This window comes from Clytia hemisphaerica, unplaced genomic scaffold (assembly GCF_902728285.1).
Source record: "Clytia hemisphaerica strain Z4C2 unplaced genomic scaffold, Clytia hemisphaerica genome assembly, whole genome shotgun sequence".
Taxonomy (NCBI): domain Eukaryota; kingdom Metazoa; phylum Cnidaria; class Hydrozoa; order Leptothecata; family Clytiidae; genus Clytia; species Clytia hemisphaerica.
Window position 1 is genome coordinate 426,932 of NW_027103300.1, and position 71,331 is coordinate 498,262.

General features: G+C 36.2%; 7 protein-coding genes across 7 annotated transcripts in view; 4 read left to right on the plus strand and 3 right to left on the minus strand.

The window, feature by feature from the left end:
* The window catches only part of LOC136811481 (glutaminyl-peptide cyclotransferase-like), a 15,849-nt gene extending 7,979 nt beyond the window's left edge, over positions 1-7,870 (plus strand). Inside the window, exons 5-7 of the mRNA XM_067068101.1 lie at positions 2,160-2,259; positions 3,022-3,162; positions 5,990-7,870. Coding sequence (XP_066924202.1) covers positions 2,160-2,259; positions 3,022-3,162; positions 5,990-6,138 — 390 coding nt within the window. The 3' untranslated portion in view covers positions 6,139-7,870. The remainder of the gene's footprint in view (positions 1-2,159; positions 2,260-3,021; positions 3,163-5,989) is intronic.
* Positions 7,871-22,011: 14,141 nt separating this feature from the next.
* LOC136811490 (collectin-12-like) lies at positions 22,012-23,868 on the plus strand. The gene is made up of 2 exons (XM_067068113.1): positions 22,012-22,627; positions 23,491-23,868. Exons 1-2 carry the CDS (start codon positions 22,098-22,100, stop codon positions 23,795-23,797), a joined length of 837 nt encoding a protein of 278 aa, XP_066924214.1. The 5' UTR covers positions 22,012-22,097; the 3' UTR covers positions 23,798-23,868.
* A 6,554-nt stretch (positions 23,869-30,422) lies between these two features.
* On the plus strand, positions 30,423-33,056 carry LOC136811499 (pulmonary surfactant-associated protein A-like). Its single transcript, XM_067068124.1, has 2 exons — positions 30,423-30,951; positions 32,502-33,056. Exons 1-2 carry the CDS (start codon positions 30,476-30,478, stop codon positions 32,803-32,805), a joined length of 780 nt encoding a protein of 259 aa, XP_066924225.1. The 5' UTR covers positions 30,423-30,475; the 3' UTR covers positions 32,806-33,056.
* Positions 33,057-34,668: 1,612 nt separating this feature from the next.
* LOC136811510 (forkhead box protein B2-like) lies at positions 34,669-37,636 on the minus strand. Its single transcript, XM_067068136.1, has 2 exons — positions 37,412-37,636; positions 34,669-36,097 (listed from the first exon to the last, which is right to left on the minus strand). Exon 2 carries the CDS (start codon positions 36,077-36,079, stop codon positions 35,096-35,098), a length of 984 nt encoding a protein of 327 aa, XP_066924237.1. The 5' UTR covers positions 36,080-36,097; positions 37,412-37,636; the 3' UTR covers positions 34,669-35,095.
* Positions 37,637-39,897: 2,261 nt separating this feature from the next.
* Positions 39,898-49,091, minus strand: LOC136811521 (pyruvate kinase PKM-like). The gene is made up of 10 exons (XM_067068147.1): positions 48,868-49,091; positions 48,007-48,098; positions 46,534-46,650; positions 46,044-46,170; positions 43,979-44,178; positions 42,950-43,067; positions 42,197-42,357; positions 41,734-41,886; positions 40,993-41,156; positions 39,898-40,418 (listed from the first exon to the last, which is right to left on the minus strand). The coding sequence occupies exons 1-10, from the start codon at positions 49,019-49,021 to the stop codon at positions 40,085-40,087; spliced, it is 1,620 nt and encodes a 539-aa protein (XP_066924248.1). The 5' UTR covers positions 49,022-49,091; the 3' UTR covers positions 39,898-40,084.
* Positions 49,092-57,433: 8,342 nt separating this feature from the next.
* LOC136811000 (uncharacterized) lies at positions 57,434-58,342 on the minus strand. Its single transcript, XM_067067613.1, has one exon. It carries the CDS (start codon positions 58,340-58,342, stop codon positions 57,434-57,436), a length of 909 nt encoding a protein of 302 aa, XP_066923714.1.
* A 5,818-nt stretch (positions 58,343-64,160) lies between these two features.
* LOC136811013 (uncharacterized) lies at positions 64,161-69,441 on the plus strand. Its single transcript, XM_067067618.1, has 3 exons — positions 64,161-64,449; positions 64,497-66,050; positions 66,206-69,441. The coding sequence occupies exons 1-3, from the start codon at positions 64,161-64,163 to the stop codon at positions 69,439-69,441; spliced, it is 5,079 nt and encodes a 1,692-aa protein (XP_066923719.1).
* The last annotated feature ends 1,890 nt before the right edge of the window (positions 69,442-71,331 follow it).

Genomic DNA, 71,331 nt, shown 5'->3' on the forward strand with positions numbered 1-71,331 from the left:
GTAAACTAGTCGGTTATTACGTATAACCTTATAATAAAACTGTCAATCAAATAATGTAAACACTAATTAAATATTCAGCGCGCGTGAGAGAAAAGGAAAATAACCGACTAGAAGCTACTTCCAACGCCTTTTTTTCTTCACCTAAAATCGTAAGGAGAGACATACAGATTTCTGTATGTCTGACCCGTGCGGGATTGCATTTATCTTTCTTTCTGTTTATTGCGTTTTTAGAAATGCTCATTTATTTATATGTTCCCATGTTCAATGTTACTATGAAATATCATTTAGTCAAAAAAGTTGGATGGATTCTCGAAAACCTAAAAAAGAGTTGTAAAATTAAACAACGTTTTTTGAGGGAAGTAGCTTCTAGTCGTTGAAATTCAGAAAAGAGACGCAACTTCACCCCTTCGATTCTTTTTATTTGAAGCTTGATTTTTTGTATATGGGTCTGTTTTCAACGACTAGTTTACTAGTCTAAGAAAAGGTTAGAAAAACACTATCTGCGTCCGGAACTGCGTGAAAAATAGTTTGATCAATTTCAACAAGAACTGTATATATTAATATTAATATAATTGATCAAATTCCAAAGACCATTTGTCATAATTTTGCAAGTCCAATAATAGGATATGTGATGTCATCATTTGGTTCCCGTCATCTGACCGCCCCTGATTTACGGTCAGCAGGTAGAGTTGGAGAGTTGGAAAGCTTTTCCGCTGCTTTGCTGGATTTCCACTGTCGACCTCTGCACGCTCTGTCTGTGTTTACAAGTTTTCAAATCGAAGTAGCGAGCCGCATGCTAATGGAGAGTAAACCGAAAACCAGTTTATCCACGGTTTCTCAATTTCTTAATTCAGATCAGTCCACACGGGTACGGATTCCCTTTCAACAAGATGTATATAGCTGCTTCTTGAAAGAAAAATATTTTCGACAAACTGACCCCCACTTTTTAAAGTAGAAATGACGGGAACCAAACAATTTTTTGCGATTCGCCTTATCAAACACGTCCAAGCAAACAAGTCCAAAAAAGCACGATTGCATCCAGTCTCTATCAAATTTAGACAGTAGCTGTACTTTTGTAAACTTTATCAAATTCCAATAACATTATAACACCATCAATCCCACCTAGAGGCAAACAAGAAAAATATGTTTTTATTGCAAAAACTAATAAAAAGTATCAGAAAATTCAACATAAACAAAAACTTGAGCAAACGGCTTTAAACCTTCAAAAGGTGTAGAAAAAGAATCCCCTTGATGAAAATCATGTGTTTGATTTGCCGAGTTAAAAAAATAAATGACAGAAATTGAAGCTTGCAACAGATTTACACTGGAAATACTTTGGTACAACACTGACTTATCACATCTGACTTATCGCTTGAGCCGCCATCTTGAAACACCACATTATGATCTGTAAAAACAACGCACGCTAAAAGTACCCAAAAAGTTAACCCGATCGGAACAACACTGACTTATCACATCTGACTTATCGCTTGAGCCGCCATCTTGAAAGACCACATTATGATCTGTAAAAACAACGCACGCTAAAAGTACCCAAAAAGTTAACCCGATCGGAAGAAAGTTTAAAAATCAAAGTGAGATCGGGAAATCGGATTTTTTTTTTGCCGTCTTATGATGATGGAAGAAGAAATGAATTTTACGGATTTGAATGCTCAGCTTAGGCTGACCAAAAATTGATTCGAATCAAAATCAGCGTGTCTTTTGGGTATTTCCCTCACTTTTTGTTCCATCAGGGTTTGAGACAAAAAAAGAAACCATGAAACACGCACTTTTTTTCTTGTGTTGGTGGGATGGAGTATATTACATTGCACCAACGCGAAAAAGCACTTCTCGTGTCCCCAAGCCTTAAAGCCTTATATCTCTTATATAAAACACTAGATAGAGCTACTCTATCTTTTCCAAGGCAAGACAGGTGAGGCAAAATGATGCGCCATTTTTGCCGATAGTAGGTCACAGTAGAAACCCTAGTTTTCACTGTTGAAACTTTTTTGACACTGCAATGACTTCAAACAAATCCTTCATGGTGTGTCCAAGTTATTTAAGACTCCTGTCCATTAGTAACTATGGCGAATGATTACGTCATGGCAATAAAGGGCCGCTCAAAACGCAAATTTCATTTCATTTTTTTTTATTTTTTGTTGAAGGATGCTTTTGTGCTTCTCGATTTGCTTGGTGCAAAAGATCCGACCTTTTATAATTGGTTTCCAACCACGAGTCGATTGTATGAAAGTTTGAAGAAGATAGGTAAGGGCCTTTTTTAAACGGAGCCGTTTATCAACCTTAATTGTCGATCGTTTTAAGCAAGGCTTTATTTACACTTTATATAGTAAAAGCCAATGGGATAGAATCGAATCTCTAACCTTTCTCAGGCAAAGAAAAGGTGAAGCCTTAAAATATGCGCCGTATTTTTGACGACGGATTGAATATAGCAATTCTTTTGTTTTCGAGTGATATTTTTTTCGAAATTTAGCGGTAAATTCTAGTGGTTATTTCTGCAGTAGCTGATACGATCTAGTCATGTGACCCATGAAAATATCTTTCGAGAAGGCCAAGCCTAGAGCATTAGTTGGATATATGATCATCAACTAAAGTGGCAATCACGTTGAAAATCGAGCATCAGTTGATTTTATGGACGGCAAGGAGACTAGTATTCTGTACAGAGTGTATCTTTTCGATTTTGTACCAGAGTGTATTTCTTCGTAGTACACTCTGTGCGCACTGTCTGTTTGATAAAAAAATTCCCGCACGGAGACCTCTGCGATGAAGTATAATTTATAAATAGCAACACTTCTCTCGTCATTTCCCTTCTCTCACCAACACTCCATCGCAGTGGTCAGTTTGAAAAATCTCAAAGACAATGACAACAGACCCTCTACGGCAATGAATTTTGAAATTAGCCGTAGATACTGGGTCTGTTTACAGACAAGGAGACTAGCGGTTGGATTACAGAATCTTCATGTTATTTATCTCGAAACTTCTTTATGTGTTTTTATATATTTTGCACAGAGAAGAACCTTCGAGCAGAGGGCCAGTTATTTGGTGTGAATCACAAGCATTACTCTGGTCACTACTTCACTGGCCAACGGCCTGAAGATATCGGAATCTATGGCAAGATTGATGATGACCATGTCCCGTTTATGCAAAAAGGTTTGTTTGTCATCTTTATTGCCTACTACTCTATTATACAAAATTAACTGGCCATTAATATGAAGTGACTAAGTGATATCGCTAGAGGTACAAGGCTATATGAAAGAAAAAAAAAAGATTTTTCATACATAAAATTGATTGAAAAAAACATGAGCTATGATTGTTTAGAGTTAAAATAGTTTAAAATAGTGCCTCCACTGAACATACCGGTTTCATGCATCAAAACAACCAAAGAACAAAGAATCGCTTGGTTCGTTCAGAAGTGAAGTTAGGCTTTCATCACCATATAATTAAAGCCGACAAAATTTAGAGGGATCGAGTGGGAAAGAATTTATGTCTAAGGTATATGAAGCTTGTTGAACAGTTGACTGTCTTTCATAGGAGTATATACTCACGGTTTTAAACATAATCGTATAAAGGCCGGTCTCCACTTTCGCGCAACATGAGCGAAAACTTTTCGACGTTTTTGTAAGGTCATTGGTCGGTTGAAAAATGAAGCAATTCCATTGGTCAAAATTGACGTAACGGTTGAAAACAGTTGAACTTCCTTCGACTTTTTTTTTGTTCGTGCGAAACTTTTTTATAACGTAATCTTTTTTTTTGGCCAAAAAGGTTGAGAAAAAAACTGTCGCCCATTTCGCGCGAAAGTGGATACCGGCCTTAACCAAATTTGAGCTATGGTAATTTTCATAAAATTGGCTACGATAACTCAGGTACAACATTGTGTTACAAGAGTGCATCTATACGTTTTTTATAAGATTTTTTAATATTTTTGAAGCTTTCGGATGTTCTTAAATTTTTTGAGTTTTAAAGCCTAAAAATGTCCATAGCATTAGGGTATTTCGCGGGGGGGGGGGCACTCCAGGTAAGTGACCTACCGGACATGCGGCCCTTAAAGGTAGGTTTTTTGGACTTTGGAAAGTGCACTGTAAGGATTGATTTGTGAGCAAGTGGGAAAAAGTGCACTGTAAGGGTGTAAAATTTAAGATAATACCAAATTTTGAAGTAAAACTTGAAAAATTTCAAAAGAATTTGCCCTGAAAAGGGCAAAAAATTTCGAAAAATTGCACTATAAGGGTCGATTTTCAGCCAAACCTTTCCTGTGCTGTAAGGGTCCGATTTTAGAGATCTGATTTTTGGCCGAACGTACGTTCATTTTAAAAATCGAGTGCCCCCCCCCCGGGGGGGGGGGGGGTATTTTTGTGCAGTTTCTTAAGAAATTGGGTGTGCACTCTAAGCACAAAGGCTTTAAAATGTTCTTATTTTTGTCTCAATATTTCGACCATGGAAGCCTTAAGTTTATATAGTTTGTGTGTTTATAAACGTGTTTGGGTGGTCAAAGAAATCAAGGCTATTGCATTATCGTGACAGCAAACATCGGTAGAAAGCTTAGAAGGGGAAAATTCTCGCGTATTCCAATTCGTTAAACTTGCCCTTTGAAATTTTTCCACAAAAGTTTTCGTTAATTTACTTAAAGGGACATAAAAGTTTTATTTTCCTTTAATTGAGCGCTCTCCTTGAGCTGGAAATGGACTAATTTCTACCCTTCCCCTCTTTCCCAACTCCCAAATATATTATTCTCTCTTCTCTAAACCGCTTCTTCTACAATTATTATATTTAAAAGTTTTACCAGACCCCCTCTATCGGCTTTATTTTTCAAATCGGTTTTATCTTTAGGAAAATCATCCGGCTTGATTTTCAGTATATCTCAGTTATCCAATAATTTTTCCATATAATAGTATAACCGAAACTGAGAAAATCTGAGCTTGCCCTTTTCTCTCTTTGTTTGTGGTTCCTTTTTCTATTTTTCAATGAAAAAGGAAGGAAAATTTTTTGGGGTTTTTAATTAGTCGGCGGAAGAAATTTTTCCCGAAAAAAATTCAACTTCTTACATTTTTCCCCGATAAGAATGACTTCGCCAAAGAATTTTTTAGAATGCAAATTAGAATGCAAAGCAACTCCAGCCGTAAGTCCCAAAATTCGGGTTATTTTTTTAAAACAATGTATAGTGATAGACATCGTACAACCGTGTCGAGATTTGAGAACTCACTCGCTTCGGGTTCCTGATTCAGTCGTAGACTTTGTCATGGGCGCAAAACAACAAGCACTCCTTTTACATGAAGGATTAGAGGGGCGCATCCCTCTTCATTGATACATGATATAAACAAGGGTCTTACAAGACTGAAAGATTGACATAGGATTGAAATTCTTTCAAGTTAAGTGAATTGCCAACCTCGTCCCCATGACGATTTGCTTTTTTACATAGGATCGCGCAAATTGATTATCAAAAGCTTTCTGCGAAAGTTTCACTTACCAAAAATTCCGTTACAGCCCCCCTCCTTTAATACACTCATTTTGCATACGGTAAATTTCGGCTGAAGTTCACTATGCTTAAGTAAAGCTCAATTTTTAGCCTCGACTATGCTTAACCCTTAAGATTTTTCGCGCATTTTCCCGCTCTCTTTAATCTTGAGAGAAATGAAGACATTCTATTGTTTTCGAATGTTTACCATATGATATTTGGAAATTATGATTCTTTCTTCTGTTATTTTCTGAAGTTTTGGAAATTATGATTCTAAAAATTTCTTTGGCTGAGCCTCAAGGTATGCTTAGCATATGCTTAATTTTTCTGAAAATTTGAGCTTCAGTATGCTTATAAACGTTATGCTTATAAAACAAAATGAGTGTATGACAGGAAAAATTTAGCTGAAACCGGTAATTTGGGGTGTCAGGGTCAAAGGTGAATATCCGGAGGATGATACCCGTTATTTCGAGGAAGGGCAACCTAACCCTTTTTAATTTTATAGTATTATGTTTTATTTGACAGGTGTTCCCATCCTACACATCATCCCCTACCCGTTCCCCTCCACGTGGCACACACTCAATGATGATGAAGAACATCTCGATCCAACCACCATTGAAGATCTTCTCAAAATATTTCGCCATTTCATTTTCTCCTATTTCTCACTTGAATAAATGAATTGAACGAATGAATGAATATAAACTCACCTGGCACGCGACGTTGTTTTGGTGTTCGTCTAACGTCCACGCCCATCTCCATAACGTCATATAAATGTTCGATGAACGTACTGTTCAAAAGTTGTGTTGGTTTCTTCCTTTTCCCCGGTATGTCAGTGAATATTGAGTTTGGAATATTATTAAATGAAACGAAATTTGGGATTTTTAACTAGTATTTATAGTGAATTTGATTTTGGATGGTCTACAAAAGCACTAAACTAGAAAATGTATCAAAAGTGGAAATGATAACTCTGCGAGAAGGAAATTACCAAAACAATGAAATCCTTATTAACACATAACATTCAAGTGATCTGTGCCTTTTGTGGATTATTCAAAATCATGGCAGACTGTCATTTTGAATTATTGTCATATCTAAAATAAACTGTGATGTACAGTTGGAGTCTCAATATAAATCGAACGTCTATGGAAAAGTATATTTATTGTTCGAATTGTAGAGACTCCACTGTCAAAAGGTTTTGTTTCCATCATAAGCAACTAGCCCCAAACACCACCAACAGTCAATCATTATAAGTGCTTGTGGGCTAAACTCTGTAAGTTTTTCATATGACAATCTTTCATTTTTAAATAATGTAAATTCCTAAAAGAAACAATTATATTTTATTAGCACTTAAAAAATGATATCTAAGATATTTATTCAATGTAACTGTGATAAATGACTCGGTTTTTAACATGAAATCAAGTCGATTTTTCATGTGCCGGTTGTTTTTTTTTATTACAATTTCGTTTTCTGGGCTGCACATATGCCTCTAAAATTTAGAGATTTTTTATACTCTTTTGTTTAACATAAAAGAAATAGTGTTAGACTAAAATACTTACCTAAAAGCTGTTTGTCTGTCTGACAGTAAGACAAAGAAGATGTTTCAATTTAAAAGAAATTTGATTTGATATAACTTGGAGAAAGGTATCCCAGAGCTGATTTTAACTTATCATTTTCAGAAATAATATGAAATTTTCTTCCTCAAATTTTATTATTTTCAATGGTTCACATTATGCATGATATTTATGATGACGTAATGTTTTATACGGAAGCACAAAAATATAGCCTGGCACTAGTTTTATTGTTTAAATAAAAAATCAGTGACAAACACACGGTATTTTTTTGGGTGTTTCCCTATTAAACATTACGTCATGAATATCACGAATACGGTACTTATGTCTTGCACACTTTTTTGGATACCATATAAAAAAGAAGTGCATCTAAATTTATTATCAGATATTCCGATGGTGGATTGGTGGCCGCCCAATATAAAGCTCTGAAGGAGCGGGCCATTTTCCCATCGGAGAGGAACGATAGTCGGCCTTTGATGTGCCGCATCTCCAGTCAGGTTCAACTTCTTTCGCACGTAAACCTAAAAATATTTTGGTTGGACTCGCCAATCCCCGAATACGAGGGCTGGGTTACCACATACCAGGCCTCCCACTGCAAAATCCTATATGCGGACTTGCAAAATTCCGTAATCTAAACATACCGGATGTTGAAATTTTACCCGACCATCAAAGCTTTAGCGTGCCGGATGAAAATTTCTGCATGTGGTTGCCTGATAACATTAGGTTAATTTTCCGTATTTTGAAATTATATGCATTTTAAAGGGATATTCTATTATTAGTGACAAGAATAATGATATTGTTAAAAAAAATATAAAATATATTCTATAAGTAAATACTCGAATTGGAAAAGTTTTCTTCGTTTTTTATTTTCAGAATTCATAAGAAAATGTGCAGTTGGCTTTCGCTGCGAATTCGCTAATTTTCGAAATATAGAAAATCCATATTTAATCCGTGCCCGTGCCCCGGACCCGTGTTTCGAACTAGCCGTATTCCTTATAAGCTTGGAACAGATCAAAATTTTAATTCTGAAAATTGTGGAGACAGACCAAATTTTCTAGGGAAGATACTTTGAGATTAAAAATTTAGGTTTTGAGGAGAAACAGATCTTCATTTATAGGAATAAGATTTTTGAAACTTTTGGCCAACCGATCAAATTTTCCAGGAAGTCTATGCCTGGGAAACAGATGTTTAAAAAAAAAAGTCCTCGCTGGATTCTTTCGTCTTAAAAACACGTGCTTCTTATTGGAAGTAAAAAATGTTTACCATCAATATCTCGAGGTTTTCTTTAGGACAACAGAAATCGTGGGACAATCGTCCTAGAATCATTGTAGAAAAAGTAAATTTATCATCTTCCACTTTATTCATCATACATTTTCCAAAATAACATGGACTCATTCCATTTGATTCAACTCTAGATTATCTTTTTAACGAGTACACTTTTTTTCTTTTATAAGAACAATGAGGCTCGAAATCGCCGAAAAATAAGAACAATGATGAGTTTGGAAATACTCAATTTCAAGCAATTTAGGGGTCAAAGGAGTACAAATACTAAAATACTTCGATTTCACCCAATAAATAAGAACAATTTGAGGCTCAAAGTGCCTGAAAAATAAGAAGCTGAGTCTTGTCAAAAAATTTACTGACTTATAAAAAAGTGTATGTATGATTTTTGAAAAGATATTCAAGAGTGAAATATTGCAAAATAAAAAAATAATCAAAAACAAATTGCTTGGTGAAAAGAAAAAAGATCAACTTCGTGAAGGATTGTGCTGTAAACCCCATTGTTTTACACAGATTCGTAATAATTGCGCAGTGTGATTTTTGAGCTGTGCAGAAATGTAACGCGTACCCTTTTGTGTACTTTTTTGATGATTTATCATGCTATGTATATTAAAAAGCTCGAGAAGAAGCTATTCACCGTTGAAATGATATTTCCAAGGAGAATAATCTACGTAATTTATGAAAAGTTGAAAAATGAAAAGGAAAAATGAAGCTGATTGTTATCTTCATTGTTCAATTCTCAACTTTTCAGAAATGTTTTATCTTTAGATTATAGATATGAGCCCGCTGAGTGCATTCGGAATGGGTCCTACTCCCGAAGGAGTAGGGCTCACGGCGCTGACAGACACTGCGACTTGATAGGCGCAAACTGCCAAGCCACCGCGTATACCATAAACACTCGAACGACATTGAGAGAGCGATGCTTACGCGAGACCGAACCTCGTGAGATTCATGGCACGTCACAGTGCCTGTCGTTTTAGATTATTGTCCTTGGAAATATCGTTTCAAACAAATGTGTATAACTTTTTAATATACTTGCTGTATGGTGTCCGCATGCCTTTAAGACAGATTTTAGGTATGAAATTTCTTTCTCTTACCGAAGTAATTATGAATATTTGAGGTTTGGCGAGTGAAAGATAGCGGAGGAGCATTAGTCAAATGGCGTGTGTTGAGAAAGTCGAAATCTTTCACACCTGGAGTACAGTCAGGACATTATGATGCGCTTTACAAGGCCGAGAAATTCGAAATCGTCAATTACCCTGACAAAAACCTTCTAAACAAACGTTCTGAAATCATGGCGAAATGTCACCTTCGTCGTAAATTCGATCTTAGATTAAAAAACGGAAATATTGACGTCATATAAAAAGAAGCTATTGAATTATTTTTTCGAAATAGATAGTGTAACGTATATTTTTTATTTTTAGTTATCCTGAAGATTGTCACAAAAGTTATTAGGAAACTGCCAGTAGCAGAATAAAAAAGGGTCTTTTCTTCCTGACTGACTAATTACTAATTAACTACTTTTCATTGATTAATTATTCTCCGACGACATCCCGTTATCATTTGTGTACGGCTAATTACGCATACGTTGTTAGGTGCGTTAACAATAAAGGTTTATAAGGTTTCCTTCCGCTAAATCCGTCGAGACAGAGCGCTTACACAATTCTAAATGAGACGATTCCTCTTAGGCTTATTTCGGAGCTGGATATCTCGTTAGAATCAACAGTCACATAGCAATTCCTAAGACCAGTGATTCATCATCTCTCCTCTTTCAGGACGGCCCCAGCTAATGGGCTTTTCCAGAATAAAAACCTTATACCCCCTGTTGAGGAAGTCCATCATTTTGTGGCTGGAAATGAAGTAACCCCCTGGAATTCCAGGCAATTTCAGGTTTCAATTCCTCTGGAATTCTGAGTTTTAGTAGGATTTAAAAGGCTACCCCCATGGATGGAATTCCATCAGTTATTTTTGACAGATTTTTGTATTTCCCTATGGAATTCCACCACATATCAAATCTTACCCCCTTGGAACGGAAATGGACCTCCTCAACAAGGGGTATACGGTTTTTTTCTGGAAAAACCCAATTTTGTTCCATTTGGAACGATAATTCTCGGCAGTCGTAACTTTTTTTGAGGACCTCATTTAAAAATCCGGCACGCTGAAAATAAGATAGAGCATAAAAATTTAATTTGTATATTTGTATCTTTCTTGATATATGCTCCTTGTTTTTCTTTTTTTTTAATTTTTCACCAAAACAATAGCTTTAAACTTATACTCAATAACTGAGTGATTGGTGTTTTAATTGTCTTATCTGAACTATTTAACAGACCATATTTATCTCATCTCCCCTAAATACCCATACCCTAACCTCGTCCTCGTGACGATTTACTTTTTATAATTATATAGGATGTAGCGATTCTCAACGACCATCAAAATTATAAAAAAAGATAGAATCAGACCCTGGGGACGTGGTTGACACATCCCCCTTTCTGTAATGGAATTTTACTCCTCCCCTTTTTACAGAAAATCCGTTTTCCATTGCGGAAATACAACCCTAATATTCTCAAGCCAGGGTTTGCTATTAATTAATTGATCGGTTATTGATCATTTTGCTTCTGCCACATATTATCTTGCATTCTTGGTCATCGTACTAAAAAAAGTTGTCAAATGCATTAAGCGGGAGAGAGAGCCTGGTTTGAAAAGAATGAAATGACGAACAATTCTAGAGACTAGAAACAAGAGACTTGTTGCAGCTTGTTGGTTAAGAACAAGAAAAGGTTTATCTTATCTTACTTATTTTAAATTAAAGAAAGCTACTTTTAAACCCAAACGAATCCAGCTGGCACATAACGTTGTTTCAACGTCCACCTAACGTTATAAGACGTTGTGAACGTTATATAAACGTCAAAAAACGTTGTGTACCAGCTGGGAACAGTACAGTAGGTTTTCAAAGAATGAAAAGGTGAAAAATGCCAGAGACTAAACCAAAAAGAATTATTAAATGATCTGTCGGTAAAGGATGAGAGAGGCATGTCCTAACTTCTTACTTATGAAGCTCTTCCGCGTCAAACATAATAAGAAAACGATCTATCCACAATCATTGTCGTAATATTTGAGAAAAAAGGGAAATTCACCGGGAAGTTTTGAAACCACAATCGATTTGTAAGTGCTCTAAAGTAGGTTCGAAGGGTAGAGTTATAACTCTGAGTTTTAACGCTAGACTTAAAAGGCCGACTTAGCACCTTAGGATCTGAGTATCTTAAAGTTCAAAAATAGTCCAATAAGGCTCTGAATAGCCTGGAAGTCTGCCAACCCCTCCCAAATTAAAATATTCCATTGAATTAAAGAGATAGCCCAAAATCGACTTTCTCACCGGAACTTTAAATCTTGAAAAACGTTAAAATAACCGGAATTCTCATTATATTTCAACCATGATTGCAGTCTTTAGTACAAAAAGACCGTAAGTGGTAATTCACATTGGTTTAGAGATATAGACGCCTGAACGAAAAAAATGCTGACTCTGTCATAATTTTCCCGTGTCGGCGAATAACAACAGATCAAAGGAAATACCAAAGAGAATATAAAAATATATGTTTTTATATTCTCTAGAAATACTAATATTGTTTGCCAATCGTCATGGGGACGAAGTTGAGGGGGTATAGGAAAAAACAAATCATAGTTTTTTACTTTCTTTTGTGAAAAAAATAGAATAAAGCATTTCCAGGAGTTTCCTGTGACAATTGTGCAATCACAGTGTTCATTATTTCCTGGCCGCGACGTTCCAAAAAGCTTGTTTTTTCCTGTTCTTAAGCGTGTCTCTCTCCGAGTCTCTCTCTACAGTAGACACTTTTTTTATAAGAATAAAAAAATTAATTTATCAGAAATTGGTAACATTCATCAGAAATTATTCACATTCATCAGAAATTATTCACATTCATCAGAAATTATTTACATTCATCAAGGAATATTTATATTCATCAGAAATTAGTAACATTTATCAAAAATTATTCACATTCATCAAAAATTATTTACATTCATCAAGGAATATTTATATTCATCAGAAATTAGTAACATTTATCAAAAATTATTCACATTCATCAAAAATTATTTATATTCATCAAGGAATATTTATATTCATCAGAAATTAGTAACATTTATCAAAAATTATTCACATTCATCAAAATTTATTCACATTCATCAGAAATTATTTACATTCATCAAGGAATATTTATATTCATCAGAAATTATTCACATTCATCAAAATTATTACATTCATCAAGGAATTTTATTCATCAGAATTATAACATTCATCAAAAATTATTCACATTCATCAAAAATTATTTACATTCATCAAGGAATATTTATATTCATCAGAAATTATTCACATTCATCAAAAATTATTTACATTCATCAAGGAATATTTATATTCATCAGAAATTAGTAACATTTATCAAAAATTATTCACATTCATCAAAAATTATTTACATTCATCAAGGAATATTTATATTCATCAGAAATTAGTAACATTTATCAAAAATTATTCACATTCATCAAAAATTATTTACATTTATCAAGGAATATTTATATCATTAATATAAAATTAATGAAAGTTACGTTCATGTTATTAGGTAGCATGGTCTACGTGTAATATGTATGTGTAATATAACAAATTGACGACATTCTTTTGTATATTACATAAAAAGTATAACATGATGTTATAGCAATATTATATATCGATAATATCATCTTGCACTGGGCGAAGTAAGAGATTTCTAATCCTGGAAATATCTTGAAAATATGATATTTTAATTTCCATATACATTTGTAAATTAGTAAATATGAAAATATGACTTTTCTATCAAGTTTTCTATATTCCCAAAGTTTAGGAAATATCATATTTTTATGATATTTCTAGGATTGAAACATCATATTTTCAAAACATTTCCAAATTATGGAAATATCTTGAAAATATGATATTTCAATGAATTTCAGATTTGGAAATATCAAAATGAAAAGTAATTTTTGATGAATAATTTTTTTTTGATGAATGAAAAGTTACGTTCTGATGAAAAAAGATTTTTGATGAATATTGACACCAAAAACCAACCAATAAGACCCCCCTTCTCATAGACCCACTGGGAACCCTTCCCACTGGAAACATTGGCAAAAATATCGTCCCCAGTGGAAAATTTAACTCCAATTTTTGACCCCTCTGAAAATAATCAAATAAACCAATCCTCACTGCACAAAAAGTTATGCTATTTTTTCCCTCCCCGATGAATTTTCTGACTTGAAATCAATGGAATTTATATCCCCAGGGGCAAAGAAAATATAAGAGTATCAATTCCGATCGAGTTTTAGTTCATTTTATTTTTACCCCCACTGGCTGAAAGAATCGCACCGGGTCTGTGAGAAGGGGGTGTCATAAGGGTCAAGTATTCTTGACTTTTCAACTCAATAAGGGCAATAAGGAATAAAATTGAAAATTTGTCAGCAAAATGGTATCAGGAAACCTAGGTTTGGTTTCTTACAGTAAATTAAACGATAATTTCAAAACTAACCAGTTACCTTTAATAAGGAAAATACGTATGATGAAGGTATCATTGTAAAGGTAACATTTAATAAATAAAAATGGCTGATATGTTGTTTCTATAACCTAAATTTAATAAGTAACATCAATAAGCACCTAGAGAAGCTGAAAATTAGTTATAGCGGAGCTGGATAACGCACATTTAAAAAAGCCTTCATGTTCTATCTCTGTCCCTGACATTAAAATTTAATATGATATTTAATTTTTCTAATTACAAACTCGTGAAATTTGGATTTCCTCTTAGCCAATGATTCTGCTGCTGCATTTGTCGTTCACGATTAAAAACTTTTAATTATCAAGAGGGTCTGTAAAACATTGGTGAATGACAATTTAAAAAAAATGAAAAACATTGTTTTCATTGTAAAGTTATAACATGGAGGTATAAAGAAACAGGAGAAGTATGCTATTGTAACCATGCTCGCCCTACGATTAAAAAAATTACGAGGTATGCATGCTCATAATCTCATATATCGTGCATTTTTAATGAGCTCTTTTGTTGATAGGTGAAATCTTATTGGCTAACTCAAGTGTCGGAAATAAGATGAGACGAGATTCATTGTTTCTGAAATCGACGTAAGAAAATATTTGGACTAAAAAAGGGCCTGTAAACTTTGCAATCCTTCATCAAATGACAAGATTTTTTGATCAACATTTTCTTCAAGTTGAACTCTATTGCTTAATGCTTTCCTCCAAAATTCTCCAGCGACTTTTTGTCTACAAGTTGGGTCTGAAATTGTGTGTGCTTATAAAGAACTTTTTATTTTCTGGCTGGAGAAAATATCTTTTCAAAACAAAATTTAATGGATGACAAAATTGAACGCAAACTTATTTCGTGGAGCTAAATTTTATTTTATTCTCGTATATTAGAAGGCTAGAAATCTTCGATGCTGATAGTAAGAATGTTCAGAGCAAACTTGAGTTCTACTAAAAAGTCGTATTTCATCCATCGGGCGAGCCTAGAATTTCTTTTGATTTATTACATAAAAGAAATCAAAAGACTTTAACGACCAATTACCGACAAATTCATCTCCTGTCTGTCTTTATACCTCTATGGTTATAAGAAGCTTCTTCTCTAAGATTATAAATAGATTTTAATTTGAAATACCGCGCTACACCGCGGGGTGCCTCACTTTCTAACTGATATTTTCAGATAACATCAAGTCGGTATGTCTGATTATGGAAAAAATTTCAAGTCAATTGAAACAATATTTGTCAAAATATATTTACATCCGAAATTTTTAAAGAGAAATCATGAAAGCTTCTCAAATTCATAACACACGCTGATAAAAATAGATTTCATTTACAAGGAAGCTTTTGAGGTATCTTCTACAAATATTATTTTGATGAAAAGCGGGAACATCATAGCAAAATATGTGCAAACGTACTGCATGAATACTTTTGTCTGCTTCATTTTTATTATAAAAACAAACACTCAAGGGGATAGAGATGGATTTCTATTATCAACAGTTTACAATAGAAAAGACAAAGAAGCAATCCGCTAAGGAATTCTCGTACTTCATCCAGCTCCGCTATAACATATCCCTGATGCGATAGATATCAATAGACGATATCGGATTTAGATAAATGCAATGCATTCTGGTTTCTAGGGACTCTCAAAGGAATTATAATTGATCAATTATAATAGATTATAATTCCTTTGAGAGTCCCTAGAAACCAGAATGCATTGCATTTATCTAAATCCGATATCGTCTATTATAAAAACATTCTGGCTCTAGGAGACTTAAATTGCGAAATCGAAAATCAGCTTTTAGTTGATTTTTGTGAGGGGTAGAATCTCAAAGCTATGATTAACTCACCAGCCTGTTTTAAAACTCCTGAAATGCCAACTTGCATTGACCATATGCTTACAAATAAGCCAAATCACAACTTGGTGAGGAGCTCTCGAATGGAGCTGCTATCATCTTTGAGTGGATAAATTGAATTCAAATGAAAGGGAATGCAGGCAAATCTGAATTAGCTAATAATATCAATAATGAAACCTTCATTACTATACAAAATGAACGCGTTTTTAACAGTAACTCAGGCAAGATCCTAGGATTAACGTTTGACAACTGTCTGACTTTTGAACCACATACAACAATGAACACCATTTATAAGAAAGCTAGCCAGAAAATCAGTGCACTTGCGAGAATATATCAACGTACGTGAATCAAAAGAAAAAGCAAACACTTATGAATACCTTCTTTCGGTGGGGGATTCCGCGGGTACAAAATACCGGAATACCGATAAATACCGGATTCTCAGAAGCACCCCCCCTTTCGTAGCCAATTCAATTATTGTTCGCTTGTCTGGATGTTTTATGTACGCAGGCTAGATCAGAAAATAAATCACCTCCACAAAAAATGCTTGAGGATAGTTTATTTTGATCACATACATCTACTGTTGAGCAGGTTTTCGAGAAAGACGGTGCAATCAAATCCCTGGGATACTAGGGTTGCGAGCTGACAGGGGGATTGCCGCCCGACTTTCGACCATCGGACAGTTACCGGGACTAAAAAGGAGAAAACAAAGGACAATTTTGCGAATTTTACGAACCTTATTGGGACAAATTTGATTAATTTTGATCAAATTTCGATCTTTTCGGGGGTAAAAAGTTGGAATTTTCCTTTTTCTCCGACCCTTAGTGGGACTGAAATTTGATATTCTGATTTTCTGACCCTTAGCGGGATTTTGGAAATAAAAAAAAACGTGCAGTGCCGTGGGCAGCACATACCATACCCTCCATTTGCCTAAGTACCCCCCCCCCCCCCCGGAATCAAAGTCCATCATAAAAATCTTCAGTTGTTAGCAATAGAACTTTTCAAATGTAAAAACAATATATCAGATCTAACTAAAGAAATTTTCATACATGAAGAAAATATTAAAGTAAATCACAAAACGCCTTACTTCAGTTGGGCAACCAGATAAACTCTGTTTTTCACGGTTCTAGTCACTTTCATTTTTAGGGCCAAAAATGTGGGAATTAATTCCGGATGAGTATAAAGACATAGTTGATCTTAGTATCTTTAAGGAAACGATTAAGCAGTGGAGAACTACATCATGCCCGTGCAAAAACTACCGGACCTATCTTGACGGTGTCGGCTATTTGTAATCACCTTACAAATTGTAAAGGAGCGTTGACTTTTATTAGCCTTTGTTACTACCTGTTCGTCAACTTGAAATAAACTATTACATACATTACGCAATATGCCCGACCGCTTCAACACTGGAATCTCTTACATAGTAGTCTACAATCAAAGTGAGGCCATCGTACGTTGTCCAAACTGACCTTTCCCCGCTGGTTGGGAGGTGGTCGCTAGGGTACATGGCATCCCCTGATTTGGCAACCAAACAACATATATTCTTAAGAAATTGCCACTGTGGGTCAGGGTATATTCTTAACGTATTCTTACTTTTTTAAACTTGACTTATTTACAAACATGCAAAATGATCAATTTTAGATTAGAGACTTTTGTGTGCTAACATTGGGAGCTAAAATTATATTTCCGCCTCAAAGTTTCAATTTAAGTCCTATCAAAAACCCAGTTTTGTTTTGTTAACCAAATACAAAATGACACCCTAGAAGGTGTATTCTTTGGGAGCCCCTTAGGGTATTCTTACGATTTGACCAATTTTCACCATGATATTCTTATATCGGCCAAAACTTAGTCGGCCCTAAGTGACTAAATTTTGGCTTGGTGACTAAAATCAAGGCCGACTAAAAATTTGGGCCGACCAAAAATTTAGAAATGGCCGAAACTTAATTATTAGTCGGCCCTTAGTGAATAAATTTTGACGAGGTGACTAAAATTAGGGCCGACTAAAATTAAGGCCGACTAAGTTTTGGCCGATAAGGTAGAAGATATTTCTATAAAAAAAGTGTACATGTGGCATTTTTTGACAATTTCTCATGCTATATAGAAAAAGCTATTCACCGTTGAAATGTTATTTCCAATTCTATTTTCTACGTAATAGATTAAAAGTCTTTGAAAAGTTAAAAAATGAAAAGAAAAAATGAAGATTGTTATCTTCATTTTTTCCTGTTCATTCTGGTTCATTCCTCAACTTTTTCAGATATCTTTTATCTTTTAGATTAAAAGTATGAGCGCCCTCTGAGTGCAATCGGAATGGGCCCTACTGCCGAAAGAGGATGGTTGTCGTTTTAGATTATTCTGCTTTGAAATATCTTTTCAATGGTGTATTACTTTTGAATGTAGCATTAATACAGGGCGTCCCGAAAAAAAGTATCGAGTCGTACCACTTCTATACAGGGTGTCCCTAATTAAAGTATCGAGTTTGAACATGCGATTGAGTAGAAAAGTTTGTGTGTGTTATCGCTAAAATATAAGAACGTTCTCCATCACACAGGCTTATTACAAAAGGTAGTTACAACGTATAAATTAATCGTAATGACAAAGAAAAAAGAGGGAGAGCTTAAAATACAATTTTGTGAATACACACATAAAACTTTCTACTCATAGTTGTGTTTCGACTCGATACTTTAATTAGGGACACCCTGTAGAAAGATAGTTTTTGTGTGTATTTCACTAACTTTGCAATGTTTATCAAAGTTTCTCTGTGTTAAATAATTAATTGTCATGAGACATCTTTTATGAAAAAAACTTTCACAAAATTTAAAATCTAAAATTTTAAAATTTATGACTTTTATAAAACATTTCAAGATTTTCGATATTGCAAAGTCCAAACTCAAAATTTAGAAATTTTCAAAATGACAATTTTGATTTAACAACGTTTTAATCAAGTTTCTAAAAACCAATGTCTTTAGAAAATAGTCCTCTTTATGATGGAATATGCTGTGAAAATTTTAGAAAAGCAGCTTAACTGAAACTGAAAATATTAAGCTTTAAAGATATTTTTCTCCTATATTTTGCAAAAAAATGACAGAATTTGCAGTTTTTGCTGATTCAGCGAAAATCTTTGTATAGAATGTTAAATTTTTGTTATAAACTATTAACTCAAGCTGATAGGAATGGAATTCCAAGATTTTTGCTGTTTCTCATATTTAGAATTTTCGGTTTTATCAATGCTGATTCTAGGGCCCCATAGTACTTGTTGACCTTTAAGATGCTATATCTTTTACCAATCCTCTAAAGTCATAGATGTATCTGTATTTTCTGAAGGGAGTTAGGTGTAGAAAGTTTCTTATACCCCATTTTCATAACTTATTTTCAATATCCAAGGAGCTAGAGTGAGTTATATGCAATTTTCATCTAACTTTGGTGTTGAAATATTTCCTTCAGATGTAAATATGTTATTTTGAATTCGTCTTCAACCATAAAAACATACTCACTTTTAGGTATGACAATCATTTCTTTCAAAATAAACAGTCGTCTAATTCTGATAAATCTACAGGTCAGAATCCTCATTTTAATGACGATCTACGTTTTGGGGGCCGTCTCCGTCACCGGGCCGTAAATTTAAGGGAAAACACAAATATGTTCATAGTTTCTCCCCCTATTACCACTGGGCTGCTTAATAATTTGATTTTAACTACACCTACGTTTTGAGGTCCCAAAACCTACATTTTGACAACCAGGGGTATACTGTAAAAATTTTATCAAAAACATTTATGCCCAAAACCCTCTATAAATCACATTTCCAAACTATGGTCAAAATTTTCCAAACCTCCGTTTTGGGGGCCATTAGAAAAAGCTACCTCTCTTGAGACGATTGAAAAATATTGTTGAAATTGAAAATTTTGAAAAAGAACTTCTGGGAAATAAAGTAGAAATGTTAAAGTTTTTCATGTAGCAAAAATCTCTTTTCCTTCTAGATTTGAGAGAAATTTTAAATTTGATCGACGTTTTGGGGGCCACATACTGTATATTTTTTTACATTTTGTTAAACACCCGCAGCAACCTTCTACTCAGAATCATGTTGAAACTCGATACTTTTTTTCTGGACACCCTGTACAATCCTGAGAAATTCTCGAAAGGTATGATGTTTGCATACCTTTGAGACTAATTTTAGCTATTGCATTACTTTCTCTTACCAGAGTAATTATATATAATTGTTAGCTAACTACTTTTGATTAATTATCCTCCGAGAACATCCCGTTATCATTTGTGTACGGCTAATTACGCATAAGCTGTTATTATAATCTAAGTATCACTCAATAGCACGCAATTAAGGGCTCTGAACATAGTGAATTTTTCATAATTGTCGTGCATAAAATGTGTTTTCTGACTGATGTAGTCAACAAAACTATGGTATGTTATATATTTTTGGTTAGGCAAACTATTCCTGAATCTGAAAATTTAAAAATCGCAATGTAAGAATTTGATGAAGAAGACATTTGCGAAGAACAGTATTTCAACTTTGAAGAGCTTATTTTCGGCGAAGAAAAAACATTTTGAAAAAGTTTTTCCACTAGATGGTATCTTAACCAAACTGACAACAGATTTTCGGAAAATTTTTTTAAAAGCTTGTTTGTCTCAAAATCTTGAAAATAGTGGCTTTTGACCAATTTTTCATCCCCATTTTTCGTACAAAAAGAGTCAACTTTTGATGAAACATCAATTTAAAAAAATTTTCCGGAAAAATTCTACATAGTTGAATTTTTGGCAAACAATTTAAAAAAAAATTCGAAACAAAAAGGTTAATAATAGACCTTTTCATAAATTACGTTACGAACATCACTTGCCTCGTATTCAAACAACTACCATGGTGAGGGCAAATAACATTTTATTAACGTCTTTTTAAGGTTCATAACGTCATTTTTGCAATTAAATTAATTGCTAATTACTCTTGCCTTCAAAGTAACTTGATAACAGCAGATCATATTTTCTTACGCGCATGGCAAACCTCTTAAGGCGCTAAAAATCTAATTATCTGAGGAAAATAGTCCTCCCGCGGAAATTTCTACAACAACAATCTTGTTGTGCACTGGAAAGTCAAATACTAAATTTTCCTGATACGGTGCCCTATTTTCAAAGACAATCACGCAACTTTGTTGACATTCTCAGTCCTTTGAATCGAGCACGAGATACGAAATCGAGATTTCATATTTGTGGTTGACAGAAAACAATCACACCGATCTGATTGCAGGTTATTTCAAAGTTACTCAGCTACTAACACTATCCTTCTTTTTCAAAGCCCAAAATAACCCCTCTAGTAATATCATTTGTAAAAACGTTTCAAGGATTTTGACCCAATACTTTAAAAACAGCGTTTTCACTGTTTTGAGTTCCTTTTTTATGAGAATTCATTTCCACGCAGGGTCCATTTTTTAAACCTCAGCGGCACACCTCCGTCGGTCGGCAAGGGTAGTACCCCCGAATAAAGCAATTTGTGTTTGTTTCTCATAAACTATAATCAAGATCATACATAATATTTGAGAAAAAAAGGAAATTCCCCAGGAAGTTTTGAAACCACAATCGATTTTTAAAGGCTCTAAAAGAAGGTTCGAAGGGTAGAGTTTTAACGCTAGACTTAGGATCTGAGGATTCAAAAGTTCAAAAATAGTCTAATAAAGCTCAAAATATAGACTGGAAGTCTGCCAACCCATCTCAAATTGAAATGTTCGATTGAATTAAAGAGCCCAAAATCGACACTGTACTCGCCGGTACTTTAAATCTTGAAAAGCGTTAAAATAACCGGAACTCTCAATATATTTCGACCATGATTGTATATAATTTAAAAGCTTCCTTGGACAATTTTTTTTCTCAACACTGGACTACATGATATTTGTGGGTACTAAAGAAAGTGTTGAAAAGTAAGGTTTCCGCATACTGACAGGTTTCCATTTTAAGAAAGAAATCTTAACATCCTCATGTTATGACAAAGAATATAATTGCTTATCTGATAATTACTGGAGCCGTAAAGCATACTGTATACACGTCACTATCAAGTGGCGGGAAAATAAAGACAAGACCGAATTCAATGTATTACTACTTATAGAAAAGAAAAAAGAAGGAAGAAATAATGATCTAGTACCGCTAATACCACCCGGAAAATTAAGGCGATGTTTTTATGTAATAGTTTCTTTGTTTTTCATTTCTTTTTCGTAATCTTTTATTTCTTTTCATCAGCTTCTCAAAAACAACAGTATAAAAAGATGCAAGAAGAGATTTCTGTCATTATCAATCAGAAATAATATTTTTGAGTGTTAAAGTAATTGGATAGTTTGAATTTAAAAAATATAACATATACATAAAAAATCCATGAAAAAGTAACAATGAAAGTTTGGTTTTTCGGATTGCTTTTTGTTGCAATTGCTTTAAATTGTGTCATATGCGAGGGAGATGATTGTGATAATTTGTGTGCTGATGATTGCTCACCAGGGCTATGTGAGGGAGATGATTGTTGTGATAATTTGTGTGCTGATGATTGCTCACCAGGGCCACAAGGGCCAACAGGGCCACCAGGGGCAGATGGACCTACAGGGCCACCGGGACCTGAAGGGCCACCGGGACCTGCAGGGGCAGATGGACCTCCAGGACCTCAAGGAGATACAGGGCCTATGGGACCTCCAGGACCTCAAGGAGATACAGGACCACAAGGTGAGACAGGGCCTGCAGGACCCCCTGGTCCAATACAACTATGTGGCTGTGGAATCAAAAGTCATTACTTTGTCCCTGAAGGTGCTTCTCCAATGCTTTCTTGGGAAGGTGCTCAGGACCTATGTGAAGCAAATATGGCAAATTTGGTTGGAATTCACAATTTAAAAGAAAATCTATATATTACTGCAAAATATTTTTCTTTGAAGTAAGTGGACTTTTTTTTATCTAAGCCAGCAGTTTAGTATAAATAAATGTGGTTACACATTATAAAATTCCGAAGGTGACAAAGTGGTTTCTTATCTTATCTGTTGAATATTGCAAATTTTTAATTATATTTCCTATTCAAAGTATACATTTTTGAAATCGCCAAGATTTAAGCAGTCCAAAGATGTAAAAGTAACCTATCTATAAAAAGTTGGATTTTTTCTTCTTCATTTTTCTTCATGTTCTTTTCAAATTTCACGGAAAAAACTAACAGTAAATTAATAAGCTCCTTCCTACCTTCCCAAGGATACCAAACTTTTTAAGATTGAAGCATTGGTTGAGAAATAACAAGCAAAGCAAAATTAAGTGCACACTTATCGTGAACAGACCCCGGGGGGGGGGGTATTAGGACAAAATGGGTTACGGGGATGCTCCGCTGGTCAGGGTACCTTTTTCAACCTCCACGAGTCCCAGGTAGGGTCGCAAAAACACCAAAATAGAAAAATCAGTCCCTCGTAGGGTGCCTATTTTTGGAAAATTTGGGGAAAAAGTAGAAAATTTGAGAAAATTTTGGAATTTCAGTCCCATTCAGGGTCACGAGTCCCACGAGTCCCACGTAGGGTCCATTTTTCGAACCTCAGCGGAGCACCCCCGTCGGTCGACAAGAGTAGTACCCCCCCCCCCCCGGGGAACAGACTTCAGAAAAATTAATTAATTTGGAATTGGGAATTGATCTGGTCAGGGAAACTCTCAAATTGTCACTTTCTAGTCAGTCAAAAAAGTATCAGGGATTTACCAAACCTTTTGCAATTGTTAGAAAAGATGATAGAGATAAGAATAACGATGATATATTTCTCATTTTAGCACCATTTGGATTGGACTCCTAAATGACCTCGCTAATTCGAAATTCAAGTGGATTGATAATGATATTTCTGGTTACCGAAACTGGTGTACTGGCACACCACCTGCAGCTGGTGCTACAGGATGCGTCTTGGTAGATTTTGAGAATGTCGATTGGGATGCACCTGGTTGTTTTAAGCTGGTCCCTTGTACAGAAGGTCATAATTATATTTGTGAATCCAAAGTAAATTATGGGGGTAATGGAATAAAAACACTGGTGCAAGCCTTAACAACTAATATTCGACAAAGAAGATGTCAATTCTGCAAATAATTTTTATTACCATTATTCACATTGGATTGACACGGATGTGGAGCAAGATTGGTCAAAAAGAGGAAAAGAAAAGCATTTTTTGTTTATATCAGCATAATATAACAATAGGTACGAAATATGTGTCTGACATGAAACTGGAACACTTATATAAAAAGAAAAACTTTAAATAAAATAAAATTTGATAATAGAATATGTATCGACGTTCTTTTGCAACTAACACACCATATATATCAAGATGTAATAGTGACTAAAGTCTCTCTCAAAATAATTTGCAGCTGAGACAAAAATGGCTGTAACTTTTGATAGAAATTGAATCAAGTAAATATTTGGAAAAAGAAAAGAAAAATGAAAATGAAAAATGAAGAAGAGAAAAATCAAGTTCTTTTAGAAATGTGATATGATTACCATTTTCACAGGAGTAATTCTTCAATCTTAGATAATCATCACTGTGAAAAATTTTTTCAAAAATATTCATTCAATCAAAAGATATCAAACAAAGTTTATTGCTGGTTGACTCTATAAAGTAGTAAAAAGCGACAAAAAAAACAGCCTTTTGTCGATCAACCAATACAAACTTTGTTTGATATCTTTCGATTGAATGAATATTTTTGAAATATTTTTTCACAGTGATGATGATCTAAGATTGAAGAATCACTCCTGTCTACAAGAAGTAGATTTTTTTCTTCTTCATTTTTCATTTTCATTTTCTTTTTTTCAATTTCTTTTTTGCTTGATAATATTCCACTCACAAATATCTTTTCAACGAGCACAAAATTGCAACTTGATTCAAGTTCTATCAAAAGTTACAGCCATTTTTGTCTCCAGCTGCAAATTATTTTGAGACAGACTTTAGATCGTCTCGTACCGTCGTACCAAGAGCAATTTTCACAACTGTTTGATTTTACTGGAATTATGATGTTATTAGAATCATAAAAAAACAAAACGGATTTTGTTCGACTTTGAAAAGATGACACTCTCAAAAATTAGGAGGCGGTAAGCAAAAAGAATAGCCAGGTAATAGCGTATATTAGATATTTACAAGTATTTACAATACCATTTATAAGTCTATTCTAAAGAAATTGTCGTACTTCTTTGAAAATTGCTCTTAAGGATAAAGGTGTAATAAGATATAATACCTCGTTTGAAATATTATCTGAACTGAAGGGGATTGATGTAAGATTGTTGACTTCTTTAAAAAAAATATGAAAATGAAGAAGCAAAGTGAAGAAAAAGATATCAAAAATCTGAAAAACGTTTTGAAATAATGAAATGCCATATTTTTCAAATTCGTAAATCATTTATTTATCAAAATTATATTTTTCAGTAACTACTTTAATAGTTTTGATAATATCATGTTTTCAAACTTTTAACATTTGACAATCTCAGTGTGAAACCGCTGACAGTAGTGTAATTTTTTAATACTATTTTTAAGTTTTATAAAATCATACAACCATTATAAAAAAAAATCATTTATCTTTTCACCTCATGTTGTTTTGTTTTGTTTTTTCTTTTTTTTTTAATAAAGTCTTTGCGATAATAACTTTGCCTAAAAAGGGAGGGGGCGTACAGGGTCCCTTGTACAGAAGGTCATAATTATATTTGTGAATCCAAAGTAAATTATGGGGGTAATGGAATAAAAACACTGGTGCAAGCCTTAACAACTAATATTCGACAAAGAAGATGTCAATTCTGCAAATAATTTTTATTACCATTATTCACATTGGATTGACACGGATGTGGAGTAAGATTGGTCAAAAAGAGGAAAAGAAAAGCATTTTTTGTTTATATCAGTATAATATAACAATAGGTACGAAATATGTGTCTGACATGAAACTGGAACACTTATATAAAAAGAAAAACTTTGAATAAAATAAAATTTGATAATAGAATATGTATCGACGTTCTTTTGCAACTAACACACCATATATATTAAGATGTAATAGTGACTAAAGTCTCTCTCAAAATAATTTGCAGCTGAGACAAAAATGGCTGTAACTTTTGATAGAATTTGAATCAAGTAAATATTTGGAAAAAGAAAAGAAAAATGAAAATGAAAAATGAAGAAGAGAAAAATCAAGTTCTTTTAGAAATGTGATATGATTACCATTTTCACAGGAGTAATTCTTCAATCTTAGATTATCATCACCGTGAAAGATTTTTTCAAAAATATTCATTCAATCAAAAGATATCAAACAAAGTTTATTGCTGGTTGACTCTATAAAGTAGTAAAAAACGACAAAAAAAAACAGCCTTTTGTCGATCAACCAATACAAACTTTGTTTGATATCTTTCGATTGAATGAATATTTTTGAAATATTTTTTCACAGTGATGATGATCTAAGATTGAAGAATCACTCCTGTGAAAGTGGTAGTTATACCACATTTCTACAAGAAGTAGATTTTTTTCTTCTTCATTTTTTATTTTCATTTTCTTTTTTTCAATTTCTTTTCTGCTTGATAATATTCCACTCACAAATATCTTTTCAACGAGCACAAAATCGCAACTTGATTCAAGTTCTATCAAAAGTTACAGCCATTTTTTTCTCCTGCTGCAAATTATTTTAAGACAGACTTTAGATCGTCTCGTACCGTCGTACCAAGAGCAATTTTCACAACTGTTTGATTTTACTGGAATTATGATGTTATTAGAATCATAAAAAAACAAAACGGATTTTGTTCGACTTTGAAAAGATGACACTCTCAAAAATTAGGAGGCGGTAAGCAAAAAGAATAGCCAGGTAATAGCGTATATTAGATATTTACAAGTATTTACAATACCATTTATAAGTCTATTCTAAAGAAATTGTCGTACTTCTTTGAAAATTGCTCTTCAGGATAAAGGTGTAATAAGATATAATACCTCGTTTGAAATATTATCTGAACTGAAGGGGATTGATGTAAGATTGTTGACTTCTTTAAAAAAAATATGAAAATGAAGAAGCAAAGTGAAAAAAAAGATATGAAAAATCTGAAAAACGTTTTGAAATAAGGAAATGCCATATTTTTCAAATTCGTAAATCATTTATTTATCAAAATTATATTATTCAGTAATTACTTTAATAGTTTTGATAATATCATGTTTTCAAACTTTTAACATTTGACAATCTCAGTGTGAAACCGCTGACAGTAGTGTAATTTTTTAATACTATTTTTAAGTTTTATAAAATCATACAACCATTATAAAAAAAAATCATTTATCTTTTCACCTCATGTTGTTTTGTTTTGTTTTTTCTTTTTTTTTTTAATAAAGTCTTTGCGATAATAACTTTGCCTAAAAAGGGAGGGGGCGTACGGGGTTTGCAATTTCCGAAATACCGAATAATTTTGCCAAAATTTCCGAAATTCCGTAAAAAAATACTTGCAACTCCGATACTGATTTTTTTGGTATTTTTCCTCGTTTTGACTAATTTTTCATCAAATTTGATTTTTTATGTATAAATTCCGAAAAATTTTATAATACCGAAATTTTGAAGCAAATTCCGATACCGATACCGATACCGATACCGCAACTTTTTCAGAATTCCTAAATACCGAAGGAATTTTGCCCTTTTTGCAATAAAATATTATCCAAATTTGAGTAAATTTAGCCAAAAAAATAATCCTTTCGATGCAATTTTTTGGACCTTTACACATCTTCATTGACTAGTTGTGACGTAAGCGGTCCAATACATGCAAACTACGTTGTTCTGATTGGTTCTTTAGCTGTCCATGTTGTTTCCCCGTAAACACCGCTGCTATCAGTGGCGGAAGCCTTGGTTGCACTCACATAGTTTTCTTCTTCAGAATTCATTGCATAGAAAAGTCTCGTCAAGTTTGAACAAAAACTCGCAAGCTCTAGAAACTGAGACTACTCAGGTTAAGATGGATATTTTCCCGTGTTGACCTTCAAAACAGTTAATATGTAGAGTAGGTGGACCTGTTGGCGGACGGTGTTAGTTGGCGGACGCGAGCGACTTTAAACCGATATAAAGAAAAATTCTTCTCAAGGAAAACACCATTCATCTACAAGATCATTTGCTCATATCTTTGAGAATTACATTTGTCTAGTGTCTAGAATAGAAAAAATAACAGATTAGTCAAATAAAGGTTCGTTTTTTTCGCGTTGGTGCAATGCAACCTGCTTCATCCCACCAACCTGAAACGCTTTCTCGTGTCTCCACCCCATTTTTCTTTCTACCAATAAAAGTGAATTTGAAAGAGGATGCCGCTCCACAGACTGGGGCTTCCTACTTATTAGCCAATTTGGCAAAAAAAAAACAGAAAATAAATATCGTACTACATTCGAATAAACGCCCCTCCTTTGAGAGAAAAATTTTAAAGAACGCCCCTTCAAAAGAACCCCCCCCCCTTCGAAATAAACGCCTACTCTTTAAAAGGGGCGTTTATTCGAAACAATTAGCTGTAAGGAAGTAAAGAAAACTTAGATATACGATAGTAATTGCGTTCTTTTAGTAATCGAACTGAGTTTGACCCGTTTCAACACCGCTAGATAGACATATTTCTAATTAAATCAGGGATATGTTATAGAGAAGCTGGATAAAGTACGAGAATTCCTTAGTGGATTGCTTCTTTGTCTTTTCTATTGTAAACTGTTCATAATAGAAATCCATCTCTGTCCCCTTGAGTGTTCCGTTTTTATAAGAAAAATAAAGCAGACATTCATGCAGTACGTTTGCACATATTTTGCTATGATCTTTGTATGAGCGTATAAAAAATACGATGTTCATTAAAAATACTGTTGTAACTAGAGACTAGAAGGCTAAAAGCTAGTAAAGCCAAGTACGTTCGATCAAATACCGTTGTAGAGTAATATGAGCTTGGCAAAAGTAGACTGAGTGAACGTAGTGCTAGTGGCTTGTGCAAGACCGGTGTAAAACCAAAGTTTGAATTTAGATTAAGCTATAAAATACTACAAAATTGATACAACTATTGATAACAACTAATAGAACTAATTCCTCCATGGACAGTAAAATAAAGTACGACCAGACCAGGACGCTAGGTAGGCTGTTAGATCTAGGAAATTAGTAGAGTAAATACCCAGAAAACTAACAGAAATCTTTTTGAAGTTCTTATAAAAACATGTATTTTCGTAAATTTCAATACTGGACTACATATTTGTGGGTCCTAAGAAAATGTTAAAAAGTAAGGTTTCTGCATATTTGTCGAGAGCAGAGAAATGGGATGGAATAGAAGCGCAATTGGGCAATTGTTAAATAACACGTCTTTTTTTATTAGAACATCTAAAATTTTTGAAGCCTTTTGATGTTCTTAATTTTTTGAGTTTAAAGACTAAAAATGTTCTTAACATGTTTTTATTTGCCCCATAATTTTTTATGAATTTTTGTCCATTTTCCTTAGAGATAGACTGACTGTGCAAGGCTTCATCGAAGCCTTATGTTCTTATATAGTTTTTTTTATAAAAAATGTGTAAGAGATAAAGGAGAAGATCGTGAACTTTTTTGTTCCTATTTTCAAGCAACTTTCAAGCAACAGTGTGAATACACCCTAAGAACGATTTTGATTCCTCCCACGGAAATTTCTACAACCGAGGGGTAAATAACTCGAAAAATTATCGTACACCTCTACAAAAAGTCAAAAAAAAAGTCAAAAAAGTCAAAAAAAGTCAAAAAGTAAAAAAAAAAAGTCAAAAAGTCAAAGAAAAAGTCAAAAATTCTTAAAAAAAAAGTCAAAAAGTCAAATAAAAGTCAAAAAAAAGTCTTGAAAAAGTCAAAAAGTTTCTTGAATGGGCGGATGGGTGGAGCAAAATTTATGGGCGGTTAGCGTTTTTGGACAGATTTGGGCGGAAAATCTTAGGCGCCCGAAGGCAGTGGGCGTTTTTGTCGGGAAAAAGTCAAAATGGAAGTTTGAAAAAAGTCAAAAAGTCAAATAAAAGTCAAAAAAAAGTCAAAAAGTGAAATGAAAATTCAAAAAGTCAAAAAGTATCGTACACCTTTTTTCAAGTATTTACCCCTCGTCTACAACAAAAAAAACAAATTTTTCTCAAACACAATCACGCAACTTTGTTTTCATTCCCGGTCCTTTGAAACGAACACAAGATACGAAATCGAGATTGTATATTCGGATTGTTTTGTTTTCATCCATCCTTTTAGAGCTTCAGTGTGGTTGACAGAAAACAATCACGATCTGATCTCAGGCTATCTGAAAGTTACTCAGTTACTAACACTATCCTTCTTCTTTAAAGCCCAAAGTAATAACCCCTCTAGTAATTTGTAAGGCTTCCGCATACTTGTTGACAGATTTTTATTTTAATATTAACATCCTTATGTTATGACAAAGAATATAATTGCTTATCTCATAATTACCGGAGCCGTAAAGCATTCATGTCACTGTCAAGTGGCGGGAAAATAAAGACAAGACCGAATTCAATAGATTGTTAATACATAACAGACGGCAATCGATCATATCTCCGGGTTGGCTTTACCGAAAACGAGAAAAGATAATTTACCTAACCGGAACATTTGACAATGTTTTTATGTAATATTTTCTTTGTTTTTCATTTGTTTTCTTAATATTTTGCATTCCTTTTCTTCATTTTCTCAAAGACAACGGTATAAAAAGGTTAACGAATAGATTTCTGTTATCATTAATCAGAAATCATATTTTGAGTGTTGGATTTAAAAAAATATAGCATATACATCAATAATCTATAAAGAAGTGATGATGAAACTGAAAGTTTGGTTTATCAGATTGCTTTTTGTTGCAACCGCCTTAAGTTGTTCATTGGAAAATGATTGTGATCATTGTAGTGCTGGTTGCCCCGCAGGGCCACCAGGGCTAATGGGACCTCAAGGATCATCAGGACTGGAAGGAGATGACGGTGTTGCCGGACCTCCAGGCCCTCCAGGAACCATCGCTGGTCCTACTGGCGATCTAGGTGGGGAAGGTCCTTTAGGCCCACCAGGTGCTACAGGAGACAGAGGTGTCAGAGGTAATGCAGGGCCTCCAGGACCCCCTGGTCCAATAGAACTATGTGGCTGTGGAATCAAAAGTCATTACTTTGTTCCTGAAGGTGCTACTCCAATGCTTTCTTGGCAAGCTGCTCGGGACCTATGCGAAGCAAATATGGCAAACCTGGTTGGTCTTTACAATACGAGAGAAAATATATATATTACTGCAAGATTTCTTTCTTTAAAGTAAGTAAACTTTCCCTTTCTTTAGACACTACTGGAAAGTTTTTCGGTTTGAAGAAAAATCCTACCGGGTACGCCGCAAATTTTTTTCCGTACACGGACGGGAGTATCATTGACGGTCGGGAGTATCTCATCTTTGTTGTTTGGTTTTGTTGTTTGGAATTGCTTAGGTCATGGTTGGTAGTAACGGCTTGTCACTGTGCCGGGTGCATACTCGGCGCCTTGGGCCCCACAGGGTTGCTAGTAACTGCTCGAATTTCAGTCAGGTTAAAAAAGGGTTGATTTTACCCATGTTATAATTACATTACCCCCGTCTTTTTTTGTCATTCGATAAGTATTTCCAAATTTTGTGTTCTGCTGTGCGAGTGTGGCTCAAAAACTCTTTCATTTGGTGGGTTCGAACCCCGGTCGGGTCGATATATCAAGGTTTAAGATAAGTTTAAGATACTCCCGCCCGTCGATGATACTCCCGACCGTCAATATGAGATACTCCCGACCGTCGATTATACTCCCGACCGTCAAGATGAGATACTCCCGACCGTCGATGATACTCCCGTCCATGTACGGAAAAAAGATTTGCGGGTGCGCCACAAAAAAGTTTCTCTCTTTAAAGTGAATTTTCCGGAAGTCTAAAATCTTAAAAATAACCAATCCTTTTTCATTGGAAAGAAGAAAAATAAACTTAAATTTTGATGGGTCATTTATAAAATTTGGTTCATTAGATCAAAAGCTACGCTCAATGGAATAAAAAAGTTACTTTCAGAAAATGCTCAATAACGTTAAAAATCGACCTATCAAATTTTAATTTTAAAATTGGCCATTACAATAGCCTTCATGATTAAGAGCATTTTACATTATTTAAAACCACTGTGGTATAATAGCTATGGTATATCAGGAATTATTCAATGGCTGTTTTATAGCCCCGAGTCCTCTTCGGGTATCTTTTTTCGATTTCCAAAGTCCCGCTAAGGGTTGGAAAAATCAGAAAATCAAATTTCAGTCCAACTAAGGGTCGGAGAAATAGAAAAATTTCAACTTTTTTACCCCCTGGAAAGATCGAAATTTGGTCGAATTTGTTTCAATAAATAAGGGTCGTGAAATTCGGTAAGGGTCCAAAGGTCGAAAATCGGGGCAGCACAACCCCCCCCCCCGTCAGCTTGCAACCCTAGTACATCCCGCTGGATTATAGCACGGTAGAACGGTAGAGTTCTTTTTTTCGTCAAAGTTTGCTCTCAAAGTTTGATATTTCACTCTTGTTGTTTAACAAAGAAATTTATTAAAATAAATCTATTGTCGATTTCGTGAACTAATTTTAAGACTCAAAGAAATTAAGAAACTTATTACGAAAGCAAGAAAAATATTCGAACCGGGATTCAAATGTTCGATTATGTTTACATAATTAATGTTTTGTTCTTTTTGCCTCTTGGCATATAATAAAACATATACAATAGGTTTTCGTTGGTTATTGGATCAATAAATCGGTAATAAATCTCCAATAACCAACTTTTACCTATTTCATATCTGCTTATTGTAGCAAATTTTTTTTATCATAGCACTATTTGGATTGGACTCGTAAATGACATCGCTAATTCGGAATTCAGGTGGATTGATAATGATATTTCTGATTACCGAAACTGGTGTACTGGTACACCACCAACTGGTGCTACAGGGTGTGTTTTGTTAGATTTTGAGAATGCCAATTCGGATGCACCTGGTTGTTTTAAGCTTGTCCCTTGTACAGAAGATCATGCATATATTTGTGAATTCAAAGTCGATTATGATGATAATGGAATATCACTGGTACAAGCCTTATCAACTAATATTTGGCAACAAAGATGTCCATCTTGCATTGAGTGATTGGTTTTTCTACTCCGAACTATAATATGTACCGATTTTTCACATCTCTTTTGGATAAATTCTGAATACACTTTTGAAATAAAAAGATATTGCCACTTTCCGGATTCATAAATGCATTTATTTATCAAATTATATTTACTATTACTTAAATGTTTGATGATAATCAATTTTCAAACATTTGCCTAGGCATAGAGGGCCTAGGCTACACGCATCCCTCTCACGGCCCACGCCATGAAATTGAAAGTGCCCCCACCCCCTGAATATAGAGCCTAAGGCGGCGCAACCAGATATTTTTACTTTCCAAAAAAGTGGGGGCCATGGTCCAACTGCAAACCCCAGTGGCGTGGGCCCTGTCTCTGTCATGTTCTGTTATAAGGGATGCGTATAGTATATACAGTTCCTGTCCTGGTATACACGCTTTTTTTATCGTATGATGTAAATCCGCCAACTTTGACCTGTTTTTTATTTTTTCGAGGTAATGTCTTGGTATTCTGCCATTTTCAAATCCTAACATGCCCATTACAAGATGTGCAAAAGATAAAGGGTGGGCATTTTTTTATAAGAATGGTGTAAATCCGTTTCATCATGGATATTCTTAACTTTTTTTGGGAAAATCATCCTAAAATATTCAGAAGTATTCAGAAGATTCAGAAACCTTCCAAAACGGTTCGAAAATCATCTTAATATATTCTTACAGCACATTCTTAGGTTAGGATCCTAATTTATACTAGATTTAACATTCAGTACATACCTCTCAAGCATAAAATGGCACTTTTGCAAAAGGGTTGAGCCTAACTTGGGGATAATTGATGATTGAAAATGCTCTTAAAATGGCATTCTTAGCTTTAGTAGCAAAATTCCATGATGATGATATTCTTAGCATATTCTTAGTTTGTTGGCCATTTTCATCATGGACTTTCTTATAAAGTGTATTCTTATGAAAAATGTGTATGGGATAAACGGCTCCAAAATTATTGTATTAAACCCTTAGCCGTTCAAAATTTTAATTCAAATTCAATGAAATTTTATGATATTTAAATTATGACTTACTAATCAAGCTTCTAGACGGGCATTTTATAAACGATACGCATCCCCCTATATCAAAACATGATGGATGGATGCGCACAGAGCCTAACATTTGATAATCTGATCGATGTGAAACCGCCGACAGTAGTGTAATTTTTTTTTTTTACTATTTTCAAGTTTATTTTTAAAATTATACAACCATTCTTATAAAATTGTTTTACCTTTTCATCATGTTTTACCTCGTGTTGTTGTATCAGCATCCAGCTTTTACTGATATTTCCGGGGGAGGCATTCGATTTAAAACTGAACATGTGTGTGGCCCAAAGTAAGGCCTTTGAAATCGGAATCTTATGGTCAAAAGAAATTCTAGCCAAATTTGAGCAAATTTCCAGGGATTTGAATATCAACCATTTCAGTGCACTTTAAGGAGCCTGAAAACGCACACTTAAGGTCCGCATCTACGGTTGGTGGCTAAAATTTAGTATCCCTTAAAAGAATTTCGTGATATTTTTTAAATATTTCAATTTTTAAGGGGTTGGGAACCCGTTAGTAGACACCTCCTTCTCACAGACCCGATGGGATTTTTTTCAACCAGGGAGGGTAAAAATAACGGATTGAAACTCGATGGGGATCGATACTCTCATAATTTTATAACCGGGGGTTTTGAATTAATTGTTTTCAGTGAAGATTTTTTTATTCGTTTATTTTTAGTGGGGACTAAAATTGGTATATAATTCCAAACATGTCTGTGAGAAGGGGGCGTCTCAGAGAATGAGATTTTGGACGTTTTAGGATTGAATTTTATGGATACATAGTTTTCTTTACGAAACTAGTTTTCTTTATGGGTGATAGAGACTATATGGTTATAATAAAGTACATAAAATAATATACACTGAACATTATTTACAGATGAATGGAAAATAATATCCGAAAAATCCTAAGCAAATCAAATGAGATGGAGTTTTTATAAGATACTTTATAATAATTGGTCATTTGAAGTAATAAAATTTTTTTTCTTTAGAAAAAGTAACAAAATTGTTTTATTACTGGTTAACGACCAACCAAATCAAAAAAGAGCTTGTAAAAACTCCATCTCGTCCCAAGCAAATTAAATTCATAATGAATTTAATGAATTTAATATCGAATTAAAATAAGGCCTAAAAATATAATACATATTTCTTAGCATGTCAGTCAGTCAGAAAAAAAGATTTGAAATAGATACACAACTTCAAATATACATACAGTTTCACGATAATGAAAAATGTTAACATCCCGTTGATTCAGCTTTCATTTCGGAGTTAATTGGTTGATGTGGGTTACTTTGTTGATTGTCCAATACAGAAGCAGGTTCCCTCTCTGTGGGTCTGTAAGGATCAACTGTCCGATTGATGCCACATCTCATGTGGGATGGTGGAGCGTTATAGTAATTATTCGTTTCGGCTGGTCGATAATTAAAAAAATTTTCATGTTCCGGCGCTCCATAATATGAGTGTGGATAATTAGTAGCCGGGTGGACTGGATAGGGTGGGGGCGTTCCTTGTTGATTGTACATTTGAGTTGGTTGGTACGGGCTTTGATATTGTTGGGCGGTACCAGAGGGTGGAAAGAATGTTTGGTATTCCTCATAGGGCGATCTACTTGGCCATGATGAAAAGTTGGCGTGAGGTGAAACGGAAGTATTATTCATTTCGTTGAAATGAGTAGGAAAATGGTAATCCATAGTTGGGCTAATGTCGTAGTTTAAATCGTAATACCGGTTATGATGATGTCCGGAATTGTGATGATGTGTCCGTAATTTAGTGATGGCTGCTTTCCGCTGTTTTTGAAAATCCCCTTTCCTGAAACGTTGGAGGTAGGACGGATGGATTGACCAATAACAACATTTTGCGTTGTCAAGTTTGGGGATTTTGATGAACCATTCATTCAATGATAAAGTGTGTCTGACACTATTTTTCCACGATTTACCTCGGCCTTTCAGAAGAGGATATTTTGAAATGAGGTGACTATAGATATCTGCTAGAGTTGCCATGACATTTGGTGATGCTAAGATGGCTCTAGCGATCATCTCAGTGTAAGAAGTCACCTTGTCGGAGTGCACCTTATTACGATCTTTGTTCTCCTTTTTAGGAGATGTGCTTCCTCCATCGCTGCCGTTTTCGCTTTCTATAGGAGAGGTTAAGGATTCAATTGAATGTTTGGTCAGTTTTCGGCAACCGGCAGCAACTTCAATTGCAGCTATGGTGTTCATCTTGTACGTGTCTTGTCTCTGAGGAAGATAAAAAAATTGAAAAAAATATACTTCTTTTCTGCAAGAACTACAATCAAGGTCGTAATGTTTGAGAAAAAAGGGAATCTCCAACGAAATCTTTTAACCACAAACGATTTACGCTCTAATTAGGTTGGAAGGACAGTTTTAACCCTGAGTTTGAACGCTAGACTTAGGAGCTTCGGATCTAAGGATCGAAAAGTTCAAGAACGGTCCAATATAGGGCTCACAATATGGTCTGGAAGTCTCTAAACCCATCCTGAATTGAAATACTCGAATAAATCTATCAATTAGCCCAAATGCGACTTTCTCATCCGAGCTAAGCTAAATTCTCAATAGATTTTGACCATGATTGTATCTAATAAGAACAATCAGACTCAGGACCACTACGTTTTTACCGGGTGTACCGAAAATGAATATTTGTCTGAATGCGTGGTGTGCATACATGCTTTTTTGTAAGATTCATTTGTTCGGTTCCTTTAAGCCTCATATTATATTAAGACCAAAATTGAGGTATTCAGGTCTGTCTATCTTACTTTTTTTACTGAGTAGCTACTTCTGAAATTACACACGTTTTTTTTTATAAGGAACAAGTTTATAAGGAACTTGAGGCTGAAAATTGTTGGAAAATTAAGAAATTGCTCAAGCTGAGAATAATAAAATAAGTTAAGGAACAGAGAGTTTAAGTTTAACTTGAACTTTTACACTCATTTGCAAAAATTGAAACAAAAATATGACGCAATATTGATTAAACAACGTTCATGAACTACATACTTAGCAATCTTAGCAGCTAAGTAGGTAAAGAACTCCATAAGGAACTTCTAGGCTGAAATTCTTTGGAATAATAAGGAGCCCCAAGCTCGGAGGACGGAGCTAAGTTAAGGTTCCTTATAAAAAATGTTATTTTTCGTCTTATTTTTTAAGAATTTGAGCCTCGTTAATCTTATAAAAAGGAATTCTTTCGCCCACCATGGTTGGGCGACGAAGAAAATTTTCGACTTTTCACCCTTACTGTATTTCACCCCTTTAAACAGTATATATAAGATTTTTTAAAGTAAAAAAAAATTACTTTGCAAAATGTTGGGGGGGGGGTTATGGGAAAAGAGCATTCGGAAAACGGGCCTCCAGACTAGTCTGATGGTGCAAGCTTTAATTTCAATGGAATGTATCTTCTAATTTGTTTGTTCTCTTGGTGAAGAGTTGCCGAAGCAATAATAAGATTTGTTAATAAATAATTACATTAGAAATAGAAAACAAAACGAAAAAAGAAAAGAATGAAAAAGTTTGTAAATAATTGACAAACAAAACACTCACATGTTTAACAACAAAACTGATTTCTTCTTAGCTGATTTCGACTTCGTTCCTCAAGAATTTCTTTGTGTGTGATATGTTTTTTGATTTTTCTTGAAAATAAGTTTACTGATAATCGTGTAAATATTTTCTGGTTGGTCCCCACGTTTTACATTTTATGTATGATTTTCCTTTGTTTCCGTGTATCACGTGATTAAAAACTCATTTCTGATTGGGTGAAACATATTACATTCTGTTTGTCCCGACTCAACTCTGTATGAAACAAAAGAGAGAAAAAATAAAATCAGGAGGTTTCGTTTGATCAGAAATAAAGTTTTTTTTATTTTGTTTACAAACTTTAAATCAATTTCTTTTTATTCTACGTATAGTTTACAAACAAGGTCTTGTTTTAGAAGAATGATCAACGAAGGCGAAAGTATACTTTGTAAAATGAATTCAGGTCAAATTTAGAAAGAATGCAATCAGAAATTAGGGAAAAGTGCTTACTACCGCAACAACAAAACCCCCGTCTCCGAGTTCATCTTTGAGTGCAGGTAGAGAGATATTTGCTCAAATCATACAGAAAAAACGTTTGCCAGATGAACATGCTCGTTTATTCACATAACCTCTACAACTTCAACTTTTTTTGCCATTGTCTAAAAATTCTATAAAAAAGTTTTTATCAAAGAAGAGGAAGACGAGGTCACTAGTTTTTAAAAGGTTACAAACTGAAATCTTATCTGAAATATTAGAACCAGTAGCGTTATGGGTCGACAAAAAACCGGGCAAACTGGGGAGGCACTTTCGAAAAATTTTGATGCCCCCCCCTATTAAAAGTAAATGTAGGCTGCTGGCATCCACTAACGGATTCGTGCTCCTTATAGAGGATGCTTAATAAGCTATATTTCCTTTGTCCAGAGATTTGCCGCCTTTAGCCGATATACGGCTAAAGACATTTTTAGCTGGTGATTGTCTACAAATTTCTAGTTGAAATAATTATGACGAGTGAGACATCACCAGCTGATGATTGTATTAACATGAAACTTAAAGTAAAGTACACGTTTTTTTTTATTAGAACCTAGTTTATAAGAACGTATAGGCTGAAATTCGTCGAAAAATTAAGAACATCTTAAGAACATGCCCAGCCTCAGTTTGGAAAAATGACAAGAAACTACAATTTTTTCCTCTTTTTAAGCAGTTTTAACCGAATTTAGGGGTGGATCTTCAAAATTCGAGAGTCAAATATTGTCCAAATTTTGCCAAATTTAAGTGCTCTTTATTTTGTATCATATTGTCGGTTTAGCGTAGTCTGAAAAATTAAGAACGCATTTAAGAACATTTTAGGCTGAAAATTGCTAAAAAAAATAAGCACATCCAGGCTCAGCCAAATTTTAGGTGTTCTAATAAAAAAAACAACGTGTATATTCTTATAAAAAAGCCTGTAGTTTTCGCATTCAATACATCGATTACATTTTCTTTGTCCAAAAAGATACACGCTTTTTAAAAGAATATACCTTACCGGGGAAAAAAATGTCGGGGGAAAGTGACGAAAATTTTGAGGGGGTGACGAAATTTTTCCCCGACGAAATATTTCACAGACATCTTATCACCTGACCAAAACTTGTACCCGATTTTTTTATCCGCGACCAAAACATTTACCCAAAATTTTATACCGCAACCAAAATTTAAATCTAATTTTTTTACACCTTTATTTACCGAAATTAGTGCTTTAAACGTCGAATTAGTGAGGAAACCATTTCTTTTGGACAATTTAGTCGGGTGAAAGTGACGAATTTGAAATTTTGGTCGGGGAAAAGTGACTAAAATGCCTCTAGGTGATGAAATCCCCGACAAAAAAAACGGACTAAGTAAAACTCCGACATTTTTCCCCGATAAGGTACTTTATAAGAATACTTATGATATAATTGGCTAAAAAATAAAATATATGGTAAGAATATCGGCATCATGGAATATAGCAACTGAACCGAAGAATAACATTTTTAAACTTTAGGTCGAATTTCAATCTTAACCCAAGAAAACCGTAAGGAACTCTTCCAGAAAATGTTCGTAAATGGTGGTGGAGGATATAGTGTCCGGGGGAAGAGGGTAGTGGAAAATCTACAAAATTTGCCTTGTCCTGGGGTAAACTTGCTCTGTTTGAGGGTAATTTTGATTGTCCATGTCCAGGGGGTCAACTAATACGTGTCCGGGGGTTAGACCTGCTGTCCGGGGGTCAAAAGTCAGGAGGTAAATTTCCAAAAAATGTTATATCGCACAAAAATATTTTAGGATGATTTTTGCCAAAAAAAGTTCAGAATATCCATGATGAAATGAAAAACCACCATTCTTATAAAAAAGCGTGTACAATCTTTCAATCAATTTAGTAATCAATTTAGTAATCAATTTTGGAAATCGATTTTCAAAAAATTTTTTAAATAAAATACAATATTATATTTCTTTTTAAGCGTATTTAGAAGTAATTTCAACAAAACTTATACAAAATACTATCCAATGTGAGAAAAACATGCTATAAAGAAGAGCAAAACTGAAACGGAACCAACACCACAAAAACAAAACCACACATTACAAAAAAATTACACATCCTCAAAAACTAAAAATTGAATCGCAAAGCTCACGTTCCTATTCTTGGTTACGATGGTCACGTGTTTGAGATAAGATGCGATAAGTTCCCATCTCTTATTTGAAGACTATGTTGCTCTCAGGTGTGCCAATGTGGTGATCACCTTCAACTGACAGGATTCTCATTGTATTGGTGGTAGACGAACCAGGTTGGTAACCACACACGAAAATCACTTTTGAACTTGGTAAAATGAAACCCATGTCTAATCCTTTCTTGATTCCAAAATCCAACCGTGCATCAATGTCTTCTGTCCAAGTCCCCTTTCTGGCGTATGGATATTCTAATGGGAAGAGACCTCGGTAGACATGAAGCTTCCTGGCAACTGGTGCTGAACGTGTGATGACAATGATTGGACAGTTTGGACAGAAATGAGACAACAAAGTGGCCGATCTGTAAAGAAAAAAGAATTGAACGAATTAAGTACTGATTATTATATCTCATATATCTTGTCATATAGTTTAATCAAGCCCGTATTCACTAGGCTAGGACACACGGCTTATGACAATATAGCGTTTTCGGCGCTTTAGAGTTTTTTATATTTACGGATTTTAAGTTTGCCTTGGAATTATTCCGTCACAACTTACCATCAGACTTAGAGCCTTCGGGTTGCCTCTGACTGCGGTCGCAGACTTTTTTAAGTCCCGACGGAAATTCGGAAAGGACTTAACTTAGTCGACCCTAAGTGACTAAATTTTGGCTTGGTGACTAGAATTAGGGCCGACTAAAAATTTGGGCCTAATTAAAAGTTTTCCTTATTTTCCAGTATTTTAAGCTTTCTCCTATTTTCCATCTGCTTGTAGCGACTAAATTTTGACGAGGTGACAAACAAATATTAGGGCCGACTAAGTTTTGACCGATAAGGTAGTGCCATCCGCAAAATTAGGTCCCCACAGAATCTTAAAATTTCGAGGATGAGCTCAACCGCGAAATTTAATCCCATTAAATTAAATTACATCCAACGTACCTTCCTGATGTGGTTAACACAATAATGGCAGCCGCACTGACTTTGAAAGCAGCGGAGACGGCGGAAAGAGCAACAATCTCGGCAGTGTCGGTGGAGTGAGAGGAAGCAGTCAGTTCTTGGAAACGTTTCTCGTAGTGGATAGCCGAAAATGCTTCTTTGCAGATCTGTTGATGAAAATAAAATCATAATCCACAATGTAAAGTACACGTTATTTTAAAAGCAGCCAGTTTGCTAAAAGGCCTCAAATTAGATGATTTTTTTCACTTTCTCGTAAAGTAAAAGCTTTTTTAGATAATCTAACCGTGGTAAACGATAGCCCTCAACCTAATATCTTATTGACTCTGTTACACCGGTCCTAATTGGCGTTATTTTTTCGTCGCTGGCGTAGTAAGGGACAGCGTAAGGAATTGAACTTCAGCTTAATAAGGACAGGTGCTAAATTAGCACGGGTGAAAGGGGACCGATAAGGTAAGCAGAAATATAGTGTAATATTAAGGGGTGGCCAAAGCAAGATTTTAAGCAAATGAGCTAGAATGCTAAGAAACCCCAGGATTGACCCAAAAATTGGTGTTGCTTATTAAAAAAAAAATGCGTGTGGAAATCAGTTTGCAAATCTATTTTTTGCCTTTCGATTTCGGAGATTATAATAATTATAATCCAGATTTCGATCATTTCAATGGTGCACTATAGTAGTAAGGTTGGAGTTATCCCAAGAGGGGAGTATAACCGCAATAACCGCACCTTATGCATATAAGTGACGGCTTCCACAGGATAAGCACCGTTGGCTGATTCACCAGACAACATGACGCAATCACAACCATCCGTCACTGCATTTCCGACGTCCGTAATCTCTGCACGCGTCGGACGTGGGTTTTTGATCATCGACTCCAACATCTAAACAAACAAAAACATTTGATTTAATGTAAGGTGGATGTTCTGTCAAAGAAATTGCAATACCCAGTTTTAGAAGTGTTTTTTTCTCCATCTGAGACAGAAGGGAAGGGGTATTAATCCGATCAGTGATTATAACTATAAAATCTAACTTCGTAGTATACTCGTAATATAGGGGTCGACTACATTCGTAGTTATACGGTAAACAAATTGGTGTTTCTTTACATGGCAGACGATGGAAGAAAACCAGTGAAGCCAAGAAAGACGAGACAAGGAATGTGAAGTAGGCTGGAATTAGCATTCGTTGACTAACCTGTGTAGCACAGATGACAGGCTTTTTATTCTTGTTACATTTGGAGATGATGAGTTTCTGAGCTAAGAAGACTTTTTCCAGGGGGATTTCCATACCCATGTCACCACGTGCTACCATCACACCATCTGAGTGCTCCACAATCTCATCTATGTTGGTGATTCCTTGTGTATTAAAGATAGATATGTTTTAAGGAAAGTTTCAGATTGAATCTTTCCTAGTAGTATTTGTAACGTACCTGATTGTACTACTCTAATAAAGGCGAGACGAAAGTTTTCAGACTTTCAATTAGCGTAATCTGATATTCCAATGGCAGATTGGCGACCGTCCAGGCTAAAGCTCTAGAGAAGCAGTCCAAGTTAACATTGGAGAGGAACGAAAGTCGGCCTTTGATGCGCCGCATACTCAGTCAGGTGAAACTACCCTTGGGCGGTGGTAAACCTGAAAATATTTCGGTTAGACCCGCCAATCCCCAAAAACGAAGGCTTGCGAAATTCCGTAATGTTCCAGATGTTGAAAAGTTTCCCAACCTTCAGAGCTTTAGCGTGTTGGTAACTTATATTATGAAGGTTGGAATCACTGTTCGAGACTTTACCCAGAAAGATAAAGTAAAAAAGTCCAATTGGTCATTCCACCCTCTCTATTTTCTATCTTTCTTTCTTATCTACAAGGGAAGGGTGCCGGGATTAGAAGGGATTGCTGCATAAGCTCAAAATACGGTATGACCTATCAGAAGAAGAAAGAAACTACTCTCACCTTCATGGTTCTCAACTTTGGCAATGATTTTAATGCTTTTGCCTTCTTCACCCAAAACTTTACGGATATCAAAAATGTCTTCTTTCTTTCGGATAAACGAGGCAAAAACCATGTCAACCTGGGAGATAAAGATATCAAAGTATTATAGTCATTAGTAAACGTTTATTGATCGAAATGAGAAGTTTTTCTAGAAAACTATTTTTCACCCAGTCTCCTCGTAGTTTTGTAATACAATTATAACATAAGATGGTTTAAAAACGGGATTTAGAGGTATGTTTTGTGTTTATTATTTTGTAAACTTAAGTTTTATTTAAGACATTGATTTTTAGATGCAACATTTCTAGAATAAAATGTGTTGTGAGGTGACATTAGATAATCTAACAATTAAAATCACGTATCCAATCTAACCATTAGGCATTACAACTCAGCGTTACGCTCGACAAAGTTGAATTTTACCCTGGCTGCTGACGCCAAGCATTTTCTCTCTAAAAAATCTAAACGTTTCCGACCACTGCATTATTGGAAAGTTCACCCTTCGTAGTGTACTATCGATGTCTATAACCCAGTCGAAGTTAAAAAAAAATCTACATTAATGGAAGAAATTTTGGCGGGAATTTAATTTGGCGGATGGTCAAAAAAGTTTTTTCAGTGTGAATTTGATTTGGCGGTTAACTTGAAAAATTAAATTTGGCGGGAATTTAATTTGGCGGACGAAGGACATTTTTGTCCAAAAAATGCCGCCATTAAAAAAGAAAAACCTGTTTTAAAGCCTGAAATAGCGTACATTTGGGGGAATAAATATAGCAACTTAAATTTGGCGGATGACGGAAAAAATTAAATTTGGCGGGAACTTAATTTGGCGGATTTTGACTAAATCCACCAAATCCGCCAAATTTTCTTCCCGTCAAAATTTTTTCCTTTAATCTATTTTATTTGACTCCGACACCCAACGTTGTTTCAAATATTCACGACGTCCATATAACGTTAGATGAACGTTGAAATAACGTTGTGTGCCAGCTGGGCGCATACCTTCTGTTCCACACCGAATAGCAAATCGGAGCGATCTTTCTCGGACACGGCAGGTAAATCAATTATGGCGCCCGGCAGATTGCAATTCTTCCGGCTACCGATAGTGGCATCGCACTTAACTTCAGCCATCAGCATGTCGTCATTCAAAACTTCGCGCACTTCCAAAATCAACATGCCGTCAGCAATAAAAATCTTACTGCCTGAAAGAAAAAGAAGAATTCAAACCAGTTAAAGGGACATAAAAGTACTGACGAAATTTGTAAACAAACCGTATGCAGCGGGATACAAAATCAAAACAAATGTCACATGTCAAAATAAACAAGCGATACTTTTATGGACCTACCTGGTTATCAAACTAATCAGTGAACATTGAAACACATAAGACATAACTGGTCAAAATACAAAAAAAATAAAGAAAATGAAAGCATATCTATTGAGAGAAACTATCAACACTATTGAAAAAGATTTTGAAAAAGAAATAAAAAAGCTATTAAGCGCTTTTCTTTATAAAAACCACTATCAGAAAAATGCACAGCTTAATAAATAAGGTTTCCAGAAAACTCAAACCGTCGCACTCTACCGTGACATTTTCTTCTGTTAGAAAAAATAATAATAAAACAATTTGGCTGATAACATTGATATATGCTCATAAATAGTGATTCTTATAGATAAAGATTCGTTTTTCAGCCAAAAAATAATAAGTGTTTACAGAAAACTCAAATCATTACCCTCCACCGTGACATTTTCATCGTAAAAAAACTAATAAAAATAATAATAATAATATGGCTAAGAACATTGATGTTTTTTATTAAAAGTGGTTCTTATAGATAAAAATGCGATTTTTGAGCCAAAAAAATTTTTTTGCAAAAATCTGCTTGAGCCAAGCTTTAACTATGATTGTACCCTACTTTTATGCTAAAAACCAGAAAAAATTAATGATCCAATTTTTCACAAAGTCCAAAAAACCCGTTTTTAAGCCGTTTTTTGGCCCAAATTTGCCCAAAAATTTTTTTTTTCGAAAATCGGGCTCCGTCACATTCGAGGGTTTATGGTCATGCACCTTTGTGCCAAAAATCAGAAAAAACTAATGAACCAATCTCGAGAAAAGCTGGTAACTAACACACTAACTAACGAACGAACGAACATGGGTTAATTTATAGGACCTCCACCCCACCGGGGTAGGTCCAAAAATAAAAACAAATATGGCTGATTTTGATTGTTTCAATTTTTTTACAAGTTTGTTTTGGATACGTGATTTTAATTGTTCTCTTTAATGACACATGGTTCGCGCAATGTTTACATTTTACTACTTTTATGTCCCTTTAAAAGTTTTGTTTTTAAATAAGAGTGATATCGTTTGCTTACTCATCAATTTTAATTCACAAGCTTTTTCACATTGAATTCGCACGGATGTGGAGCAAGATTGGTCGGAAATAGCAAACAAAAACAATTTTTGCTTATTCAGCACAAAATCGAATGCAATACAACAATAGGTGACACTGGCCTGATATAAGATATGTGTTTGATATGAAACGGGAACACTTATGTAAAACTAAAACCTTCAATGTTCAACAGAAAGCTTTTCGTTCAAAATTGAGAAAGTGGACCTAGTAGTACGACAAGCTTCCTTTTTATTATAGCTCAATACCACAGAAATCCGTCTGAGACACAAACTTTCAACATTGCTTTTCTTAATACAGTTGACGCTCTCTTATTCGATTTCCAAGGGAAATAGAATTTTCATCGGATAAGAGAGTGTAGCGAATAGTAGAGCGGCGTTTATGAGAGTTTCAATATTATCAAATAATGGAGGGTATCGAATAGTAGAACGTCGAATTAGAGAGCGTCAACTGTACTTCCTGTAATATGAAAAATAGTCCAGCAATCGTAATCAAAAAAGGTTCAAAAAGCACTATTAATGAGTAATGTTACACACACAAATCCCAACTCTTAAAGCTATACGAAAGGGGCCTAGCCTAAATTTAGAGAATATCTGGAGTCATTGCATTCAACATGCAAAAACAACAAAAACAACATCCTACATGCAATGTAAAGACTTTCTGACCTGCTTTTAAAGATTTGCAGAGACTTGGGTATTCCAGATATTGTTGATTTTCATCGCACTGTTCACGCATGGCTGGGTTACAAGAGATCTTTAAGGCTTGTCCCTTCTTGTAAGTAACATCTTTACCCTGATGAAGAATGGAAATGAATTAGATTAAGGTTATGGAAAATATTTTCGTTAGACAGGCTGCAGGCTGCAGGGTTTTTCAATCATTTCGAGGTCATATAAAAGTCTGTTACAGTGTTACATCAAGAAATTGACAAACTTTTAAAGGAGAGTTCCGATTTGTTAAATGGCTTCTGAAGTTTTAATAACTTGCACGCATTACAAATCAAGATGAAAAGGATTGTGGGATTGAATTTCGGTCAAATGTTAAAAGTAATAATTATGACGCTTGCATAGCGGTGTGCTATTCGACCATGGCCACGTCGAACGAAATCTTTTTGAAACATGAGGTTTGATAGGAGTATTAAAACAAAAGGTGACTTACACTTTTCATCATCCCAGTTCTGATTTCAGGTCCTTTGGTATCCAACGCGATAGCGATTGGGTGAGGGTAAACCTTGGCTGCAGCAGCACGCACGTTCTCAATGGTAGATCCATGGTACTAAAAATAATGAGGGATCACATCAGACCATGTTCATAGGTTACAGTTCCGTTCCGAAACAAAACGGTTCCGAAACAAGTGTGAACGTCAAAATTCGAAACGTCAAAAAAGAAGACGTTACAAAGCAAAACAGATCGAAACGGTTTCGCTCCACTTTTTTCATCGAAACGGGATCGGTCCGTTTTCTTGCTCCGAAACGTTCCGAAACCAATATGAACACACTCGATCCGAAACGAATATCATACCGGAGCGAAACGGAACAGTAACGTGTGAACATGGTCTCAGTTACAAAATTATGTAAAAAATCTTCGATAACCAATATAAACTTGAATCATTCATAATTCGTGTAACATGAAGATATGGGTGTTGTAGAAAAATATGATCTAATTATTACAGGGTAATATCAGTTTGTATGTAGACTACATTGTTCCTTCCATTATTTTTGTTCATTTTCTACTGAAATGGTCGTCTAGCACATGCTAGACTATTACTACCTAGTAATAACGAGTTAACGTATCCACCCATACGAGGATGAAAAGGGGTAACTGAAACCATTTCGAGCATTTGTTTGAACTACAGTTTTGATCCACAAAGTAGAAGACGGTATAGGCGCTGGTTTACCAATAGCCTTATAGAGTAAATCTGGATTTAAGCAAATCAAAACGAACTTTTCCCGTTGCAGAGCAGACATAATTTTGCTAGTTTTCTATGCACGTGCACCAGACAAAACAAAAGGAGCTAAGAAAATCCTGGCTTAATGAACGGGCAGACTAGTCTCTCCACTTTAAAGGCCGAAGGCTATGTTTCGCTTGGGGTTTATCAAGGTTCCAGATCAAATAAAAAGGCGACGACGATAGGATTTCTGCAGCCTTTAGTAATGATGAGACCGCCCTCGTTTTCATTGATATAAAAACCAAGCAAATAAACCAACATTCACAAAAAAATGAAAACTAGAGTGGTTACTTTCTAAATTGGTTAAATGTTAAATTGCAAATAGCTATTATTAGGATAATAATATAAATGATTAGTCAAACAAAGATAATAGACGATTTGAGCTAGTTATAAATTGTAGGTAATCTAAATCTGGACGGATGAAATGTCATTAAAATGTCCAAAAGAGATATTGAATGAAAGAATATGAAATTGAGGGAGGGTATTTCCTCTGTGATTCTGGGTTCTGTTCTTAGTCTGCAATTTGTAAAATTTCTGTCTTTAAAAGCATTTTTAAATTACAGAATTATACAAGTATAATTTTCAATTATTTTAAGACTTGAAATTGTCAGATTTTTGGTCCTACATAAAACATTTTATAGAAAGAATCGTTTTAATCTGGTAGAATGTATATTTTAACAATACCTCGTGTGTCCCATGAGAAAAGTTCATTCGAGCGATGTTCATACCAGCAGAAATCAGTGCTTCCAACTGCTCTACTTTTTGTGATGTGGGCCCTGAAAAGCAGATGACAAAAATAATTCATTGAAATCTGTGAACCCGTTATGCACTAACTCATATTATGGTTTTATTGATGACCCTGATAAATTCGACGTCAGTACTTACTCGTTTAAGTTTTTTGTGTATAGGTTGTCCAAAACAATTACACAAATTACACATTAAAAGACTTTTGAGCTAAAAAAAGCCTAAAAAGAGCCTAAGAAAGCAAAGCGATATTAAGTGGGTACGTCCAGGTACGTCCCTGGTTTATTGTGCATTGACGATCTTTTAAAATGTACTTTTATTAAAAGACAGAAAAAAAGGAACTAAAACTATATACTATAAATTTTAAAAAGTAGTTCGAAAGTTATTTCCAAAACACTGACTTTTTTCCATGTCGAAATTTCAAAAAATTATCAAAAACAACGAGCAAGCTTTTCTCTTGACACTTACCTTCTTTACACATTAAAATACCAAAAAAATGCAACTGTGTTCATCAAAACTCGTTACAGAATTTAAGAATATGGTAAAATAAGCTATTCCCACGTGGGATAATATTTTTGGAAAGGCTGAAAATTTTTTTTTGAAATCTCGAAGAAAGGTTTTGATGTTATGTGTGTGCTTACTACTTCTAATGTATGATAGCTCAAAATTCAAGTTAGAGCATCCTCTATACAATAAAAAAAGAATGAACAAAAAATTTAAATCCTGAAACTCACAATATCTCAACAAACTTGTATACTTTTTTTTGGTGCACCCGGTAGAAAAAGTGAAAATAAAACTTACCAATGGTACAAATGATACCGACACTTCTAATAACCGGTGCAGTTTCATCAATGTTGATTTTACTGTGATACTCCAGGACCGTTTTGGCAGTTGATAGTGTTCGCCTTTTAAAAGCATCTTTCAAGTATTCTGTTCTATTTTCTTGACCAGACATAGTGCTTTATTTTTTTTATGAATGACGGGTAGTTTGTATTTTTGAAGACAGATCTGTGAGAGTAAAATAATAAACTAGAACAAAAATTAAATCTATAATGGCAGCCTGGCCATAATTACCCTTTTCCTTCTTAAAGCCCTATGGAAATATGATGGGCCCAGCTTTTCCAGCTCAGCTTACAGAACTTGTCAAAGGAACTGGTATCATATTATTGAGAAAATAAGGTAAAAACTTTAAATCTTACCACGTATATTGTACTTTCATTTCAACCCTTTCATTCCTTATTAACGCTAAAGGAAAAAGTCCAATGTTTGTCTGATGTCAAGAATTTGTATATAATGTACAGTCAGGGATTTTTCTAAGCACTTTGAGCTGGGACCGTTTTTGTAAACTTAGATTGAATCTTCAATATGCCTGAAAGGGAACTTGCTCCTGCTTGCTCAGCAAAACTGTACATTGATGAAGCTGGGGGTCTTGAGGGAGAAGCTCCCAAAAAGTCTTGAATATGTAGATAATAATTAGTGATTGTTGCTCATAAACAACAAAAAAGGTTAATTTCGCTAGAAAAAATCTCATTTATTTTCTCAAGTCTTGGATTGAGTATTTTGGCCAGTATACGGACATAAAGTGCTTAGAAAAATCCCTGACAGTAATAGCCAAAGTCCTAACTCTCCATACAAAAATTTACAGGTAACACATATTTGAAGGACTTCATACCCAATGCAACACACATGCACTTCAAGCTAGATTCCCAAAATAGCGGGACAAAAATCAGTGTTTTGAAGTTTGCAAAAAACGCCTCAAAGAAGATCTTTCAAATTCAGTATGTAAAAAGAGCAGTAAAAAATACTTAATATTGTATTTTCTCTTTTTGAAAAAGTTCCAGAAATGAAAGCTAGCTATACTGATAGATGTAGGACAAAAAATTTTCTTATAGTGTAATCAAAGATTTATTATACACTGGATAAACGACTCATAAAACGATGGAGAGCGATCATTGTATTTTCATTGTTTCAGAAAACAATTGATGTTCAAGCTTTGTCTGCAAAGGACAACTGCCATGGCGGCTCGAAGATGTCTGATTTAAAAAAATGTTTATCAGTCTTATTTTTAAAAAGTTCTCTAGCTCTTTCTTTTTGTACATTTGCAAAACAAAAGTTTGAAAGTAAGGCTAGCATACCAAGCTGGATACATTTGTGAAATCTGGTGTGAGAAAATCATCATTAGACAAGAAATTTAGACAAAATGCTTATAGTGACACAAAATTTTCAATTGGAAATATCTTTCCAAGACTGTCCCCAGAAGAGCTGAAATTAGCATACATAAGACTTGAGTGTCTTGGCTCCACTGTGGAATGAAAATCCTTTGGAGGCACGTGGTGGCAAGGTGGTTTTTTTGAGGTTGAAGTTTGAAAATTTCCGGTGTCAACATTCAATTTCTTATACACAACACGTCTTTTGCATCTTTCTCACAGCTTGAAACGTCATAACGACTTATATTATCAATTAAGTGGAAGAATCTGACTCTCACAGGAAAAGTTTAAGTCTCTTTTGGGAATTGGATGAGTGATTTTCAATAAGAAATGCAATGAAAATCCTTTGAAAAAACATTTAATGAGGGAAGGAGAGTGAACAATAATATCATTACTGCGGACATAGCTAGTACACGAGAAATCGGCAAAAATCAGGTACTTGTATATCCAGTGTATGATAAATCCTTGGTGTAATTAAATAATACTTTTCGACATTGGACAAAAACATCGGACATTGTGGTACGTTGGCAGGGTTGTATAATTAATTGTTAGATAGACTGGCCACATTCTCCTAAATGTGTACACAAAAAAACAACAAAAAGTTTAAAAAGTCTGACAAGGCTAGGAAATTTTCAAAATTCTGGCTTTTCATTTCAACGTTTTTGTCTTTCTAAGCAAGGTGGGTAACTTTTTGGAAATGCAGTATAGATTCAAAATATGCTATTTAGACATTTCAAGGATAAATCATTAACCCAAATATTGACAAAGTGACACTTCAATTATGAAAATGAATGATATCATCACAAAATATGAGGTGTGTACACCTATTTACAAAAATTTCTTTTTCATGCTCGATAGGATGCTGACTGTGTTAAGTGGATATAGACTGTTTGCAGGTTCTGATCTTTCCCATAATGGCGGGCACGGGCAAACGGAGCATGTCTTTGAATCATTACACATTTTTTTTTACGAAACTAGTTTTCCCAAGCAGTCTCAATGTTTCTTAAGAAATCAGCCTTTTGAGCCTTAAATGTTTCTTACATATTTCCAAACTTTGTCAAGCTTAAAGGACGCATGTCGATAATTGCGAAGCGAATATACATGAGCGAAGCAGTTTTGCTATAGTGTGCATGTACCTTTAAATTCTATATACCCAGGGGAGCGCAAGACGAAAACGAAAATTTAGTTCCCATCTGTTAAATGTGGGTTAAGTATTCAGATCCCGGTTGTTTTCGTCCAGGTAAGAGGCGTTACAATATCGGTTTGGTAGATTGTATTTAGGATGGCTTCGTCGAGAAAAAGAACCAATCTACGGCGCCGAAGATCTCCGAGTCAGGGCAACTTCCATAAAAGATATTCCGTCGTTCCCGTACATTTTTAGCTTCTTTACTCCCGCTCCATATCAGAAAGCTGATTGGTTCGGAAAACCAGAGCGCGGTCGAAGCGTTCAAAAAACTCAAACTCTCTCTCTGCTCCCTTTTAAGAAGTCGCTGCATTGACTCGAGCATTGAAAAAACAGACACTTTCGAACCTTCGAATCTTTCCAATTTCGAATGTTTACTTTTTTTACTTTTTTGTGAGAAATAAAACTGAAACGTTGAATGTTTTGAAAAAGTTGGTGGTAAGATGTTGGAGGTGTAAGATGTTGGTTGAAAAGAAGAAGCTGAAACTGTAGCAAAGAGAAAGAACAGAAGAAAGAAGATGGGAATTTTTATTGTTTCATCTGGTTTCATTGACAAGACAGACTCAACAGAGTTGTTGTGTCATTTCCAGAAAAGGAAAGCTGAAAAATGACCTGCATACGTGGTGAAAAAACCTTTTTTGCAAAGCAGCGAATATAACTATAAGAGAGTGAGCAAGAACATGGACTTGGCCTTTTTGCATGCTTTGAAATGGGGACGAACATATTCAAGTTATGGATAATCTGGAAGAATTTATCCCTTCTCTTATTCAGTGGAAAAGAGAACTGATTGTTTGTCGTTGTTCTTGAAATCTTGACTTGGCTGCTCGAAAATATGTGGGCTATGGTTGCTTGCTGTTATAAATATGCATTTGATGGCCAGGATAAAGTAACTATTGAGGAAACATATGATTGTAAAAAGGATTTTAGAAATTGCTGGAAATGAAAATGACTTGTAAAATATCGAAATATGTGTCCATGAACAAATCTTGACAGTTATCAAAACATGATATTATGGATATTTATGATGTACTTTTAACTGTTTTAAATTTCTGTGCTACAGCTGATAAAATTATTCTAATGTGAAGAGTTTGCTCCTAAATCAATGGTAAGACTGTCAAACATTTGTCTCCAGCAGATTTAAGATTAAAAACCCTAACCACTTTGGAAAATACAGCCATTATAAAAATGTTGAGGTTTTTTGCTAAATTGTTGAATCAAACCCTGGTCGAAGGAATTGTAGGAATCTTCTTAAATTTTAGTTCTTTTTCTCTGGTTTTTCTTTATATTTATCTTTAAGATTTTATACCACTAATAGTTTTATTATAATTATAGAACCTAAACTTTTAAATTTTTGTGTATAAATAATGATGTAACTTGATACAATATTTCTAACTCGTAACTGGGTATGGTTATTAAAGATTAATTCCTCAGTACAGTATTTCACATCCCTGTCTCAATAGACCGAGTGGTGTTTAAACCGGATAGTGCTTGACCCCGAGGATTCTTTTTTTTGATTGGGTTTTGGTTTTATGCAAGAGACTCTAAAACAAAGACTAGATTTGATATCAACATTTACATGTAAAAATCTTCGAAACCATGAATACTATCATCGAGTCACCAATCATTTACTGAGGAAAGTCTGTCTACCCTGGAATTCTAACAAATAAAAAACTATTTATGGCAGGGGGGATTCGAATGTTTGTTTTTATTGAAACATTCGAAATTCGAAAGATTCGAAAGTTCGATTTTTGAACACGAGGAATTTAAAACCGGAAGTAAAATGAGTCAAAATAAAAACCAAAATTAAAAATAATTTACTTTTTAGGTTTAGGTGGAAAAGCTTTCCCGAACAAAAGACGCGATTTTAAAATTTTCTTCGAATATTTTTTACTTACCTTACATGAGTATTAGGAGACGTGTAATTAAGTGAATTAACACGAATTGAGAAATTTCATGTTAATTTCAAGGCCGTTAAAGTCCATACTTATATTCATGTAATAAGGTATAAATCATTTTTGTTTGGTGAGACCCCGAAAAAAGAACTTATCGGGCTCATTCAATACTTTCTATCTTTTTGCTTGCAACTTGCGAATTTAGTGACCTGCCTCGATCGCTTCGCAACTTTTATACATATACGGCTTGTACAATAGTCTAATTGACTAATCTACAGTACTTTCCTATCTTCTATATTGATTTTCTGACTTTCTCAAGAGTTTCTAACTGTTATGCATAGTGGGCACCCCCCCCAGGATTCTGGGGGGGGGGTTGACGATTTTCAAATTTTTTGAATCAGGTGGGGGTTGAGTTGATGAAAAAATTCAGGTGGGGGTAACTCTATACAGGTGGGGGTGGAAATTTTCAGGTGGAGTTGTGTAGTTTTGAGTGTATCTTTTAGTTGAACAAAAAAAGAAAAACTTTGAAAAAACTATATATACAGGCTTGCAAGAAAAAAAAAATTTATTTCTTATCCTCCAATCTCCTCCTTTCCAGTTCATAGTCATCAGGGGACTTGACTGGCATTTTGAGCGTTCCTAAAAGGAACAAAATCTCCAAATTTTTTTTTGGAGTGGATTTTTCAGGTGGGGGTTGCCCAAGAAGGTCGGGGTTGAGTAGTCTTCAATTTTCAGGTGGGGGTAAGCCTATGCAGGTGGGGGTGACCTTTTTTAGGTGGGGGTTCGAGGGGTGTTGCCCACTATGATTATGTATGTATATTTCTGGAACCTTGATTGGAAGGTTCTTAAAAAAAAACGAATTAAAAAATGCTATTTTCTCATTCTCAGCCTCAGCATGTTTCTTAGATGTTTCTTAGTTTTTAGGCATTCTGAGCCCCATGTTTCTTAAAAGTGTGTTTCTTAAAAAAAAAAAAAACGTGTATTCTTTGTTTAGGGCCTATTTGTTTCATCACTATTTTTGCTATGTTTACTACAAGTGCACTCGATTCAATTTTTTCTGTCCAGATCTGTAGCACTTTTTGTAAATAAACTTGCAAACTCCCTTTTAGCAAAAATAGTAAAAACATCAACCTTCTGCAAGCAAAGCAAAGTTTGCAATTTCTTCACAGTAAAAATTGCATCTAAAAGTAGACTGGATCATACTTTCTTAGCCTGATTGCCGATTTTAAACCAATGAAATTAGAGAAGTGAAGAGCTGAAACTGTAGCTTGCTCCACGCACGGGTCTATATCTGAAATCAAAATAGCAGTTGTTTTCATAATGGCGGGATGGTGGTCACACAACCGTAAAAAATAAACAGTGGATTGAAAATTACTTTTCAAAATTCAAAGTACAACCAGGGATCATAAAGATGGCAGACAACAAAACTTGCAATATTTACTATCATTTTCAAAGTTTTCATGGGATTTCATAGCACTTTTAGCAAATAGCATCTACAGCATTTATAGTAAGTGAAACAAATAGGCCCTTACTTAACCCACATTGAGTCATGTTCAAGTTTTTTAATGTACCCTTATTGAAATCATAGCTGTCAAGTCTCCCACATTGGACGGGAGACTCCCGCATGCCAACGTTTTCTCTGCATTTTCAGGATTTTCTCCCGCATCTCCAAAAATTTTCCGATTTCCTAAAAAAAAATTCAGATTTTGTAAAGGCGACATGGCAAAATTTCCTGAATTTGGGGGACCAAACATTCCCTGATTTCCCTTATTTCTCAAAAAAAATTTCCAATAAAATCAGACTTTGCAGGGAAATTCCCTCAATTTCCTGATCTTTCCATTCGGAAAAATTGGATTACCGGGGAGAATTTTTCCGACCTCTCCCGCATTTTTGCGATGCAAAAAGTTGACAGCTATGTGAAATTTTTATGTCAAAATTCAGCAACGCGGTAGGGCCAATATCCTGGGGGGCGAAAGTAAGGGCCGCTTTAAGGTTAACACATGCCCGCGCACATTTAGTTTGGCAAATTAAAGATGGCGGCATAAGATTCTGTTGATTGCTGACTTTGATTCATCGAGATTTAAAAATCCGACAAAATTTACTAACGACCGACCGACTGACAGACCGACCGACTTGATTTGAAGATGTTTTAGGACCAGAATGGAACATATTTTTGATTGCCGCCTAATGACCTGTGACCTGTGTTTTTATCTTATTTATCTTATTTATCCTTTATGTTTAAAAATCACCTAAATATGTATATACCGTGAGATTGGGTAATGTTAGGGATAGTTGAGTCAAAAATCTTGGAACGTAGGAATCTTGTTGATTGTTGTTCAAGCTAAAAACACAAAGTTCAAAAACTAAAAATATGTACATAGGCCTATGAAAGAAAAATGTCGACTAGGTAAAATAATGTACAAGTAAAGAAATCGCTTCATAAAAATATGTCTTAATCTGACTTGGGTATATATAAACTAGGGAAAAATATCACCATATGAAAGAACGATATATACATGAAATTACTTACAAAATATTGTCCAAATACTATCCCCAAATGTTCGTGACTCCAAGTAAAAGTAAAATCAACTCTGTAATAAATTCAGATCTCATGAAAGTAAAAGTATTTTGCTCACATCTCGAGAATGAAAATCTCACTCACGTCTCTTGTAAAAGTAATTCTGATCTGATTTGAGTGCGTGAAAAAGGCGTAGAAAAAATGATACTTTATGAAAAACGTGATAAGGTAATTAAAGTTAATTATCATCTTGTCATTATCGAGCTCATACGTCACAACCAAAACAAATCAGTTATAAGCACATTATCCAAAACACTCCCACCCAAAAGGGGAAGAACCGAGAGTTCATTCAGTCTATCAATCGGACTATTCAGCTCATTATGTACAACACGGTGGTAGTCGTACCAAAATTCGTGGCGAACTGTGAAGATGACCGTCGAACCGTTGATGATTTGATGTAGGTGAACATCTGATGATTCCCTCATGTTCAAGAGACAAACTTCTGATGATAATGCCTGGTTCCAGGCGAACGACTGATGATTGCGTCACGTTCAATGAACTTCTGTGATAGCACTTTGTAGAAACAAGGCGAACAATTGGTACAGGGCCTTGTTTCATTGATGGTAACTTCAAAGTTCAGGGGCGAACTTCTGATGATAGTGCCCTAGCAAAGCAAGGCGTTTCATTGATGACTTCAAGTTCAAGGGCGAACCTTTGTGGATAGTACCTTAGCAACGTAAGGTGCACAACTGACGACTTCAAGTTCAGGGACGAACTTCTGTTGATAGTACCTTAGCAACGCAAGGTGTACCATTGATGACTTCAAGTTCAGGGACGAACTTCAATTGATAGTACCTTAGCAACGTAAGGTGTACAATTGATGACTTCAAGTTCAGGGACGAACTTCTGTTGATAGTACCTTAGCAACGTAAGGTGTACAATCGATGACTTCAAGTTCAGGGACGAACTTCTGTTGGATAGTACCTTAGCAACGTAAGGTGTACAATTGATGACTTCCAAGTTCAGGGACGAACTTCAATTGATAGTACCTTAGCAACGTAAGGTGTACAATTGATGACTTCAAGTTCAGGGACGAACTTCTGTTGATAGTACCTTAGCAACGTAAGGTGTACCATTGGTGATATTTATTAACGCAACGTAATAAGCATATGTCTTTGCTTAACTCGATGACAGGGCAATCGTCAATTGGATGAGGTTCCGTCTTCCAACAAGCCTAGGCTACCGGTTGGCCTAGTGTATATCGAATCGTCGGACGTCTTGACTTTTGCAATCCTTGTGATGCCATCATCTGATGTGATGACACTAACAACGCGTGCCAATGGCCATTTGTATCTTGGGATGTCCTTTTCGCTGATGACAACTAAATCCCCTTCTTTAGTGTTCCGTATTGGATGGCGCCATTTAGCTCGTTCGTTGATTGTAGGTAGGTACTCCTTTGCCCATCGCGTCCAAAATTCGTCAAGTGTTGATTGGACCTGCTTCCATTTGCTCTTCAGGTTGTTTTGTTGAGGGTTATAAATGATTGGAAGATTGGGTGAAGCTCTTCCTAATAGAAAGTGGTTAGGGTGAGAGCTTCAAAATCGTTGATGTCGTCACTCAGTGGTGTGAGTGGTCGCGAATTGATAGTTGATTCAACTTCAAGGAGGAACGTGTGAAGTGCTTCCTCAGTGAAGATTCTGTCTTTGATTACTGATCGTAATGATTTCTTTGTGAGCTTAACCATGGATTCCATAGCTCCACCCATCCATGGAGCTACAGGTGGATTGAACTTCCACACAATGTCATACTGTGAAAGCTCATCTTGGATTCGTTTCTGGTCCCATTTTGCAAGAGCTTCTCGTATCTCTCTTTCAGCTCCCACAAAGTTGGTTCCGTTATCACTCCTGATGGTTTTTGGATTGCCTCTCCTGGCTCGAAAACGTCGGAGTGCTAAGATGAAGCTGTCAGTTGATAGGTCTCCAGCTAGTTCGAGGTGTAAAGCTCGTGTAGTCATACACGTGAAGAGAGCACCATACCTTTCAGCGGTGCCTGCAGTTCTGCGAGTTCTACGTCCTTGTTTTACATTGATTGGTCCAAAGTATTCGACTCCAACATTCTCAAAAGCGTGTGATCCAACTGAAAGTCTCTCCTTTGGAAGGTCTGCCATCATTGGATGTTTGGTTTTGATCGTCTCTCTCCTGCAAACAAAGCATTGATTTAGCACTTTCCTGACCTTGCTCTTTCCTTTCAAAATCCAATACTTCTCTCGCACAAGGGCAAGAGTGGCATTTCTTCCACAGTGGTGGTTGACCTCATGTACATGGCGTATGATGAGCTCGCTTATTGGATGTTCGTTGGAAAGAATGACTTGATGCTTGGACTGGTTGGGTACGTCACACTTGGAAATACGTCCTCCAACACAAACGAGGTTGTGTAGAATGATTGGTGTGAAACTTGAAAGTGTCTTTTCATCCATTGAGTGCTGCGATTCATCTTGGGCAATTCGACATAACTCCTTGGTAGCGTTATTGAGGTCCTCAACATCAAGGATTTCTTTGTTGATTGACGATTCACCATTACGTTTTACCTCTACCCATCTCCTTCTCAGCTTGAGGATTCAGGCGTAGCATCGTTTCAGCTTGGTCCAACTGGAAAATCTTTCCCAACTGATGACATTTGTTGATTCGTCAACTCTGATTTCGATATGGGCTGTGATGATCTCCATGAGTTCTTCGTCCTCCTCAGGTTCCTCAAATTGCCTGACCACCTTCTCCCTCAAGAATTCAGGTCCATCGATCCATGTCTTGGTTTCTTCAACACCAAAACATTTGGTTCCAATGTCTGCGATGTTGTGAGTTTTCCTGGTACGAAGCGCCAATTCTCAACTTCTGTCTTTTTACGGATTTCGTTTGTACGGTTCATTACGTAATTTGAGAATCTCTTTTGTTCATTCCGAATATAACTGAGTGTGACCTTTGAATCAGTCCACATGAAGGTCTTGTTCATGGGAAGATCCATTTCTTTGACGACACAATTTTTAATCCTGGATGCGAGGACAGCAGCTTGCAGCTCTAAACGTGGTGTTGTGCTTCCTTTAATAGGTCCTAACCTTGATTTACCGATGATGAAACTACAGTTGACCTCATCATCATCCATTGTCCGAAAGTAAGCAACTGCTCCAAATGCCTTCATCGAAGCATCTGAAAAGACGTGTAACTCGATTTCGGTAGCTGTAATCTTTGCAAAGTTGAACCATCTTGGTATGGAGATTTCTTTCAGTGACGAAAGTCCTTCTTGCCATTCTTTGAACTGTTCAGGATCCGTTCTGGAAGGGTTTCATCCCATCCAACCCTTTCTTTCCAAAGGGATTGAAGCATCAGTTTTGGTGCAATAAGGTAGGGTGCCAAGAATCCAAGAGGGTCGAATATCGAACACAAGAAACTCAGCAAGCCTCTCTTTGTCTCTTTACCTTCCTTGACTGGAACATTGAAGAAGAAACATCGTCGGTTGGATTCCACCTTACTCCAAGGGTTCTTTCTGATGGTAGTACCTTGAAGTCGTGGTTTGTTATTTTTGGCGATAAATCCTCCTTTGGAATTGCTTTCAAAATTCAGTATCATTTGAAATCCACTTTGTCAATCGAAAACCTCTTTCAGCGGTGATTCTGACAAGGTTTGAACAGGTGTTGACTGCTTCGTTTGTTGAATCGAATGATCCTAGGAAGTCATCCATGTAGAATTCTTCGGAACAGCTTTTGTGACAGCTGCTCTTTCATCCGATGTTAGCGATTGAGCACTTCTCCTTCTGGTACGTCTTGAATCTTATTAGCACATCCCTTCAATGCCCAATTGGCACAGCACGGTGAATCCTTTTTTCCGAAAGGGTGGGACCAGTATCTTAAACTCTGATATCTCTTCCTCATCATTTTTCCTCCACAAAAAGCGCAATGAATCTGTATCCTCTTCAGGTACAAGAACTTGGTGGAACATTTTTTCTACGTCACTCATCACTGCAATTTTTCCTCTTCGAAATTTCGATAGGACTGTGACCAGGCTGTTCAGTAAATCTGGTCCTTTGAGGAGTTGATCATTCAGTGAGGTTCCTTTAAACCTAGCAGATGCATCCCAGACGATTCGAATTTTACCCGGTTTGTTTGGTTCTAAGACAAAGTGATGCGGTATATAGTTCGTCTTGGATGACGTCTTTGCTGCTTCGTCTTTGGTCAATTCTTGGACGTGACCAATCTTTACATAATCTTCTAACTTCGAACTGTAGATTTGTTTGATTTCAGGTAATTTCTCTAATCTTCGCTCAGTAGACAGAAGTCTGGTGACCGCAAGTGGTCGATTATTCACGAGCTCCAAATCGTCACTTTTCCACAACATGCCCACTTCAAAATGATTGTTCACGAGTCTTGTGTTGTTCTTTAGAAGATGTAAGGCTCTCTTCTCATCCCGAGTAAGCAAGGCTTCTGAATCAGGCGTTGTCGCATAGGTTTCTTGACTCCAGAATCTTTCCAGCTTGGAGTCAAGGGATTGAACTGATATGTATTAGAGCAACCATCATTGCTACCAGACTTCCCTCCGAAGATAGTCCATCCTAGCAAAGTCCTCACAGCAATTGGTTCTTTTGAGCTTTCACCTTTATAAATTCGAGATGCAAGAGCGCTTCTGGTACGTCTGCACCGATTAGGATCTCAACGTCTTTATCGAGTGGTTGTGGTAAGGAAGCATCTCTGAGATGTTGGTATTGTTTTTTCTTCATTTCGAAACGTTGTAGGGTTTCTCTTGATGTTTAGAGACTCGACTACCCAAGCGTCCTCTACATGAACGCTGGAATCACATGATGAAAGAAGAAAGTTGACTGATCTTGATCTCATGGTTTGCTTTTTTTGTTAGAACGTTGCTGATAGAAACTTTCAGATTACTGTTGATATTTGGTAATTTCAATCGATCAACAAGGCTGGCACTGATTAACGTGGTATCAGAACCAGGATCTAGAAGAACATTCACCTTTTCTGATATATCACCGTTTGAAATGGTGACCGGCACGATCTGAAGGAAGGTTGTCCTTTTGGATTTTAGCATAATGAGATTCCCCTTCCTTAGTTCCTGCAAGTGGAGTTGTTTGTAATTTGGATCATGGAGTAACGTGTGGTGCTTTCGTTGACATTCTTTACATCTTGTTTGGCACTTGCAATCTTTGATGGAATGACCTTTTGAGAGACAGTTATAGCATAGATTTAACTTTCTTGCTTCTCCTCTCCTTTCAGCAATTGATTTTCTGTTTAAAGCGTTCACAACGCCAAAGCTTGTGGGGTTCATTGCATACGTAGCATACTGGGGTCTTTGAATCACCTTTTCCTCCCAAGTAATTGATTGCCCTTCCTTGCGTTTGTCTTTCCTTTTGTCTTTTGGTTTCTGTTCTTCTTGAGCGATTATGTCTGCAATGGGATTATAAAAACTCCTTGAGCTTGGAGTCAAGCCATGATTCAAGCTTCATCAGTGAAAGACTGGTATCCTCGTAATCTTTAGATGTCCGATAAAATGCCTTTCTCAAATTGTCAGGCAACCGAATGACAGCTCTGGACAGATTCTCGGCAGAGTGAATTGTACCCATATTACCAATCATCTTTAGCCATGTCACTGTTGATTTCAGGTGTTGGTGAAATCTTTTCAAGGAGGAACGATCATCAGAAGGTAACTGAGGTTTGTCAAGCAGGTCCTAAGCTTGGAATGTGTGACCACCGTCTTATTACCGAAAATCTCTTCAGGGTTTTCAAGGCAGTTGCGTAGAATATCCCAGAGGTTCCGATACATTCAACGCTCTTTTTGGCTTCACCAATCAAAATACTGAGGAGTCTTTCCATTCGATCGTTGTCGGTGAAGGAGAGTTTATAATGGACTCTGCGACTAAAATTTTCGACGAAGTCTGGCCATTTGGAACTGTCACCACTGAACTTAACTAGTTCAATGGTTGGAAGAGCCTTTGTCTCGAATTCGAACCTCAGCGCAGAATTTGCTGTTAATGGGTTTGATAAGCCGGCGAGGCATGTTTCCTCTCCTTCTGTCAATTCGTCAATGAATTGGTCGACTGGTCTGAAGACGAGGTATGGAGGTTTGGGTTTTGTGTAAGAATTAGCATTAGCAAGAGTCACAGTGGCAGTTGAAGGCTCTGAACGATTATCACCTGATGTTGTAGATGCCTTTTGGCGTAGACGTCGGAAGCTGCTTCGTGGCTTTGCTGTGACAGAAGATACCGAAGGTGGACATGGAGTAAATCTCACCTGAGATAGACTTCGTTGAAGAGGTTGTGAATGGACAGGTGAGTGGTGAATAGCTGAGTTAGGAGGTGATTCGATATGAGAAACAGTAGGTGAGTTTCCACTGGAGCCAACAGGTATACGAATATGAGGATTGAATACGTTAGTACGTTTATCATGACCGGATATGTTGGAAGTTTCAGATGGATCTACATCATACAGACTTGTATCAGGTGTAGTGTTGGAAAGATTTGGTGTTCTCAATCTTGTACGAATCTCATGCTCTATTTCAGCGATGCGATTAGCCTCTCTAGCTTCAGTTTTTGTGCATTCTTGTATCCTTCTTTCGTCAGTTTCATAGATAAGATATTCTGTGTTTGCCGCTCTGAATTTTAAGTAAGTCTCAACAAGAGTGTTATGCAACGTAGACGCACTCGATGCATCTTGATCATTCAGGTAGGATAAGATTTGATTTGCCACCCGTGTAAGATATCCCAGAAGACCTCTTCGAGTGTTCCTTAGAGATATCAGTTTGGCTAGGTCAGTGGAATGATCAGGCCCTTGTCCTGCAATTCTTTGAGATCTCCGGATTGACATGATGGTCTGGACGGTGATGAAAAAGGTTGAATAAAGAACAGGTAGTTCACGGATTAGTCAACTGATGTGGTAGTTGCGTGTACCACAGACGAATACGACGGGCGGTATTGAATAAACGCTCGAGGGCGGTCCCGATTGGGAACGAGTGTAGACCACTGATGAAAAGGGCGGCCGACGATTGATAACAAGGCTGAACCACGATTGATAACGAGAACAAACAACGATTGCAAATGAGGGCGGATCACGATTGGAAACAAGATGCAGGCTGCGAATTGAACGACGGCCGGTAGCGATTAATAATCGAGGGCGGAAGACAATTCAAACGAAGGTGACCTGCGATTGATAAAGTATACCACTATTGAGGATGAGGGTGGACCACGATTGGGGGCGGGGCACGATTGGTGACGGGGTGGACCATGTCGAGTGAGTAAACGTAATTATCGATGAAACCCAAATTCTCAAGGGAAAGTAATTACGAACTTGTTGCTCTCCATGGGAGAGCCTCGATAAAAATTTAATGACTTTCATTTGGAGATCAAGTTAATGACCATACGATGGAGAAAGCTATTAATTTTTTGTAGGCGTTAGATTCTTTTTATACTTTAGAACGGAATCTTTTTTGCAACTTTTGAGATAAGGTTGTTGAGAGTTGACGATGTCAACATTTTTTGTCTTTGATTTTATGTTTGATGAACAATATTGATAACTTTTCACTGTCACCTTGAAATTGTGGTGTAGTGTTCTTGAGACGTTTTATACACAGCATTCATGCAGTCGCACGCTGGTAAGATAATATTTCATTTTATTAAGTTTGATATTTTTGCCCTATTTTCTAGACTTAGAATATTTGGCTTGTCAAACAATATTTTCTATTTTCACTGAGATTTGTGAATATTCATTTTATCAGATTGAGGACAATTTGATTTGATTTTGTACAAATTTTGATAAGATTTGTGACCAAAGAATTTTCTTTTGTTCTTAGTTTGAACGCACTGTTACAAACACGTCACGTACTGACTCGTCTCAATTCGCTGTTCCCACAACATTCAAACAGCAGACCGTATGATATAAATGAACAAAAGAGCAGCCGCTAAACGAATCGATTATAGCGCCCTGCATAACACAGGCAAACGTGTGCCCTTAACCGAACCGTCAACTATGGCAGACGAAAAACAAGAAGATGGCAAACAACCCATCGACCCGGTGGACTTATTCGTTGAAGTGGAAGTCCTGAAAGATGATATTGGAGATTTTGTGGACGAGATGTCATTTGATGTAACTCCAGCACGTGAGATAATCGCCACATAAGGAATTGAGGTCCGAGTTTAGGACCAAGCACACCAAGATAAAATTATTAATTGGCACTCCCAGGTACAATACTGATTACAAACGAGAATTCGATGACGTCATCCAGAAGATCAAAACTGGTATCGAAATGTCCAAGGAAGCTCAATCAAAGGAAGCAGCAACCCAGAAGACCATTCTCAACCACCAGGAGAAGTCGAAGCTTTTCCAAGTCAACACAACCCTCAGGATTGCAACAGAGCTCGAGTCCGAATGGTGTGAGTCCACCATTCCACAACTGACTGATGACCAACTCTTGAAGCTACAGGATAACCAGAAGGTGTCGGCAAAGAAATTGGAAACTGTGACCCAGAACTACCAAGAAATCCTGAAATACCCTGCTGCATCTGGTGCAATGAAGAAAGCAGTAGAAGAACTTGGTAAGAAATATGATTTTATTATTTCTAAGAAGACTGACTTTCTGAAGGACCTGGAGAAAGAAGTGGATCAAAGGGAGCTCAACAAGAGGGATCTAATCAAGGAGGGGAAGCTGAATATCAATTTGGCAAATTTTCTGGGTACGATTCACCTTTGGACATCTATACCTTCCAAACTGAGTTCGAGAAGCTTTATGTTCGTACTACAACTAAGAGAATGCTACCGGACCTTTTGATTAATAACCATCTATCAGAGCCAGCATTGTCTCTGGTTAAGCATGTTGATAAAATCTCTGAGATCTGGGAACGATTGAAAGCAACTTATGGGGACACCAGATTTCTTTTGGCCAGGAAGGTTGCCAAATTAGACAATATCTCTCAGCTGGGGAAAACCAAGGACCCTGAGAAGTTGATTGCCGGAATCAGTCAGATCATTAGCCTGATGAGGGATCTCTTAAATTTGGCTTCCAAGCACAACATTGAAAAAAACCTATTTTACGGGGAAGGTTTGGAAAAAATCTATCGTTTAATGGGGAATGCTCGTATGACCCAGTGGCTGAAGGAATCCTGTGAGTTAGAGGCAAATGAGAAAGCCCTATGGAACCAACTTCTACTTTTTCTCGAGAAGGAGCTTAAAGTTGAGCAACAGAGGCTCGTGTGCATTTTTGGGGAAAAGCAAGAATGCAAGAAATGTTCATTGTGTGGGGCAAAGGATGGGGAACATGATCATGTTTCCACTGGATCAATTGGATCCAAAGTAATCCAATACTTTTCCTGTCGTGCTTTTGCTGAAAAAACACCCTCCCAACGATTCTCGATGTTACGAAGGAAGGGATTTTGCTTCCAATGTCTCTACCCTGGGGCTGACTGGAACAAAGGGAAACATGCCAAAGGGGAATGTCAAGCTGAATTTATATGTCCACACCCTTCACACAATTCTTATCCCAAAAAGAAGCACGTCTTACTCTGTGACGAGCATAAAAATTCCAAGGATAACGAGGAATTACTGGAACGATATAAGGCAAAATGCATGAGAAATCCTAGCTTACCGTCCTTTTCCAGAGAAATTAAATTATCATTTCACGCGAGCAGCGCAATCCTTACCTCTGAAATCCATCAGCCAGTTGCTGAGAAAAATGTCCTGCAACCGAATGTTCCTGTGCAGAACTTTGTAGAATCAAACGTTGCTGATTCAGAGGAAGATATCAAAGATCGTGGAATCTATATGCTCCAACAGATCAAGCTTCATAGCGAACTGTTCAACATATTCTTCGATTCAGGCTGCAGTGATTTCCTGATTACCGAGGATGCAGTTAATCGTCTTGGTTCCAGTGCTACAATGCTGTCAAAAGTTCCTGTTTCCGTTGGAGGACTTGCTGGATCAAAAACAATATCAGATCATGGCTTGTACCGGATTAAATTACCGTTATCTACCGGGAAACATGCGCAGTTATCCGGACTCTGCTTACCGAAACTGACCGATGAATTTCCGCGATATTCACTATGTGATGCGGAGAAGAGTCTTTTCGATGCAGCGGGCGCAATAGCGAAAATATTCCCAAAATTACCAAAATCTGCCGGTGGCAAAGTCGATATGATGATCGGCATTTCCTACTTTCGCTATTCCCAAAACTTATATTCCAATCACCAACGGGTTTATCCATATTCAAATCAGTTTTCAGAGGTTCTGATGGAACCACCGGTGTCCTTGGCGGTCCACATGAATCATTTTCCCGTACTTTCGATGCTCATCTGTCAGCAACTTTCTATACGGAACTCGCCCGTATCCGCGAACTCTCGATTGTGGAATCCCCAACTATCCAAAATTCCACTCCTTTGATTGATCATACAGCTTATCGATCAAACATTCTGAAATCTTTTGAATCTGCCGAGAACGCAGGTTCACAGATAACGTATCGTTGTACAACGTGCCGAAATTGCAAAGATTGCAAATCCCATGAATCGATTGAGGCTATTAGCATAAAAGAGGAAGCTGAGCAAGCCATAATTAATTCATCCGTATCGATTGATACAAATACGTGCACGACCACTGCCAGGCTACCGTTAATGTTCGATCCAGTAAAGCGCCTCGCACCCAATAAATCGGTCGCTTTGAAAGTATACAGCCAGCAGATAAAAAAGCTTAACAATCCCACGAATGCCCAAGATAAGTCGGATGTGTTAGAATCAGAAGCAAAGTTGCAGAAACTTGGATTCGTTGATTATGTGAAAAATCTCCCTGCTGATGTCCAAGTTGATCTGAGAAACAATCCTGTCCAAAATTTTATCCCGTGGAGGGCAGTGTGGAAACCCACATCTATCTCAACCCCTTGCCGTATAGTCTTTGATGCATCTATGGTTACATCATCAGGCTACAGTCTTAATGATATTCTCGCTAAAGGAAAGAATGGTTTGAACAAATTGCAGGAGATCGCCATTCGTTGGTCAACACACCAAGTTGGTATTCACTCAGATATCAGCAAAATGTACAATACCATTCGGCTCGACCAAAGAGATTGGTGCTTGCAAAGATATATCTGGCATGAGAATCTCGACCCCACAAAAATCCCTGACGAAAAGGTGATCAAAACACTTATTTATGGAGTGAAGCCAAGTGGGAATCAAGCTGAATATGGGCTTAGAAAGATTGCTGACATGTCGAAAAATGAATTTCCTGAAACCAGTAGAATCATCAAGAAGGACATATACGTTGATGATTGCATTAGTGGTGCAGCCTCACTCGAAATGGCTAGTCAAAGAGCTGATGAAATGGAGTTAATCGTCAATCGTGGTGGTTACAAACTGAAAGGCATTACTTTATCCGGTGAGAATCCAAATGAGAACTTGTCTGATGATGGCAAGTCACTGGTTGTTGCTGGACTCAAATGGTTTCCAAAAGACGATGTGATATTGTTGAACATTGGAGAATTGAATTTTGCCAAACGCAAACGTGGGAGGAAACCACCTGTCAGTGATAATTCAATTCCAGAACGATTAACCAAACGCCATTGTGCCTCCAAGGTAGGAGAGATATACGACCTTCTTGGAAAGATGACGCCAATTTCAGCAGGATTCAAATTAGACCTTCATGACTTAGTCATCCACAAGCTTGACTGGGATGATGCTATTCCAAAGGAGCTGAGACCAACTTGGATAAACAACTTCCAAATGATGCAAGAGATGAAAACAGTTTACTTCAAGAGATGTGTTGTACCTGAGGATGCCGAATCATTATCGATTGAAACGATTGACACAGGTGATGCCAGTTCAAGTATTGCCTGCTCAGCCATCTATTCAAGGATCAAAAGGCGTAGTGGTGATTACTGCTGTCAACTTCTGTTTGCCAGGTCAAAAATCCTTCCTGATCATACCTCCCAACCAAGAGCTGAGATGATTGCAGCTCTACTCAACATTCACACCAGTGAGGTCGTAAAGAGATCACTTGGAGATCTTCATAAGTCGTCTATGAAACTTTGTGACAGCCAAGTTGTACTGCACTGGATTGGCAATGATAAAAAACCACTCAAACAATGGGTTAGGGACAGAGTGATTGAGATTCGTCGTTTCTCCCAACCATCTGACTGGTACTATGTATCATCCAAGAACATGATTGCTGACTTGGGAACCAGAAGAGGATGCTCAATTGAGGATATATCAATGGATTCTGATTGGATTAACGGATATGAATGGATGTCGAAAGATCAATCTGAATTTCCAGTCACTCCAATCAACAGCTTGAAGCTTGATGCATCCCAGATAACAGAAGCCAACAAAGAAACATATCCTCAGGAATCAACGTTCTTGAGTAACCAATCAGTACCTTCTGAAGTTAAGAAACACTTCGATTTTTTACAGTATATCATTGATCCAAACAAACACTCATACAGCAAAGTAATCAGGCTAATGACAATGGTTATGAAGTTCATCCGCAAGATCCTTTCACGTAAAGTTAATCCTTCCAAACTGAAGTCCCACCCATGGTGCAAAGTTGTATCGACATCTGACACTGACAAAGCCAAATCTTACTACTTCAAGAAATGCACGGCAGAGATTCAACACTTTCTGCCAAAGAAAAAGTATGAGAAGATTTCAAGGATGAAAGATGGAGTTCTCATTTACACCGGAAGAGTCTTAACATGTGATGACATCACTGTTACCGGAAGATTTACAAAGGCAATGAAAGATCTCTCATCCACAAGCTTCTGCGTCCCCTTGGTTGATAAACACTCACCTGTTGCATACGCCATTGTTAATGACGTACACTGGAATGACCAGAATGCTTCTCATCGGGGAATAGAAACAACTTTGAGAGCCGTACTCAGACATGCTTACATATTGGAAGTTAGATCAATCATCAAAGCTATCAAACGATCGTGTCCTAGATGCAGGTACCTTGAGAAGAAAACTATCGAAGTTGCTATGGGTCCAATTCCAAGCTCAAGACTCACTGTTGCTCCTGCGTTTTACATGTGTCAAGTTGATCTATCGGGTCCATACAAAGCATTCTCTCCACACAACAAACGAGCCACGATCAAAATCTGGCTTGTAGTATTTTGCTGCTCAACTACCTCGTCAACTTCAATTAAAGTCATGGACGATTATTCTACACCTGCTTTCTTACAAGCCTTCATTCGTTTCGCCAGTGATGCAGGCTTTCCAAAAACCCTCTACTGTGACGAAGGAAGTCAATTGCTCAAGGGTTGCAAAGATATGAGACTGAAATTCAAGGATACTGTGAATCAGCTACATCAAGATGTGGAAGTCGAATTCAACTCATGTCCAGTAGGTGGCCATAATTTCCATGGGAAAGTGGAAAGACGAATTCAAGAAATCAACAAGTCATTAGAACGAAGCATCTCCAATGAACGTTTATCATTGCTTCAATGGGAGACTTTGTCCTCTCAGATTGCCAATTGCATCAACAATCAACCTATTGGGATCAGAAATGAAGTTTCAGATTTCGAGCCGATGGATCTACTCACCCACTTCGCTTAGGACGAAACAATGAGCGAAGCCCTGAAGGAGAGATGCTAACAACAATTCACCCAAACAAAATCTTGGATGCCAACCAACAATGTTTCGACGCATGGTTTGAAGTTTGGCTGTCAACTCATGTACCCAAGCTTTTGTCACAGGAGAAGTGGTTCACTTCAGACAGACAACCATCAAAAGGAGATATCGTGCTATTTCTCAAGCACGAATCCAACATCAACAACACCTATCAATATGGGATGATTGACAGTGTCCACAAGGGCAAAGATGATGTCATCAGACAAGCAACTGTCAAGTACAAAAACCATCAGGAACAAGCATTTCGACTCACCAAACGCGCCATTCGTTCACTCGTTCTCATCAGATCGTTTGATGAGATTGACATTATGAAAGAGCTCGGTACAATGGCTGCACTCGCTGACTCTCGTTTCCACTGGAGCAACTGATGATTTCGTCGTTGCAGCTATTCCAGGTGATGTATTACTTATTTTCATTACTGTACATACTACTGATACTACTCGTGTTCGTGATTTCTACAAGATGACGTCGACGCTTCACATCGACGTTACAAGGCATTCAAATTTGACATCGGTGATGTTACAATATCGTTGACTGAGCAAAGCCAACGTTATGCATGAAGTCTCTATGTTGAGAACCTATGATAACTTCTCTGAAGCTGAGTTTATTTAGATTCATTGGTGATCAACTCGTTCAATTTCGTGATGTGCAACACTCGTTCAATTTCGTGATGTGCAACACTCGTTCAATTTCGTGATGTACAACACTCGTTCAATTTCGTGATGTGCAACACTCGTTCAATTTCGTGATGTGCAACACTCGTTCAATTTCGTGATGTACAACACTCGTTCAATTTCGTGATGTGCAACACTCGTTCAATTTCGTGATGTGCAACACTCGTTCAATTTCGTGATGTGCAACACTCGTTCAATTTCGTGATGTGCAACACTCGTTCAATTTCGTGATGTGCAACACTCGTTCAATTTCGTGATGTGCAACACTCGTTCAATTTCGTGATGTGCAACACTCGTTCAATTTCGTGATGTGCAACCTCGTTCAATTTCGTGATCTGCGACACTCGTTCAATTTCGTGACGATCAACATTCATTTCAATTTGGTGATGTTCGACAACTGGGTTCTGACGATGTCAGAGTTACTTATGTATTGAGAAAATTGTTGTTGTTTTGACACACCCTTTCGAACTTTGATTGTTTCATGGTGGGGAGTGTCGAGTGAGTAAACGTAATTATCGATGAAACCCAAATTCTCAAGGGAAAGTAATTACGAACTTGTTGCTCTCCATGGGAGAGCCTCGATAAAAATTTAATGACTTTCATTTGGAGATCAAGTTAATGACCATACGATGGAGAAAGCTATTAATTTTTTGTAGGCGTTAGATTCTTTTTATACTTTAGAACGGAATCTTTTTTGCAACTTTTGAGATAAGGTTGTTGAGAGTTGACGATGTCAACATTTTTTGTCTTTGATTTTATGTTTGATGAACAATATTGATAACTTTTCACTGTCACCTTGAAATTGTGGTGTAGTGTTCTTGAGACGTTTTATACACAGCATTCATGCAGTCGCACGCTGGTAAGATAACATTTCATTTTATTAAGTTTGATATTTTTGCCCTATTTTCTAGACTTAGAATATTTGGCTTGTCAAACAATATTTTCTATTTTCACTGAGATTTGTGAATATTCATTTTATCAGATTGAGGACAATTTGATTTGATTTTGTACAAATTTTGATAAGATTTGTGACCAAAGAATTTTCTTTTGTTCTTAGTTTGAACGCACTGTTACAAACACGTCACGTACTGACTCGTCTCAATTCGCTGTTCCCACAACAGACCACAGTTGAGGGCGAACC

What these genes read in the sequence shown, in the direction of transcription:
- LOC136811490 (XM_067068113.1), top strand. Translation starts at nt 22,098, where the DNA reads ATGAAAGTTTGGTTTTTCGGATTGCTTTTTGTTGCAATTGCTTTAAAT. An exon ending in GCAAAATATTTTTCTTTGAA is followed by an intron (nt 22,628 to 23,490) that starts GTAAGTGGACTT and finishes TTCTCATTTTAG; the next exon opens with CACCATTTGGATTGGACTCC.
- LOC136811499 (XM_067068124.1), top strand. Translation starts at nt 30,476, where the DNA reads ATGATGAAACTGAAAGTTTGGTTTATCAGATTGCTTTTTGTTGCAACC. An exon ending in GCAAGATTTCTTTCTTTAAA is followed by an intron (nt 30,952 to 32,501) that starts GTAAGTAAACTT and finishes TTTTTATCATAG; the next exon opens with CACTATTTGGATTGGACTCG.
- LOC136811510 (XM_067068136.1), bottom strand. Translation starts at nt 36,079, where the DNA reads ATGAACACCATAGCTGCAATTGAAGTTGCTGCCGGTTGCCGAAAACTG.
- LOC136811521 (XM_067068147.1), bottom strand. Translation starts at nt 49,021, where the DNA reads ATGTCTGGTCAAGAAAATAGAACAGAATACTTGAAAGATGCTTTTAAA. An exon ending in TTTCTCATGGGACACACGAG is followed by an intron (nt 46,651 to 48,006) that starts GTATTGTTAAAA and finishes CATTATTTTTAG; the next exon opens with TACCATGGATCTACCATTGA. An exon ending in CTGCAAATCTTTAAAAGCAG is followed by an intron (nt 44,179 to 46,043) that starts GTCAGAAAGTCT and finishes TTTTTCTTTCAG; the next exon opens with GCAGTAAGATTTTTATTGCT.
- LOC136811000 (XM_067067613.1), bottom strand. Translation starts at nt 58,342, where the DNA reads ATGGATGAAAAGACACTTTCAAGTTTCACACCAATCATTCTACACAAC.
- LOC136811013 (XM_067067618.1), top strand. Translation starts at nt 64,161, where the DNA reads ATGTCCAAGGAAGCTCAATCAAAGGAAGCAGCAACCCAGAAGACCATT. An exon ending in GAAAGCAGTAGAAGAACTTG is followed by an intron (nt 64,450 to 64,496) that starts GTAAGAAATATG and finishes GACTTTCTGAAG; the next exon opens with GACCTGGAGAAAGAAGTGGA. An exon ending in CAAAGTCGATATGATGATCG is followed by an intron (nt 66,051 to 66,205) that starts GCATTTCCTACT and finishes CTCATCTGTCAG; the next exon opens with CAACTTTCTATACGGAACTC.